The 72,089-nt window shown below is 40.7% G+C and overlaps 1 protein-coding gene across 1 annotated transcript; it reads left to right on the forward strand.

Moving 5' to 3' along the window:
- Positions 1 to 5,542: 5,542 nt before the first annotated feature.
- Positions 5,543 to 38,132, forward strand: LOC139377383 (forkhead box protein P2-like). Its single transcript, XM_071120413.1, has 12 exons — positions 5,543 to 5,641; positions 12,676 to 12,769; positions 15,400 to 15,604; positions 19,010 to 19,108; positions 19,199 to 19,286; positions 19,585 to 19,671; positions 35,394 to 35,580; positions 35,826 to 35,902; positions 36,024 to 36,125; positions 36,331 to 36,452; positions 36,816 to 36,885; positions 37,962 to 38,132. Exons 1-12 carry the CDS (start codon positions 5,543 to 5,545, stop codon positions 38,130 to 38,132), a joined length of 1,401 nt encoding a protein of 466 aa, XP_070976514.1.
- Positions 38,133 to 72,089: the final 33,957 nt, after the last annotated feature.

Raw genomic sequence — 72,089 nt, forward strand, 5'->3', positions numbered from 1 at the left:
CACTATATATACAAAAGTATGTGGACACCCCTTAAAATGTGTGGATTCGGCTATTTCAGCCACATCCGTTGCTGACAGGTCTATAAAATTGAGCACACTCCCATGCAATCTCCATAGACAAACACTGGCAGTAAAATGGCCTTACTGAAGAGCTCAGTGACTTTTAATGTGGCACCGTCATAGGATGCCACCTTTCCAACAAGTAATTTAGTTACATTTCTTCCCTGCTAGAGATGCCCCGTCCTCTATCAACACTCTTAACTTTTGGTGCCAGCAAAAATTACATAAGAAAGTAGTCAAGACGACTAGCTTGATTGAGCCTCCGCCATGTATATCTCAGTAGGTAAGGATTTTTAAGCCTCCATATATCCAGTAGTTACAATATATCCATAATATTCATAATTTCCTTAAGTGCATGAGGGTGATATTTTGTAGTGATTTCCTTTCTGGTCTATTGAGGTACTTAAAACTGTATTATAATCTCCCAACATAATTATTGAGGCCTGTATTGCCTGTAAACTTGATAAATTATTATGCATATTTTCAAAGAAGCTTGGATCATCATTATTTGGGCCTTATAGATGAATGAGCCAAATCTGTTTATAGGATCCACCTTCCTTGCGGATCTGTTTGAACAGTTTGCACATTTGGACCAAAATAATTTTAAATTGATATCATCAGTCCTATTGAGTCCCCCCCCCCGCCCTTGCTTTTTCCATACAACTTCATCTAAAGGTTTAGAATGAGTTTCTTGTAAACAATAGATATTATATTCCTTATCTTTAGGCCAGGTAAAAACGGATTGTCTTTTCTTATTATCTGCTAAGCCATTACAATTATAACTACTTATTTCACACCACTTACCATAATGTAATAAACGTTTTGATTGTACTTACCATAATATATATTTGTAAACTTACCATTAAGAAGTAACATGATGATTAAGTGTCCATATAGCTGCACTGTTAAGCATACTGTAGCTGCAACTAAGTAAACCTCTAATTGTCCTCAAATATTCCACCCTCTAAAGCCTCCCCCTCATGTCAAGTTGGGTTGTCATTCCAGTGACTGGCTGACCTGAACACATGGATCCTAGGGCCTTTAGCCCATCCTTTAAAAAAGAGCACATAGTCCTTTAAAAAAGAGCACATAGTGCCACCTATAGTACAGAACCAGATCTGCAGCCAACATAATTTTGAATGGCTTCGCCTCGGGTATAGTATATCTAGTGATTTAAAAAAACATATACACACACAGGCACACACACAGGCACACACACAAGCACAAACTCAAATATTTAAGTTGTTCAATCCCCGAGCCCAACTCAACAGAAGACTTGATGTGTTAATGCGTATACAGTTATGCTGTTTAAGAAGGCATGCCAAATTGAGCAGAAATGGAAAGATTTGATTAACCAATATCTAGTCCTAGTTGATGGAGCTCGGATACCCCCCAACACCCACACACGTTGGTCCCTCATTGTGACAAATTTTTCCAAGTACCTGTGTGTAGTCAGACCGTTTGCCTATTCTGTACCGCCAGGGCCACAATAAATGTTGCCAGCACTGCCATTGCCTTGGTATGGTACTCCACTAGAATTCCTAACAGCTAGGTACAAGGTTATCAAGGTTCTCATTAGCAGTTTTAAGATAATCCTTGTATATTATGCTCACCCATCTGGGGACTTTGGCTTTTGGACCAGGCAGGCTCAGACTCTTGAGGGGGCGGTGCTGCTTTAGTGGGTCTCTGACCGCGTCCACCTTTCTGTCATTGCTGCACAAGTTTAAATTATCAAGGGATTCCTGCATAGCTATAGAATCGGACTGTAGTTTTGACACAGACAGATCAACAGTCGGGGCATTAGCATACATAATAGTCTCATCCGCATATAGATTAACCATTTTTTACATAATGACCGCTGGTTTTAATACAAATAGTGACGAGAACAAGTCCCCAAATTGACCCCTGTGGTACACCTTCATGTACTTCAAGAAACTCCCATGAAACCATGATCAGGCCTATAGAAGACAACTTATTCAATAAAATAGCATGATCAACAGTATCAAAAGCTTTTGACAGGTCCTCAAACAAAGCAGTACATTATTTATTTTTTGTCTAAAGCATTGTCAAGATCATTAACAGCTAAAGTGGCTGCTGTAATAGTTGCTGTAATAGTGCTATGCCCAGGCCTAAACCCTTTAAATAAAAAAAATGACATTTACTAGATAAAGAGCAAAGTTGTACATTTACCAAGGATTCAAGAATTTTAGCTAGACAAGGAAGCCTTGAAATGGGGCGATAGTTATGAAGATCACTACTATCCCCGCACTTATGGAGTGGCAGCACAATAGGTGATTTCCATACTTTCAGAATATTTCATGATATCAATGTTAAATAAAATGATTGAGTCAACAATGATTATTATTTCATCATACCAGAATCATAGTTTGCATCATTTGTGTGTTTTCTTAAACAAAAAAGTACATTTTAAGTGTGTTTGCATTACCAAAATATTGACAGTGTACATTTTTATTTGATATTCTGTTTTGCAGTCTGATGATTTGATGTTTTCTTGCAATTGAAACACTGATAAAATATTTATTTCCAATTGGCATAAGATCTGTCGAGGTGTAGTTTGTCCTCAGATTGCATAAGACATACATTTAATTTAGTCATGTCAGTTGTTTAGGTTCCTGATGCAAAATAAGATAAAACATGCTGCTGTTTATTCTTTATCACTGTGGCCATTCACCGGTGTCATTGGGCACTGGTCAGTTAGTATTCATTGTGTATTTGTCTCGAATAATGTCCATAAATTCCCATTAGGAGTGACATCATGCATGTAATTATGTTGTTAATTAACCGGTGAACACAGCTCCTTCTCATTCTAGGGTCACCTTTAGAAATAGACGCAACCTATTGTTATGCAGTCATATAGTCAGACATTTATGAATATGTCTGTTCTCTTGTGCGCTACCCCTGTGTCTTAAAAATTCCATACTATTCCATATGGTTTATAGGTGCAAATTCAAATAAAATAAAATCTAAAATAAAATTGTATTTGTCACATGCGCCGAACACAACAGTGAAATGCTTACTTACAACCAATAATGTAGTTTTAAGAAAAAAAGTGTACTAAAAAAACAGTAGCAGCAGAGTAGAAATGGGGGGGACAATGCAAATAGTCCAGGGAGCCATTTTATTAGCTGTTCAGGTGTCTTATGGCTTGGTGGTAGAAGATGTTAAGAAGCCTTTTGGGCCTAGACATGGTTCTCCGGTACCGCTTGCCATGCGGTAGCAGAGAAAACAGTCTATGACTAGGGTTACATGAGTCTTTGGCTATTTTTTGGGGCTTCCTCTGACACTGCCTGTTATAGAGGTCCTGGATGGCAGGAAGTTTGACCCAAGTGATGTACTGGGCCGTATGCACTACCCTCTGTAGTGCCTTGCGGTCGGAGGCCGAGCAGTTGCCATATAACTTTTTGAGGATATGAGGACCCATGCCAAATCTTTTCAGTCTCTTGAGGGGCATTGTCGTGCCCTCTTCACGACTGACTTGGTGTGTTTGGACCATGATAATTTGTTGGTGATGTGGACACCAAGGACTGCTTTAGTTTTTGCTTGTATGCAGGATAATGTTATGAGTTATGGTCAGATTTGCCAAATGGAGGGCGAGGGAGAGCTTTGTACACGTCTCTGTGTGTGGAGTAAATGTGGTCTAGAGGTTTTTTCCCTCAGGTTACACATTTAACATGCTGGTAGAAAATAGGTCAAACGGATTTAAGTTTCCCTGCATTAAAGTCCCTGGCCACTATGAACGCCGCCTCTGGATGAGCATTTTCTTGTTTGCTTATGGCCTTATACAGCTCATTGAGTGCTGTCTTAGTGCCAGCATCGGTTTGAGGTGGTAAATAGACAGTTACGAAAGATATAGGTGAAAACTCTCTTGATAAATAGTGTGGAGTACCACTTTTCATGAGATAATAAACATTGAGACTTCCTTAATATTCAATTTTGTGCACCAGCTGTTATTTACAAATAGACACAGACCACCACCCCTAGTCTTACCGGAGGCAGCTGTTCTATCTTGCCGATGCACTGAAAACCCAGCCAGCTGTATGTTATCATTCAACCACGGCTTGGTGAAACATAAGATATTACAGTTTTTAATGTCCCATTGGTAAGATTGTATTGATCGGAGCTCAACCATTTTGTTATCCAATGATTGGGCCTTGTCGGGTGTCTGAAGTAAATACTTTGCGTCCGACTCATTAAAGAAAAAGTCTTTGTCCAGTACAAGGTAAGCAATCGCTGTCCTGATATCCAGAAGCTCTTTCCAGTCATAAGGGATGGTGGCAGAAACAATATGTATAAAATAAGTTACAAATAATGCGAAAAAACATATAATACACATAATAGCACAATTTATTAGGAACCCGTAAACGACAGCCTTCTCCTCCGGCGCCATCATATGCATTTTGAGTGTAAAGTAGTGCATTATACAGGGAAAGGTGGTATTTTCTGTCAAAATGAGTGGACAATATAATGAATATATGCACGTGAAAAGTCCACAAGAGCATGGTACAATGTTTTCAATTCTAGTCAAGGTAGTGCACTATATACGGCAGCGTTCTCCAACCTTGTTACTGGAAAGCTACAGTCCTGTAGGTTTTCGCTCCAACCCTAATCTAGCAGACATGATTCTAATAATTATCTGGTTGATAAGCTGAATCAGGTAACTTACAACTGGGGTTGGAGAGAAAACATACAGGTGGGTAGCTCTCCAGGAAAAGGGTTAGAGACCCCTGATATAGGAAATAGGGCATTTGTAGGTGCTGCAAATTAGTCCAAGCCAGGAGGTGCTGCTGGTTTTGTGTTCTACCTGATAATAAATTGCACTGACCTGCTGTCCCAGGTCTAAATCAGTCCTTTATTAGTGGGGAAGAATACATATTTGCCGTGGAACTGGCTTTGAGGTCCAGTTTTTAATTTGCCTGGAATAGGGTGTAATTTCCTATGCAACACTTTTACACTGAATACGCTCTCTCTCCTCACCTGTGTGTATGACAGGGGCCATGGAACGCATGGCGCAAATTAGTCTGGAGTCATCGAGGAACATGTATTGGTTGACGGGATTAGCCAAAGGGATTAATTATCCTGAGGTGAATTACTTCATGAATGTGTATTGTGTGACTTAAAGAAGTTATGGCACAAGTTATTGAAGTCTTTGTTTATGTAAAACTGTTGTTTAGGATGTTATATGTCCATGAGAAATTACATATTTATGGTAGAACTGTGTTATAAGGCTGTCATAGTGGAACATTCCTACTTGAAGGGAGTTCCTAGAAAGAGTACTAGGTGCTAAATTGATTTTGCCTGAGGGAGAGCAGTCGAGGCAGGTAATATTTTCTGTACGAAGTTTATGGGCCAATTAGTCCAGCACCTGTTAATATTGTAAATAAAAGCCTCTAAGAGAGGTAAGCACCAGAACATCCTGTCTCCTCAATGTCTGATCCGTCGCTTCTTCTTCACACAGGTCTCAATGACTATGATGAGTCCTCAGCAGATGCAGCAGCTTCTGTCCCCGGGTCAGCTCCAGGCTCTGCTCCAGCAGCAGCAGCACGCTATCCTGCTCCAGCAGGTACAGCACGATCCAATCCAAATTACTATACTATACTATACTATACTATACTACAAAGGTCTTCAACCTTTTCTTGCCCAGGGACCACCGCCCAGGCAATTTGTCGACCCAGGGTCACCCAGGCTCATATGTTTTTTTTCCACGTCTTGTCTTATTGTCCGGTGAATGGTAATGGCAAAGACAAGTAATCAACATTTTAAACTGAATATATTTGGTTTTCATTATTTTGACCTCCCCACACTATAATTGGAAGAAGTGTAAAGTCTAACAGCCTGCTAGAACGGTAACTCGGGCTGTGACGATTATGTAATTTGGGGTAACGATTAATTGTCATGCAAATGCCCACAATTATTGTCATAATTGTCATTTTTGTTGAAAAAAGTTTTGAGCTTGTAATGCATCTTTGAAAATTTGCAAATTAGACACTCCTGTCTCATAAACCAATGGTTTTGACCGCTTACAACTTTTGGAAATGAAGCTTCTCCTCCCAACTGAGCCACTCTGCGTGTTAAATGAATACCAACTTCACCCACTTGAAAAACTGAAATTGGGTAAACTATATCTACTTGATTATAAAGTTGAATCCACCTGTCTCCTAAACGAATGTATTAATATCAGCCCAAACACATCTTCACTAATAGCAGCTGTTTAGCTTGTTAAGCAAGGTTAGTATTTTTATTTGTATTTATTATAGGCAGCTAGTCTTCCTGGGGTCCGGCAAAATTAAGGCAGTTACTTATACAATTTTAAAAACATTACAATACATTCATAACAGATTTCACAACACACTAAGTGCGTGCCCTCTGGCCTCTACTTGAGGATTTCATTCCTATGCTGTTTGTAACTACCCTGGTTAGCAATGTGTATGTCCAACTGAAGAGTTTTTGCCAAAACGCTATACACTGAGTGCACAAAACATTATGAACCCCTGCTCCTTCCGTGACAGACTAACCAGGTGAATCCAGGTGAAAGCTAGTCAGTGTATATGATGGGGAGGAGACAGGTTAATAAAGAAGGATTTTTAAGCCTTGAGACAATTGAGACATGGATTATGTTTGCCATTCAGAGGGTGAATGGACAATACTAAAGATTTAAGTGCATTTGAACATGGTATGGTAGGTGATAGGCACACCGGTTTGTGTCAAGAACTGCAACACTGCTGGGTTTTGCGACACTCAGTTTCCCTGTGTCTATCAAGAATGGTCCACCACCCAAAGGATATCCAGCCAACTTGACACAACAGTGGGAAGCATTGGAGTCAACATGGGCCAGCATCCCAGTGGAACACTTTTGACACCTTGTAGAATCCATGCCCCGATGAATGGAGGCTGTTCTGAGGGCAAAAGGGGGTACAGCTCAATATTAGGAAGGTATTCCTAATGTTTTGTACACTCAGTGTATATCAATTTTCGGAAATGTTGGTAAATGAGCTTTTATTGTTTAAAGAACTTATGAAAGAGATTGGTGTGTTTTTTAAGTATCAAATCACGGCATGGGGTTGTTCAATGAAAGATATATTTGTTTGAAATCTTGATGATGGTTAAATTTCAGAGAGACAAATGTTTTTAACAAAACACTATATATATCTGCCTCACTCTCAGAGAAATACATAGTTCTGCTGGGTTTTACACAGTCAAATGTATCAAATAACTACATTTGTATATGTAGTTGGGCTCCCGAATGGCGCAGCGGTCTAAGGCACTGCATCTCAGTGTTAGAGGCGTCACTACAGACACTCTGGTTTGAATCCAGGCCGGCCGTGATTGGGAGTCCAATAGGGCAGCGCACAATTGGCCGGTGTAGGTCGTCAGTTTAAATAAAAATTTGTTCTTAACTGACTTTCCTGGTTAAATAAAATACATAAATAAAGAACTGTACAAATAATACATTTGTGATGGCAACATGTTTTTTAATCAATCAATACAGAAATGAGATATGTACATAAAACATGTATATTTGACATTTTAGTAATTTAGCAGATGCTCTTATCCAGAGTTACTTAGTTAGTGCATTAATCTTAAAATAGCTAGGTGGGACAATCACATATCACAGTCAAATATAGAGTAAATGAAAATGCCATTGTATTACAAAACGTATTTTAAAAAATCTGAGCACATACTTTACACACACATGAAGGTACCCATAAGTAGGTACCCTGTGTTCTGCCTTTCACCCAGGACAACGGAATGGATCCCAGCCGGTGACCCAAAAAAACGACTTCGTAAAAGGGGGAAACGAAGCGGTCTTCTGGTCAGACTCCGGAGACGGGCACATCGTGCACCACTCCCTAGCATTCTTCTCGCCAATGTCCAGTCTCTTGACAACAAGGTTGATGAAATCCGAGCAAGGGTAGCATTCCAGAGGGACATCAGAGACGGTAACGTTCTTTGCTTCACGGAAACATGGCTCACTGGAGAGACGCTATCGGCTATCGGAAACCAGCTGGTTTCTCCACGCATCGCGCCGACAGAAACAAACATCTTTCTGGTAAGAAGAGGGGCGTATGCTTCATGGTTAACGTGACGTGGTGTGGCCACAACAACATACAGAAACTCAAGTCCTTCTGTTCACCTGATTTAGAATTCCTCACAATCAAATGTCGACCGCATTATCTACCAAGGGAATTCTCTTCGATTATAATCACAGCCGTATATATTCCCCCCCAAGCAGACACATCGATGGCTCTGAACAAACTTTATTTGACACTTTGCAAACTGGAATCCATATATCCGGAGGCTGCATTCATTGTAGCTGGGGATTATAACAAGGCTAACCTGAAAACAAGACTCCCTAAATTGTATCAGCATATCGATTGCGCAACCAGGGCTGGAAAAACCTTGGATCATTGCTATTCTAACTTCCGCAACGCATATAAGGCCCTGCCCCGCTCTCCTTTTGGAAAAGCTGACCACGACTCCATTTTGTTGATCCCTGCCTACAGACAGAAACTAAAACAAGAAGCTCCCGCGTTGAGGTCTGTTCAACGCTGGTCCGACCAATCTGATTCCACACTCCAAGACTGCTTCCATCACGTGGACTGGGATATTACGTCAGTCAACAACATTGACGAATACGCTGATTCGGTGAGCGAGTTCATTAGAACGTGCGTTGAAGATGTCGTTCCCATTGCAATGATTAAAACATTCCCAAACCAGAAACCGTGGATTGATGGCAGCATTCGCGTGAAACTGAAAGCGCGAACCACTGCTTTTAATCAGGGCAAGGTGACCGGAAACATGACCGAATACAAACAGTGTAACTATTCCCTCCGCAAGGCAATCAAACAAGCTAAGCGTCACTATAGACACAAAGTAGAATCTCAATTCAACGGCTCAGACACAAGAGGCATGTGGCAGGGTCTACAGTCAATCACGGATTACAAAAAGAAAACCAGCCCCGTCACGGACCAGGATGTCTTGCTCCCAGGCAGACTAAATAACTTTTTTGCCCACTTTGAGGACAATACAGTGCCACTGACACGGCCCGCAACTAAAACATGCGGACTCTCCTTCACTGCAGCCGATGTGAGGAAAACATTTAAACGTGTCAACCCTCGCAAGGCTGCAGGCCCAGACGGCATCCCCAGCCGCGCCCTCAGAGCATGCGCAGACCAGCTGGCTGGTGTGTTTACGGACATATTCAATCAATCCCTATCCCAGTCTGTTGTTCCCACATGCTTCAAGAGGGCTACCATTGTTCCTGTTCCCAAGAAAGCTAAGGTAACTGAGCTAAACAACTACCGCCCCGTAGCACTCACTTCCGTCATCATGAAGTGCTTTGAGAGACTAGTCAAGGACCATATCACCTCCACCCTACCTGACACCCTAGACCAACTCCAATTTGCTTACCGCCCAAATAGGTCCACAGACGATGCAATCTCAACCACACTGCACACTGCCCTAACCCATCTGGACAAGAGGAATACCTATGTGAGAATGCTGTTCATCGACTACAGCTCGGCATTTAACACCATATTGCCCTCCAAGCTCGTCATCAAGCTCGAGACCCTGGGTCTCGACCCCGCCCTGTGCAACTGGGTACTGGACTTCCTGACGGGCCGCCCCCAGGTGGTGAGGGTAGGCAATAACATCTCCACCCCGCTGATCCTCAACACTGGGGCCCCACAAGGGTGCGTTCTGAGCCCTCTCCTGTACTCCCTGTTCACCCACGACTGCGTGGCCACGCACGCCTCCAACTCAATCATCAAGTTTGCGGACGACACAACAGTGGTAGGCTTGATTACCAACAACGACGAGACGGCCTACAGGGAGGAGGTGAGGGCCCTCGGAGTGTGGTGTCAGGAAAATAACCTCACACTCAACGTCAACAAAACTAAGGAGATGATTGTGGACTTCAGGAAACAGCAGAGGGAACACCCCCCTATCCACATCGATGGGACAGTAGTGGAGAGGGTAGTAAGTTTTAAGTTCCTCGGCGTACACATCACAGACAAACTGAATTGGTCCACCCACACAGACAGCATCGTGAAGAAGGCGCAGCAGCGCCTCTTCAACCTCAGGAGGCTGAAGAAATTTGGCTTGTCACCAAAAGCACTCACAAACTTCTACAGATGCACAATCGAGAGCATCCTGTCGGGCTGTATCACCGCCTGGCACGGCAACTGCTTCGCCCACAACCGCAAGGCTCTCCAGAGGGTAGTGAGGTCTGCACAACGCATCACCGGGGGCAAACTACCTGCCCTCCAGGACACCTACACCACCCGATGTCACAGGAAGGCCATAAAGATAATCAAGGACAACAACCACCCGAGCCCGTGCCTGTTCACCCCGCTATCATCCAGAAGGCGAGGTCAGTACAGGTGCATCAAAGCTGGGACCGAGAGACTGAAAAACAGCTTCTATCTCAAGGCCATCAGACTGTTAAACAGCCACCACTAACGTTGAGTGGCTGCTGCCAACACACTGACTCAACTCCAGCCACTTTAATAATGGGAATTGATGGGAAATGATGTAAAATATATCACTAGCCACTTTAAACAATGCTACCTAATATAATGTTTACATACCCTACATTATTCATCTCATATGTATACGTATATACTGCACTCAATACCATCTACTGTATCTTGCCTATGCCACTCTGTACCATCACTCATTCATATATCTTTATGTACATATTCTTTATCCCCTTACACTTGTGTCTATAAGGTAGTAGTTTTGGAATTGTTAGCTAGATTACGTGTTGGTTATTACTGCATTGTCGGAACTAGAAGCACAAGCATTTCGCTACACTCGCATTAACATCTGCTAACCATGTGTATGTGACAAATAAAATTTGATTTGATAAGCAATGCCATTTCTTGTTAAAAAAAATACATTTAACATTTCGGAAATAAACTCAAGTCAAGAAAGCTTGCCAGTAGCCAGCATCACTTCGGGTGCTTTTTGAAAGCCTAATTCAGATACTCCAGTGAGTGCAATTAGCTCCAATAAGTGTAATTTGCTCAATATTCAGAGTTGAGAAATAATGTTGATGTCATTAGAAATGATATTCCCCTCTTTTATACTGTAGGTATGTAATAAAAATATTTTTTTTCTGTTGTTGCTAGTGATATTCATAAAAACATTGCAATAAAATAAATCCACTTTATATATATATATATATTTTCGCGGACCCCCTGCAGTACCTCCGCAGACCCCCAGTTGAGCACCCCTGCTATACTATATGATACTATAATGTAATGTCCCTGTCCCAGGCTGTAGTCCCCACCTGCTTTAAGGAGACTACCATCATCCCAGTGCCCAAGAAAAAAAATGGCATGCCCAAGTGACTATCGCCCCACCTCGCTCACCTCGGTCATCATGAAGTGCTTCGAGAGGTTGGTCATGGCCAACATCAAGGCCAGGATGCCAGGCACACTGGACCCACTCTAATTTGCCTACCACTCCAACAGATCCATGGAAGATGCCATTTCCATCTCTATTAATTCGCTATTGACAAGAGGAACAACTACTGTATATGAGCATGCTGTTCGGCATTCAACACTATTGTTTCCTCCAAGCTCGGGGCGGCAGGTAGCCTAGTGGTTAGAGCATTGGAACAAGGCAGTTAACCCACTGTTCCTAGGCTGTCATTTGTTCTTAACTGACTTGCCTGGTAAAACAAAAAAAATGATACGCTCGTCACCAAGCTTAGAGCCCTGGCTCTGGACATCACCCTCTGCAACTGGATCCTGGACTTCCTGAAGGGCAGACCGCAGGCTGTGGGGATTGACACTTCCTCCACACTGACTCTTAACACAGTCCTCTGTTGTACTCCCTGTTCACCCACGACTGCGAGGCTTTGCACGACACCATGGTTGTAGGCCTGATAACCAACAATGACGAGGGATTGAACGCAACATCATCAAGGATCCCACACACCACTGCCATGAGCTGTTCTCTCCTTTACCGTGGGGCAGATGGTATCAAAGCATGAGGTCTGATAAGAGGCTTTGAGAAAGTTCCTATATACAAACCATCAGACTGCTGAACATGCTCTGATGCTCCACACATTAGCACACATGCACTCATTCATACATATACATTGATGCTGCACACACATCACAACTGCTGCTAACAGACTTATTATAATGCTCAGTTTATGCACTGCCCCCTATTCCCCCTTTCTCCAATACACATGTAAATATTGGACTATAAATGGTGCCTTCCTGTATTATACTTATGCTAAAATGTTTATTCTATTCTACTAAGCCATTTACTTTATGTTCGTATTCTCATAATTTATAATTTATTATTGTTGTGGCATTGTTGAGAAGTAACCTACAAGTAAGTAGGTGTTGCAGTACTTGGAACTTGTCTCGCATAATCTATCCATGTAAAATGTTATAGTTATTTTGTGTGTGTTTCTATGCTGATGGACAATGTAGCCAAGATGTGGTGTCTATATATGAGTTCAGAGTCACAGCACCTGCTTCAAACTCCAAGTGACACAACTTCTATGGATGTGTGAATATGAGCACTGTAAACATAGACACTGAACCCTTAGCATGTCTCACTCACTCTCTCACTCAGCTCTCTAGGCAGCAGCTAGTGTTCCAGCAGATCCTCCAGCAGGAGCTGTTCAAAGTGCAAAGACCAGGCCTGGCCTCCCACACCTTGTTTCCAGGTAAATCCTCTCTACTCTAGCTAACTCCTTGGTTTACTTAGTGCAGGGGTTCCCCAAACTTTTTTGGTCCATGACCATATCTTGATATTTAAGAAAAAATTGAGACCACATCAAAAAATGTTGATGAAATCAACAGCCAACGTATGTATACCTTTTTATTTGGGGCTATGAGAGTCTATAACAAATCAGTCTGACAGTACTTTCAATCAGAAGAAAGTATGGTTTGAAGAGTAACGTTTTACTTTGACCTCATAGCCATAACGCATTCAACACATATCTATAAGCATTTCATTAACGTGATATAAAAGATCCCAACCGCATTATTAAAGGTTCATTAAATATTTCCAAAGCATATCTATTGCGTATTCATGTCATGCTATGCAAGAGCTCATATTTAGGTATCTTGATACATGTAGTGTCATCATTATGGCTGTTCTCAAAAGTTTTTTTATTTTTATTATGTTGATACCAGCCCCATTTCCCCCACCGGCCAGTTTACCACTACTACTACTACTCCTTGAAGTCAATTGTGGATGAAGATCCGCACAAGGTTACATCTTCAGGACAAATTTTACAGATCAAATCGCAAAGTTAAGGATCACATCAAAACTCTTTCGTAAGTCATTACCAGCCCTCCTCCTCATCACAAATTAGTTGGTCATACTAGTCTAAAGTAAAATCTATTTTCCCATTCATAAAGCATTTATAAACATTACTCACATATCAAAAAGAATATGGACACAACACAGAATGTTAATAAAATATTAACTTTTCCTTACAATTTTCCAGATGTAACATAGGTAGTGTTGAGGACTTCACCAAAGACTCCTAACTACTATTGACATTTTGGGGTTTTATTTTCTTACAGCTAGCTAAGCCCCTGGCACAATGTCAACACTTGTTTTAACTCTCAAAATGTAATACAACTCATGAGGCATTTAGTTAGTGATGTTTTTTCACTATCTCCATTGTGCATTTGCACATTGTGACAGTTATTTAAAATAGGACTGGTATGGTAGAAACACATTTGAGAACAGCAATTATGATGACACTACACTATCATTGAAATAATGCAGCTATTAGGATGCCTAAATATGAGGTCTTTCATAGCATGACATGAATGCACTATGCTATGGATATATTTCATTAACCTATAATAATGCGTTTCGGACCTGTTATTAGATGTTCATGAAAATCTTATAGATGTGTAATGCATGCGTTTTTGATGTAGTCAAAGTAAAAAATCATTACCTCAGAATATAACCCGGCATTTGTGTATGAACTTCTGTGTAGAAATGAACACAATCAAAATCAAATCAAATCAAATCAAATTTTATTTGTCACATACACATGGTTAGCAGATGTTAATGCGAGTGTAGCGAAATGCTTGTGCTTCTAGTTCCGACAATGCAGTAATAACAAGTAATCTAACTAACAATTCCAAAACTACTGTCTTGTACACAGTGTAAGGGGATAAAGAATATGTACATAAGGATATATGAATGAGTGATGGTACAGAGCAGCATAGGCAAGATACAGTAGATGGTATCGGGTACAGTATGTACAAATGAGATGAGTATGTAAACAAAGTGGCATAGTATAGTATAAAGTGGCTAGTGATACATGTATTACATAAGGATACCGTCGATGATATAGAGTACAGTATATACGTATGCATATGAGATGAATAATGTAGGGTAAGTAACATTTATATAAGGTAGCATTGTTTAAAGTGGCTAGTGATATATTTACATCATTTCCCATCAATTCCCATTATTAAAGTGGCTGGAGTTGAGTCAGTGTCAGTGTGTTGGCAGCAGCCACTCAGTGTTAGTGGTGGCTGTTTAACAGTCTGATGGCCTTGAGATAGAAGCTGTTTTTCAGTCTCTCGGTCCCAGCTTTGATGCACCTGTACTGACCTCGCCTTCTGGATGATAGCGGGGTGAACAGGCAGTGGCTCGGGTGGTTGATGTCCTTGATGATCTTTATGGCCTTCCTGTGACATCGGGTGGTGTAGGTGTCCTGGAGGGCAGGTAGTTTGCCCCCGGTGATGCGTTGTGCAGACCTCACTACCCTCTGGAGAGCCTTACGGTTGAGGGCGGTGCAGTTGCCATACCAGGCGGTGATACAGCCCGCCAGGATGCTCTCGATTGTGCATCTGTAGAAGTTTGTGAGTGCTTTGTGAGTGCATTGTTTTCAATTATGATGTTTTCTTTCCCCCAATCTGATTTGGTGCTGTCCACTCTGTTCTAGCATTATAGAGGGAAACAGCATATATTCCTGAGAGTCCTTGCTTTCAGGAAAGGGGTCATAATAGTGTATAGCTCCAACCGATCAAAAGTTAGAGCCACATTTGTCATTTAGTGGATATCGGAGGTTACTCACGGTATCCGAGTTCGATGAACCAAGCAGCCCATTTACATTTTTTTTCTTTCGCAGCCCCATTTTCAAATCAGGCGACCCAAAATATATTCTCATCAAGCATACTCTTATATCTGCCCTTACTTTCACGGCTCAGAAAGACTCAAGTAAAGCTATACCCCTACCTACACATACTTTCTCCCTGAAGCTATAACCTTTAACCCCAGTGTTGCAAGGTAATATTGTACATGTATGTCTATGTGTTTCAGCTGGCTTGAGTACTATTGAGCTCCAGCAGATGTGGAAGGAGCTAACCAACAGCACAATGGAAGATGAAAGCACAAAGGATAGCTGTCCAGACCATATCATCACTCTGTCCCCTACTGAACCCGTAACCACAGCCAAAGCATCAATGTCAAACACCCACAACTTCCCTACCAACGGCCAATCTCTTAGTTCCAGCCCAAGAGAAGGGTAAAGCCTTCTCCATAACACTTTACAATAAAGGTATATGGATTAGAATCCTTAGGGCACATGTGTCAAGCATAGGCCAGCTGGCCAAATCCGGCCCATAACACATTTCTCTCCGGCCTGCGCAATTATATGGGTTGTCAATTAATTTTGGCCATTTACTATATAGCCAGCAATAGTCTCCTCAAAAATCACAGCAAGCACTGCCGATGTGCTGCACGCCAAATGGCAGTGCATTGTCACACACACATGCCAGCCATCCAGTGCACTGTGTCATATCATCACTAATGGCACTGACGAAATCTTCTACCAGACCGAAGTTTAAAGGTGTTGTAGGGTAAGTGTCCATGCCAAATTTAGATTCCAACAGTAGCCTACAGCAAATATAATCTTGGTTGTCAAAAAGTTAGAAGATACAGTAAAGGACTAACAGTAAAGGACTAAATTACTATACTACTAAAGGACAATAGGACACCCAAGTGAGTATAAATGAGTCAACAGTTGAGTCATTTACTTTATGACATTACAGCCTGATGTGCTCACATCTGTGTATTCAACATCAATTGTGCTGCATTCACGTGTCCTGTTTACATCGCGCAGTGGTGCAATCCACATGCCACAGTCCTAGCTATGCTACTAAAATGTTGCACTCCGGCTTTGGTTTTTAAAGCATGACAATGAATAACCAAAAAACTAAACCTGCAACAAAACACCATGCAACGAAGAAACACCTAGGCCTATTACAGCAACATTTGAGCAGTAACCTAGGCTGGCTAGTCAACGACAAGACATTTTGAGTTCACCATACAGAAATGCTGCAGTCAACCACACCAGTGATCAATGCAGTGCAATTTTTTTTCTTACTGTTACACCAACCTAGCAACATTTGTTATTTGGAGTTAAATACTTTTTTATTAGGGTCGCAGCACTTTATGCAAGTATAGCAGCAAAGGCTGGACAAATAGTATTTATATTCTTTTATTAAAATATGTTAATTGTAATATGTTAAAAATGATTTATACAACAGGTGGATCTAATACTGAATAATGATTGGTTAAAATCACATTGCAGCCGATGTCTATTCCACAAGAAACCAAAGGCTAAATCTATGACGTTAAAATGCCTATTTACTATGTTCCATCTGACTGTGCAATCCACTGTCTCACTTAATAAACTTGATCTCCACTATAAAAAGCATCTAGACATTCTCACATTTCTTTTAGACTATTTAGTTTTCATGATCATCCTATTGTCAGGCTGTGGGTAACTGGTGGTGAATGGAATCAGGTGCAGGAGAGCAGAGATGAGTGTACAAGGTGATTTATTCTACTAAAAGTCCCAGTGTTTCAATTACTAAAGGTGCATGAAAATACCGGTCACTCGTAAATAACGGGCGTAATAACGAACCTGGCAAACAATACCAGCCAACAAGTAAAGCATCGACCAAGCACCTTGCGCACCAGGAACACATTCTCGGCACGTGTAGCGGAGTATATCAAAATGTTGTCGATATACACCACTACACACTGCACGTGCAGGTCCCGGAAAATCTCCTCTACAAAGGCCTGGAAGACTGATGGAGCATTCATCAACCCGTACGGCATGACGAGGTATTCATAGTGCCCTGAGGTGGTACTAAATCCCGTCTTACACTCGTCCCCCTCCCGGATACGCACCAATTTTGTGAAGAAGCACGTCCCGTACATTGACTCGATAGCACTGGCGATGAGAGGCAGCGGGTAACTGTACCTCACAGTGATTTGGTTGATGCCTCGATAGTCAAAACACGGACGCAGACCTCCATCCTTCATTTTAACAAAAAATAAACTCGAGGAGGCAGGTGAAGTGGAGGGCCGAATGTACCCCTGCTCCAAGGATTCCGGAACATATGTTTCCATAGCCGCCGTCTCCTCTTGCGACAGGGGATACACATGACACCTGGGAAGTGCTGCGTCTACCAGGAGATTTATTGCACAATCCCCCAGTCGATGGGGTGGTAATTGAGTCGCCTTCTTTTTACAGAAGGCGAGAGCCAAATCGGCGTATTCAGAGGGGATGCGCACTGTGGAGACCTGGTCTGGACTTTCCACCGTAGTAGCACCAATGGAAACCCCTAAACACCTCCCCCAGCACTTTCGTGACCACCTGTGAGAGCCCTCTGTTGCCACGAAATAGTGGGGTCATGACAGGCCAACCAGGGTAGGCCCAGCATCACGGGAAACGCAGGAGAATCAATAAGGAAGAGACTGATTCTCTCCTTGTGACCCTGCTGCGTAACCATGCCCAGTGGAGCGGTGGCCTCCCTAATTACCCTGACCCTAACGGTCGACTATCTAGGGCATGCACAGGGAAAGGCATATCCATAGGAACAACGGGGATCCCTAAACTATGGGCAAATGATCTGTCAATAAAATTCCCAGCTACGTCTGAATCTACGAGCGCTGGGAATGTGGGGAAAACTCAGGAAAATTAATAACCAAAAACACGTGAGCAACAGGGGGCTCTGGGTGAGCCTGGTGCCGACTCACCTGGGGTGACACAAGGTGCGTGAAAATACCGGTCACTCGTAAATAACGGGCGTAATAACGAACCCGGCAAACAATACCAGCCAACAAGTAACCACCTGGACATTATATACAAACATGCACACAAACATGGGGGAAACAGAGGGTTAAATAATTAAAATGTAATTGGGGAATAGAAACCAGGTGTTTAGAAAACAAAGACAAAACAAATGGAAAATTAAAAGTGGATCGGCGATAGTTAGAAAGCTGGTGACGTCGACCACCGAACGCCACCCGAACAAGGAGAGGGACTGACTTTGGTGAAAGTCGTGACACCTATATACATAAGTGGACATTATAAAGGGCCATATTTTTTTTAAATTAAACAATGGCCAGTTTGGGTAGCAGTTGTATGCAATAATTAAAAAAAATACATGTCTGGCAAACAAATTTGTTGTATTTTTTCAATTTGGCCCTTGCGCTGATTGATTTTGACACCCCTGCCTTAGGGTAAAGTAGTACCACTTTCTCTGTGCAGCCTACTGAAAAAATACATTTAAAACGCTCTGTTTTTTAAACATCAATTAAACTGTTAGCCACAGACAGCTTCACTTCCCCAAGTCGTTTGTTCTCAATTTTAGTAAGAGTCCCACTGGGACAACTTATTTTGTTTGTTTGTTGTTTTGCTTTAGGTTTTTTTATCAGCAAAATCTGTAGTAAAGTTTATAGTAAAGCACTGTAGCAGCTTGTTCAAAATCAAAAGCAAGGTGATTTTCATTTTTATTTGAACCCCTCCCTCTTTGTTCCTCAGACTGTAAAATAACACTTTTCTCTGTATTTTTTTAATATGATGGTGATGCTCTTCTGTATGTGTAACCCTTAAACCTTCCTCCTCTACCTACAGCTTGCTGGATGTGGATCAAACACACTCACTCTATGGATATGGTGTGTGTATTTGGCCGGGCTGTGAGACTGTTTGTGAAAACGTCAGCCAGTTTATCAAGTAAGTTTTCCTATGGAGAGTGTATGTATAGTGTATAAAGCAGTTTCTGCGTGTGTGTATCACCCCAGTAACTCATGTGAGCGTTCTCAGGCACCTAAGTATTGAGCACATGCTGGATGAAAGGAGCACAGCCCAGTGCAGAGTCCAGATGCAGGTGGTGCAGCAGTTAGACCTCCAGGTAGGTGTGTGTGTGTGTGTGTATGTGTATGTGTGTGTGTGTGTGTGTGTGTGTGTGTGTGTGTGTGTGTGTGTGTGTGTGTGTGTGTGTGTGTGTGTGTGTGTGTGTGTGTGTGTGTGTGTGAGAGAGAGACTGTGGTGACGGCGTACCTCAGCTCAAACTACTTTGGGGTTTCTTCACCTCTTCTTGCTCCCTCCATCCCTTGGTACCTCTCTCTCTTTCCTCTCTATCTCTCTCTCTCTCCTCTTCTTGCACTCTCTCCTCCTCCTCTCTCCTCGATCCGCCTCTCCTCTATCAGCTCTCTAAAGAACGGGAGCGTCTCCAAGCTATGATAACAAGCCACTTACAACTGCCAACTTTGCAACCACAGTCCCCTTCCAAACCTGTAAGTATACAGACAGACCACACCTACAGTGTCTCACAGAAAATGACCTATTCAGTCAACATGTATAACGTGCTTTGAAGAATGATGAGTTGTGAACAACAGATTCTAAATAGTATGGTTCTTTAGAAATAATGCCATACCATAAAAGTTCCATCAGAAATCCAAGTGTAAGTGTAGGTGACAGTACACATGAGCATGAGCAGGCAAATTATATTTCTGGAGTCCTTTGGTATATTGCTCTAGCTATAGTATGCGTCCCAAATAAAATTAAATAAAATGTTATTGGTCACATACACATGGTTAGCAGATGTTAATGTGAGTGCAGCGAAATGCAGTAATATCTGACAAGTAATCTAACAATTTCACAATAACTACCTTATACACAGTGTAAATGAATGAATAAGAATATGTACAAATAAATATATGGATGAGTGATGGCCGAACGGCATAGGCAAGATGCTGTAGATGGTATAGAGTACAGTATATACATTTGAGATGAGTAATGTAGGGTATGTAAACATTATATAAAGTGGCATTGTTTAAAGTGACTAGTGAAACATTTATTACATCCAATTTGTAATTCTTAAAGTGGCTAGAGATTTGAGTCAGTATGTTGGCAGCAGCCACTCAATGTAGTGATGTTCTGTTTAACAGTGTGATGGCCTTGAGATAGAAGCTGTTTTTCAGTCTCTCTGTCCCAGCTTTGATGCACCTGTACTGACCTTGCCTTCTGGATGATAGAGGGGGGAACAGGCAGTGGCTCGGGTGGTTGTTGTCGATGATCTTTTTAGCCTTCCTGTGACTTCGGGTGATGTAGGTGTCCTGGAGGGCAGGTAGTTTGCCCCCGGTGATGCGTTGTGCAGACCTCACTACCCTCTGGAGAGCCTTGCGGTTGTGGGCGGAGCAGTTGCGGTACCAGGCAGAGATACAGCCTGACAGGATGCTCTCAATTGTGCATCTGTAAAAGTGTGTGAGTGTTTTTGGTGACAAGTCAAATTTCTTCAGCCTCCTGAGGTTGAAGAGGCACTGTTGCGCCTTCTTCACTACGCTGTCCGTGTGGGTGGACCATTTCAGTTTGTCCATGATGTGTACACAGAGGAACTTAAACTGTCCACCTTCTCCACTACTGTCCCGTCGATGTGGATAGGAGGGTGCTCCCTCTGTTGTTTCCTGAAGTCCACGATCATCTCCTTTATTTTGTTGATGTTGAGTGTGAGGTTATTTTCCTGACACCACACATTAAGAACACCTGCTCTTTCCATGACAGGCTGACCAGACCTCGCTCAACAGTTTCCAGGGTGTATCAGGAATAGTCCACCACCCAAAGGACATCCAACCAACTTGACACCTGTGGGAAGCATTGGAGTCAACATGGGCCAGCTGCCTTGTGGAATGTTTTTGACACATTGTAGAGTCCATGCCCCAAAAAATGGAGAATTTTCTGGGGGCAATAGTGGGTGTTTTAGATTAACTGTCTTCAAAGTATTGACTCTGGACGTCGGGTTTGATATGAAAGCTTCTTTTAGTAATAATCCTTGTTCACGTTACGATTAACAACTTTAGATTCTACAGAGCAATGCAAACAAGATGCTAACGGAAAGTCAGCTTAATCAACTTTGCACCCTGCACATAACTGGCGCGTTATCTCTCTCATTCCTGTCGCAAAGCATTCTGGAACTTGCAGTCAAAAGCGTAATTCAATACTAACCAATACAATTACATATGTAAATAACTGTATAGAAATATCTTTAGATACAGCTCAATTAATTAACTTAAACATTAACTCTGTAACACATTAAAGTTACAACAGGGTGCAACTCAATAATAGGAAGGTGTTCCTAATGTTTTGTACACTCAGTTGATATGAGTCCAGATCTGTAATAAGTGAGGTTATATCTGATTTTAAAAGGTGCAGCATGGGATGAAAGCACATATAGTTCTGACCCTTTGGCCTGGAGTGAATGAGGGAAACCATTGTAGTCCTTGTGAATCTCTCAGCAGCCTATAAGGGGAGTCAGACGTCGTGAACACTAACAGAAGCTATTGTAAAGATATGATGTGTAAGCAATTGTTGAGCAAAAGGTGCTTGTGTGTGTGTGTGTATGAAAATCTAAGGTGACTTTTGACCTCTCCCAACCCCATCAAGAATGTTTTCGAATGGACTCAATAGGTTACCCACACTCAATTGGTATTGCTTTTTCATGAGAAAGTAGAGGCCATGAGTATCTTGGTCATAAATAATGTCACTGATTGGCCTATAGCTGGTGTAGTTATAAGCAGTCTCACTTAAAACCTCATATCCGCTGCCCCATTTGACCTAGAGACTTGAAACGTTGTATGTCTTTACTCATGCTGAACCAATTTGGCCATAAGGTCCGAGAGGATAAATTTTCCTCCATATTGGACATTTTGGAAAACATTTGAAAAAAATATTTTCATTATCCATTAGTCTAATTAACACAGGTATGGTAGATCTCTTAACTTAGTTTGAAAAAATATAAGGGATTGGTTCAGAGATGGCTGTTATTGATATATCAGGAAATTTGATTTTACATGTCACGTTAAATCCTTTGTTAATCCAATCGATAATGGTCTATCAACTTGAAACTTTTTATGGTAATCAAAGACATGATGAACGATGTTAAGTTTGGCATTGATATCATACAAAATAAGGTAACTAAAAAAGTGCTCCTTTGAAAATAACATTGATGCATTCAATGATGTCCACACTATACCAGTATATGCACTTATACTAATACTTCTTCTCATGAGCCATAGGACGAAATTACACCAAATGTGAAATGTAAGCCCATCAGTGGAGGTTCCTCAGAGGAGGAAGGGGAGGACCATCCTCAGTGAATGTATTTAAAAATTGTAAAAACTTAAAAAGTTTGACTTTTTAGATAAAACTATACTAAATATATTAATGTCACCCAATAATTGGTTAAAACACACTGTTGTGTAATCACAGTAGCCTCAACAGCACTCTGTAGGGTAGCACCATGGTGTAGCTGGAGGACACCTAGCTTCCGTCCTCTGGGTACATTGACTTCAGTACAAAACCTATGAGGTTCATGGTTCTAACCCCCTTCCACAGAATTACACAGTAATTATGACAACTTCCGGAGGATGTCTGCCAAACTATCAGAGCTCTTGCAGCATGAACTGACACGTTGTCCACCCAATCAAAGGATCAGATAAGGATCAGAAAACAGCTTACTGAGTATACACAGCAACGTTAATGCATGTTTGTAGCGGGTTTACTTTGATGTTAATTTAGCTAAAATGGTGACAACTACAGTGCATTCAGAAAGTATTCAGAACCCTTGACGACCTTACTAAAAATTAATTAAATTGTTCCCCACCCCCTCATCAATCTACACACAATACCCCTTAATGACAAACAAAAACAGTTTTAGAAATGTTTGGAAATGTATTACAAATAATAAACTGAAAAATCATATTTACATAAGTATTCAGACCCTTTACTCAGTACTTTGATGAAGCACCTTCGGCAGCAATTACAGCCTCGAGTCTCTTGGGTATGAAGATACAAGCTTGGCACACCTGTATTTGGGGAGTTTCTCCCATTCTTCTCTCTTCTCAAACTCTGTCAGGTTGGATGGGGAGTGTCCCTGCACAGCTATTATCAGGTTTCTCCAGAGATGTTCGATCAGGCTCAAGTCCGGGCTCTGGCTGGGCCTCTCAAGGTCTTTCAGAGACTTTTCCCGAAGCCACTTCTGTATTGTCTTGGCTGTGTGCTTAGGGTCATTGTCCTCTTGGAAGGTGAACCTTTGCCCGAATCTGAGGTCCTGAGCGCTCTGGAGCAGGTTTTCATCAAGGATCTCTCTACTTTGCTCCGTTCATATTTTGCTTGAGCCTGACTAGTCTTCCAGTCCCTGCTGCTGAAAAACATGACACTGCTACAACCATGCTTCACTGTTGGAATGGTGCCAGGTTTCCTCCAGACATGACACTGGGCAGTCAAGCCAAAGAGTGCAATCTTGGTTTCAGCAGAACAGAGAATCCTGTTTCTCATGGTCTAAGAGTCCTTCAGGTGCCTTTTGGCAAACTCCAAGCAGGCTGTCATGTGCCTTTTACTGGGGAGTGCCTTCCGTCTCTCCACTCTACCATAAGGCCTGATTGGTGGAGTGTTGCAGAGATGGTTGTCCTTCTGGATGGTTATCCCATCTCCTTTGCTTATCTCATTTTTGGTACCCTTCCCCAGATCTGTACCTTGACACAATCCTGTCTCAGAGTTCTACGGGCAATTCCTTTGACCTCATGGCTTGGTTTTTACTCTGACATGCACTGTCAGATATGGAACCTTATATAGACAGGTGTGTGCCTTTAACACAGGTGGACTCCAATCAAGTTGTAGAAACATCTCAAGGATGATCAATGGAAACAGGATGTACCTGAGCTCAATTTCGTGTCTCAGAGCAAAGGGTCTTAACACTTATGTAAATAAGGTATTTATTTTTTCTATACATTTCTCAAAATGTCAAAAACCTGTTTCCACTTTCATTATGGGGCATTGTGTGTAGATGGATGGGATTTTTAAAAATCCATTATAGAATAAGGCTGTAACCTATCACGATGTGGAAAAAGTCAAGGGGTCTGAATCATTTCTGAATGCACTGTATGTAGGTTGTGTGTAGCGGTTATGATATGGTTTGGCTTGTAAAGGTTTTTTGCCTAGTCACATGCAGCTGATGTGTTGTACATTGAAGTCCACAAACACAGGGGAGAGAGCATAGACGCAAGAAGGAATACAACGTTTATGCTCTGAAAGTGAACTGTGTTTACAGATGATCAGTGGTGTATTTATTCCGCTGATTCTGGTGAAAAACATTTCTTAAACGGATGCAAATGGAACGAAACGGAGAATTTCCATTTGTCCAATAAACACTCTCGTTTGCAACTGTTGGACTAACAATTACACACAAGATCAGCTAGATGCAGGCAAGAGTGTGCAATGTAGTACTGAGTCAATATTGTCTGTCCATGTGTCACCAAAAAAATGTATCTCGATCTGTGTGCACCTACAATGTAAACTTTCATTCATAGGCTAGGTTGTAGCAACCTCGTGATGGGTATAGGGAAAATTTGAGTATCATGTTGAAGCCTAAACCTATCGATGTTACACACTGGGTGAATGGAATTTGAATGACAGTCATCCAATATGCTATAATATAAATAATGCCATGCAAAGGAGAAAATAAAATCACCCTCCCTCATCAACTTCTTCAGGATAGGGGGCAGCATTTTCACTTTTGGATAAATAGCGTGCCCAATTTCAACTTCCTGCTACTCATCCCCAGAATATAAGATATGCATATTATTAGTAGTGTAGCGACCTGCACAGACAGCTGTGTGTTGTGTGTTAGGCTAGTAGGTGGTTGTGTTGTACTTACCAGTACCCAGTGTTCGCGGGGTCCGACATGCCAATCAACCTGCTATCTGCCAATCTCGGGAATGCCTGGAATGTTCTGATGCCGGGCATCCTGGCGGTTGGCAGAGTGGCGTGGAGGGGGGTTGGGCAGGGGGATGGAGCATTGGAAGTTAAGACCAGGTTTAGCCTTTGTTCTCTCTCTTATGTCTGGCCTTCACAAGAGAAGGTCATGGTTGGCTTGTGGGGTATCTTTCGTTTATTTGGCGTGGGCTACGGCCAAACAGTAGCCTGTGTAAAGTTGGGTTAATAAACCGTCAATTCGTAAACTCAACCCTTTGTCTGGACAATTGTTCCTTTATGATCTAGTCAGGTCATTACAGTAGATAATATTAGTAGATAATAATTTGTAGAAAACACTCTGAAGTTTCTAAAACTGTTTGAATCATGTCTGTGAGTATAACATAACTTATGTAGCAGGCAAAACCCAGAGGACAAACCATTCAGAATTTTTTTTTTTGAGGTCAATGAGGATTCATTGGGAAACTAGATTTCTAAGGGACTTGTTCGCAGTTCCTACCACTTCCACTGGATGTCACCAGTCTTTAGAAATTGGTTGAGGATATTCCTTTGTGTAATGAAGAAGTACAGCCATCTTGAATGAGTGTCATTTGAAGTGTACTTTTTGAGAGAGGCGCATAACTCGAAAAATAACGTCAGTTTGTTGTCCCCCTGTATTGAACACAGATAGTCCCGTCTTCAATTTGATCGATTATTAACGTTTAAAAATACCTAAAGTTGTATTACAAAAGTAGTTTGAAATGTTTTGGCAGGTAACTTTTGAGATATTTTGTAGTGACGTTGCGCAAATTGGAAGCTGTTTTTTTCTGGATCAAACGCTCCAAATAAATTGACATTTTGGATATATATTGACGGAATTCATCAAACTAAACAACCATTGTGATGTTTATGGGACATATTGGAGTGCCAACAAAAGAAGCTCATCAAAGGTAAGACATGATTTATATTTTATTTCTGCGTTTTGTGTTGTGCCTGCAGGGTTGAAAAATGCTACTCTCTTTGTTTAATGTTGTGCTATCCACAGATAATAGCATCTCATGCCTTTTTTAAATCTGACATGTTGGCTGGATTCACAACAAGTGTAGCTTTAATTTGGTATCTTACATGTGTAAGATCGAATGAAAGTTTGATTTTTATGGTATTCTTTTTTAAATTTGGCCCTCTGCATTTTCCCTGGCTATTGGCCAAGTGGGACGCGACTGTCCCGCCTATCCCAGAGAGGCTAAATGGCATGAAGCCTATAGAACACTTCTTAAAACCTTCATAGGGATAGGCATCCCGTCTAAGGGATAGTTGTAAATCATGCAGCACCTTGTGTCGCAATCGCAGATTTTAGAGAAACAACGGAATTCATCAAACTAAACTAATATTTGTGATGTTTATGGGACATATTGGAGTGCCAATATGTCATACAAGTGTACATATAAGTGTCTTATATCAGCTGAAAGCTTAAATTCTTGTTACTCTTGGAACTACCCATCCCGGATCCGGGGGAATTGTCATCAACTACACTAATTAGCATAGCACCATGGTCAAAAAATATTACTAGAAAATATTCATATTCATGAAATCACAAGTGAAATATAGTGAAACACAGCTTAGCCTTTTGTTAATCACCCTGTCATCTCAGATTTTGAAATTATGCTTTACAGCCAAAGCAAGACAAGCGTTTGTGTAAGTTAATTAATCGTTTACCTTTGATGAGCTTCGGATGTTTTCACTCACGAGACTCCCAGTTAGACAGCAAATGTTCCTTTTGTTCCAGAAAGATTATTTTTATACCCAAAATACATTTGTTGGTCACGTTATGTTGAGAAATCCACCAGAAATAGTGGTCACGACAACGCCAACATTTTTTCCAAATTATGTCCATAATATCGACAAACATGGCGAACGTTTTTTATAATCAAGCCTCAATGTGATTTTCAAATATCTATTCGATAATATATCAACCGGGACAATTGGCTTTTCAGTAGGAGCGAGAGGAAAAATGGCTACCTCTGTCTTTTATGCAAGAATCACTCTGAGAGCCCTCAGCTGGCCACTTGCGCAATGTAGTAATTTTACGCTCATTCTTCAACATAAAGGCGTGAAACTACGTCAAATGCTGTAGACACCTTAGGGAATACGTAGAAAAAGGAATCTAGTTGATATCCCTTTCAATGGCCAATAGGGATGTGTAGGAACACAACGGTTTCAAAACATGAGTCACTTACTGATTGGATTTTTCTTAGGCTTTCGCCTGCAATATCAGTTATTTTATACTCACAGACAATTTTTTTACAGTTTTGGAAACGTTAGAGTGTTTTCATACATTAAGGGAACATTTCGGCATTTCGTGTATGATCAGTGAGAAAGTCCATATTGCAAATGTACGATCCCTTACTAGACGTCCGAAAACATTTGTAAAATTCGCGGTCGGCGTCGGGCCGTGCGGTAGGGCCAGACCTACCGGGAAGTCATCAAATGAACTTTGTCGGACATTCGGTTTTCGTTTTATAAAATAAACAAGTTTTTGACCGTTTTTCCGCTATCCCGGAATTTCCCACAAGAGGGCATACGGAATCATATGGCAATTTGGCAAAACATCACGAATCACGACGGGGCCTTATCTCGAAAACGGAAAATATTTCGAAGCCGAAACTTGGTGAGCGTAGGTTTGGCATAATGGGCAGTTGGCCCCGAACAAGATGGCGTCTAGGCCTCGACGGTTTTTGAGTTATGGCCATTTTTCTGGGATTAAAGGTCCAAAATGGAAATAGAGAAATTATTTTTCCACTTCAGGTCAAAGTCAAGGAGCCTCCGGTGTCAATAAAAAAAGAACCAGCCATTTATCTATCGTCATTTAAGAGAAACGGAACAATGACAACTTGGCGATGGTCACAAATAGGCGTTTTTTTTTTTCAACGGTTACAGATCCAGTTGCAGGGTGTTCATACGAATCTTTTTAAAGTGTGCTGCGGAGCTCTGCGAGATTTCTGTGATTTTCTATGATTTTCTGAAATAACACACACATACTAAACCCTCCGTAAATAACTCAGTTCTTAACGTAAAGACTTAAAACTCAGGATTCTGTAAAAGCATACCCCAATGAGGATATGAGGTGAATTATAGCTTCCTGTGCCAACCGGAAGTGCCTTAAATGGTGTCTCAGGGGCTGTTTTGAAGGGTTAAAAAAGTCAGATCTGTCCAAAACTTCATATATGTGATTAGGCAACCCCCATGAACTGTAAATCAGTCATTTTTCCCCAAAAAATTCAAAGGAAAAAAAAATCACACTAAAACACAACTTGAATGGAGGGATGTATTGGGGTGCGTAGAGACAGACAGTGGCTGCAATAGTTAGCTTTGTTCGAGCTAAAAAAGAACCGTCAGACCTAGAGTTCCGAAACTTTAGAAACCTGTTCTAGACCTCCGGTCGATGGTGCGTGGTGAGTTACGTGGCTCTAGACGTTTCTCGGACCGAGAAACAGCCTCGTACATTTGCAATACCTTCAATTCATTTTGACCATTACGAAAATGACGACGTTTAGAAAAGTCTCAGAGACGCAAGGCTAGGTGCATTGAAACCGGCTCGGCCCATAGAGACAGACCCCAACGTTTCTGTCCGATAGCTCGTTCAAGGACCCCGTAGCAAGGCATGGAAAAAAGTGGATTTTCAGCACCAATTAGGGTTTTTCTTGGACACCAAATGACCTATCGAGCCGAAACTCGGGATTCGGGGTCGCCTCACATAGGACTTCACATAATGTCCGAACTGGACCCGCAGCTAGAACGTAACTATGTGTTTTACCTTTTTATTATGTTTTAAACTAAAGGCGCTGTGAATTATGGGACTGCTCTGACATATGTGATAGTTGGCTTCTAAATGAGTAGTAAAAAGTGGGTTTGGTGTCATAATGACATCTAATTGACTGATGGACACTGACTTGCTAGTTGACTTTTGTGCATTTGCAATATGTTTAAACGGAGAGGGACCATCACCAAAATGGCATTCTGAAATCAACACAAAAAATGGCATCACCATAGTCTCCTGACTGTGCTGAGTTCAACGAGCTATCCCGCTTGACCGTAGCTCGCTCGGTCTAGGCGCAGCGACCATTAGAATAGTAGGCCCAAAATGAAGCCTGCCCCACAAGGTCATTTGATTTTGGGTGAGAGTGAGAGAACCGTTAGGGTGAGAAGAAAAATTCCACCACAGGAATGTTCCTAAGGTCCTCCCGATCCGTGCAAGCCTAACCTTGACCGTGTGGCATTAACCCTTAACAGTAAAACAGTGTTTTTTGATCTCACAGAATGCAGTGTCATCTCTCCCCATAGGAATACATTGCCTGCACCCCTAATTTCAACCTGAAGTCTATATGGGTTATGAATGCCGTATGAACCTGTCTTCGGTACCAGTCCATCAGGCCACTATGAGGTCTACCTGTGTTGATTCTGAGCTTCCTGGACCAACCGGAAGTGGTTAAAATGCCCCTAAAAGTGTTTACCCATACCCTGCCTGCAGTTTGATAGACATAGTGCATTCAACCCTGTGTAAATCAGTCAATTCTTAACGTAAGGACTTAAAACTCAGGATTCTGTAACAGCATACCCCAATGAGGATATGTGTTGATTTGTAGCTTCCTGTGCCAACCGGAAGTGCCATAATTGGTGTCTCAGGGGCTGTTTCGAAGGGTTAAAAAAGTCAGATCTGTCCAAAACTTAATATGTGTGATTAGGCAACCCCCATGAACTGTAAATCAGTCATTTTTCCCCAAAAAATTCAAAGGAAAAAAAAATTACACTAAAACACAACTTGGAAGGAGGGACGTATTGGGGTGCGTAGAGACAGACAGTGGCTGCAATAGTTAGCTTTGTTCGAGCTAAAAAAGAACCGTCAGACCTAGAGTTCCGAAACTTTAGAAACCTGTTCTAGACCTCCGGTCGATGGTGCGTGGTGAGTTACGTGGCTCTAGATGGTTCTCGGACCGAGAAACAGCCTCGTACATTTGCAATACCTTCAATTCATTTTGACCATCACGAAAATGACGACGTTTAGAAAAGTCTCAGAGACGCAAGGCTAGGTGCATTGAAACCGGCTCGGCCCATAGAGACGGACCCCGACGTTTCTGTCCGATAGCTCGTTCAAGGACCCCGTAGCAAGTCATGGAAAATAGTGGATTTTCAGCACCAATTAGGGTTTTTCTCGGACACCAAATGACCTATCGAGCCGAAACTTGGGATTCGGGGTCGCCTCAGCTAGGCCAACACATAACTTAAGAAATGGACCCGCAGCTAGAACGTAACTACGTGTTTTATGTTTTTTTTATGGTTTGAACCCAAGGCGTTGTGAATTTTGGGCCAGCTCTGAAGTATGTAATAGTTGGCTACTAAACGAGTTGGAAAAAGTGGGTTTGGTGTCAGTTTGTATCAGTTTGGTGTCAGAATGATATCTAATTGACTGATGGACTCTTGTCCACTTGACTCTTGTACATTTGCAATATGTTTAAACAGTGAGGTACCATCACCAAAAGCGACATTCTGAAATCAACCCTAACGAGCGATTGAGATGAACCAGAATCACTGCAAAGCCATCCCGAGTTCATCGGGCCAGTCAATTTCACATTCCTGCAGGATTTTTATAGCATGACCAATTCGTGATGGTACCTGCCCATTGAAACATATTGCAAATGCACAGTGACTTTGAAAAAGTAAGGAAACATAAACAAAAAAAATCCAATTTTTTTTTTTTTGGGTGACCAGTTGCACGTGCATTTGCAATATGATTCTATAGTGAAAAAACATCACCAAAAGCGACATTCTGAAATCAACCCAAACGAGCCATTGAGATGACCCAGAATCACTGCAAAGCCATCCCGAGTTCATCGGGGTAGTCAATTTCACATTCCTGCAGGATTTTTATAGCATGACCAATTCGTGATGGTACCTGCCCATTAAAACATATTGCAAATGCACAGTGACTTTGAAAAAGTTAGGAAACAAACAAAAAAAATCCAAATTATTTTTTTTTGGGTGACCAGTTGCACGTGCATTTGCAATATGATTCTATAGTGAAAAAACATCACCAAAAGCGACATTCTGAAATCAACCCAAACGAGCGATTGAGATGACCCAGAATCACTGCAAAGCCATCCCGAGTTCATCGGGCCAGTCAATTTCACATTCCTGCAGGATTTTTATAGCATGACAAATTCGTGATGGTACCTGCCCATTAAAACATATTGCAAATGCACAGTGACTTTGAAAAAGTAAGGAAACATAGAATATATATTTTTTTTTTGGGGTTACCAGTTGCACATTTCAGATCACCAGTTGCACATTTCAGATCACCAGTTGCACGGAGGAAAATCGTTACTTTTGACTTTGACTTTTGACTTCCTATGACATCATATTGCAAATGGACAAAACATATGCCTTATGCACAAGTAAAACAAAAAAAAATTATGATAATACAAGTTGACAAAGGTATAGTTTGAGCAAAGTATAGTTTGAATTTTGAGCATGACAAATTCGTGATGGTAAAACATATTGCAAATGCACAGTGACTTTGAAAAAGTAAGGAAACATAAACAAATGGACATAATGAAATCATCATTTTTTTTTTCCCGGTTACCAGTTGCACGCGCATTTGCAATATGATTCTATAGTGAAAAAACATCACCAAATGGACATGATGAAATCAACACAACGAGTGATGGAAATGAACAACTATCACTGCCCGGCCGTCCCGAGTTCATCAGTTCAGTCAATTTTGGCCCCCAAAAAAATTGACTTTTGACTTTGACTTTTGACTTCCTATGAAATCATATTGCAAATGGACAAATCATATTCCTTATGCACAAGTAAAAAAAATAAAATTATGATAATAACATTTTACAAAAGTATATTCATACACTTCTTACACATGATTAATTGTCTTAAAATCGAAACAATTTCGAAAAACGGTCCAGAAAGCACTTTTTTTAGTTTTTAAAGTTTAAAAAAAAAAAAAAAAATTTCGACTTTTGACATCCTATTAAATCATATTGCAAATGGACAAAACATATGCCTTATGCACAAGTTAAAAAAAAAAAAAAAAATTATGATAATAAAATACGAATAAAGTATGTTGATACAGTTCTTATACGTGTGTAATTGACACAAAATTCGAAAGAATTTTGAAAAACGGTCCAGAAAGCACTTTTTTAAGGATGTGTGAAGTTTTTTACCAAATTTTGACATTTTTGACTTTTGACTTTTGACTTCCTATGAAATCATATTCCAAATGGAGAAAACATATGCCTTATGCACTAGTAAAAACAAAACAAAAAATGATAATAAAGTATGACTAAAGTATGTTGATAAAGTTCTTATACATGTGTAATTGACATAAAAATTGAAAGAATTTTGAAAAACGGTCCAGAAAGCACTTTTTTAAGGATGTGTGAAGTTTTTTACCAAATTTTGACATTTTTGACTTTTGACTTCCTATGAAATCATATTGCAAATGGACAAAACATATGCCTTATGCGCATGTAATTAAAAAAAAAAAAAATTGATATCAAAATTGGACAAAAGTATAATCATACAGTTCTTACACATGTGTAATTGACAAAAAAAAGCTAAAGAATTTCGAAAAAAGGCCCAGAAAGCACTTTTTTAAGGGGTGAAAAGTTTTTGAAAAAAATATCCTTTTTTCAAAATTTTTCTTTTGGATGTTGACTTGGGTTGCATTTCCAATATGAAAAACCCAGGTGGAGCGCACTCGCCCCCTGTTGGATTTTTGAGGTGTTACAATTGGCAATTGCCATATGGCATTTGCCATATACTTTGCACGAATCAACGCCGCTTTGGGTGGTATTGGACATCGTGTACATGGTTTGTCCAATGCCAATATCTTGCCATTCATTTTTGTACAATTCAGGGGGGTATTCCCTTACTATCCTAAGCTGTCAACTATATGCATATTCTAGCATCTGGTCCTGAGAAATAGGCCGTTTACTTTGGGAAACTTATTTTTCCAAAATTGAAAATAGTGCCCCCTAGCTTCAAGAGGTTTTAATATAACTGCACTGTCCACTTTATAGTAGCTAGTACTGTGAAAAAAAATGCCATGCTATTGTTTAAGGAGAGTTCCTAACAACAAAACACTTTTTCACCGCGATAGGTTTGATAAATTTACAGCTGAAGGTGAAATGTGTACTTACATTCTGAAATCTTGCTCTGATTTATCGTCCAAAGGGTCCCAGAGATAACATGAAGTGTCGTTTTAGATTTTTTTAAAATCATTTTTCATATCCTAAAAAGGTTCATATATCATGCACGATTGATTTTGTATTTCCACTCGTTCAATTTGTAAAGAAAGGAATCTGTGAAAATCTAAACCTAAACTTTGTTTCAACCAGTCAAATCACATTCGTATTTATTCCTCAGAGATCCTAGAACGTAACCAGACTTCACTATATAAGTACGGGTGTAGTATATCCTATAGGATACCAAATTTGGTCAGAGAGCAACGTGGCACACCGATGACGCGGGCGGTCTTCACTTAACCGGGGTCCCTTTAGCGGGATCATTTTCATCAACACCCGCTGAATTGCAGTGCGCCAAATTCAAATTAAATTACTAAAAATATATAATTTTCATGAAATCACAAGTGCAGTATTGCAAAACCCAGTTTAGCTTGCTGTTAATTCACCTGGCGTGTCAGATTTCAATGAGCTTTTCGGCGAAAGCATAACAAGCATTTATGTAAGAACATCTCTCTCAGTAGACAAAATATTACAAACACTAGCAGCCAAGTGGATTGGTCAAGAAAGTCAGAAAAGCAATATATTAAATCACTTATCTTTTATGATCTTCTGATGTTTGCACTCACGAGACTCCCAGTTACACAATAAATGTTCCTTTTGTTCCATAAAGATTATTTTTATATCCAAAATACCTCCATTTGTTTGGCGCGTTATGTTCAGAAATCCACAAGCTCGAGCAGTCATGACATCGCAGACGAAAATTCCAAATAGTATCCGTAATGTCCGTTGTTTTTAAAATATATAATCGATAATATATCAACCGGGACTGTCGCTTTTTCAATAGGAGAGGGAGAGACAATGGCTGCCCCACTCTGTTGCGCAAGCAAAACTCTGCGAACACCCAGCTATCCACTGACGCGATGTTATAAATAAATAAAAATAAAGAAGAAAAATAACAAATAATTAAGGAGCAACAATATACAGGGGTAACGGAATAGGGAGGAGGTTAAATTATTATGTGGTCTGAACGTAGTGAAAGTGGATATTTTATTAGGGAAAATTTTAAACCTGCAGTCTTGCCACTTCAACAGTCAGTGTGTTACATATGTATTGAAGCATTTTGAAACGCTAATGTAGAGTGTACAAACTGAGATTTAAATCCTTTACAAACAGATTGACAAAATAAAGTCCCAGAATTCAAAGATGACCGCAGTATACCAATACACTAATGCTGAAATTATTTCACTAATCTTAACATAAACCACCAATCAAATTGACCCCAGAATTGGTATATAAACCCAATAATGAACTATTTTAACAATCGTTACCTGCTGCATTCAAAGAACCAACCTACAGCACTATACTAAACTTCCCTTGCATCCTCCTTGTGGTACTGAGAGATAAACATGGTAATAATTCCACTGATTGCACCTAAAGGAAGATAGTTCCTACATGATAGAGTGCTTGCTTTGTTATCCAATTGATCTTGCGTCCTTTTAGTCATCCTGTGAACCCCATTCATTGGTGCTGCTCACAGCTATATTTGATTTTTATTGTCTGAATGATATTTAGAGGGATGATATTTTCAACCTGAACATGACATAGAGTGCTTAAAATATCAGCGATGCAAAAATAAAGCTGAAATAAAGCTGACATTAAATTAACGTGATCACAGTAACATTTAGTTTTTGTGAATTCTGTTTACATCAGACATTGATCAGACATTTTGAAGACAGCAGGCTAAGTCACAAGCTTGGATAATAGAGAAGCTAATTATTAACTAATCAAGCTAACATGACGCTGTAATGACAATACTTATGATACAATTTCACCCTTTAATTACTGACGATTGACTTCCTTCTCCAAAGGATATTAGTGGAAACACCAATGAAGAAGCTAATCCAATGGCATTGGTCACACCCATTTAAAGAGCTCCCTCTCCCTCTGGTCTTTTTCTTTCCTCTCCTCTCCTTTTCCACCCTGGTCTGTGTTTCTACTTCTTCTTCTGTGTGCAGCTGAGTTCTGGGTCCGGTGTCACCATGTCCAAGAGCCTGCCACCACTGTCCCCTCAGATGCCCCCAACGGCCCCTGTCACCTCCCCATCCTCACCCCGGGGGCCTGCAGGACTCTGCCCCACAAGTGTGGGGGCAATGCAAAGACACCACTCAGACAAGCACCCCTCTATATGCTCTCTGTCTTCAGGTAACAACCCGCACAGATGTCAACACAATCCATACTGAATAGATGTACATAGCTTTGTCCCTGCTTCACTGTTGCTCCAGTCTTGTACTATGAAAAACTCAATATTGGCCTTTGCATGTCCTTTTCAATATCATCTTTGACACTTATTTAATACTCAGGATTTTTGCTGAATATTAACCAACCTGGTTGAAATATCTGTGTGAATGAAATTAACCAATTGTACAATGTATTTTTTTTTTAAATAGAATTGAACCAAAATCATGAGATGTACAGAAATGCAGATATCAGGCCACCTTTTACCTATGCTACTCTGATAAGACAGGTAAGAAGACATGGATTTAACTTATAGTTTCCCCTGTAATCCCTGCGTAAAAAGGGGTATATCAGCATTCACCCCATTTGATGGATTACAACCTACATGTTTTTTGTGGTTATTGTTTTAGGCTATAATGGATGCATCGGACATGCAGTTAACACTTAATGAGATATACAGCTGGTTTACACAGACCTTTGCCTACTTCAGACGCAATGCTGCAACGTGGAAGGTACTGTATTGACTTAATCTTTGTTATAATGTTGATTGTGACTTACAAGTTGAAAATAACAAAGTGTACAGCATCCATATTAGGAAGTCATCAGTTTTCAGTTTTGTCAGACTTCCTAATAGGGTAGCCATAACTGTAATAACGCCTCCCTTGAGTTCTGTACGTGAAGCCTTTTCTGACCCTATTGCCTGTCAAACACACACAGAATGCAGTCCGCCACAACCTGAGCCTGCACAAGTGTTTTGTGCGTGTGGAGAACGTGAAGGGGGCCGTGTGGACAGTGGACGAGATGGAGTACCAGAGAAGGAGGTCTCAGAAGATCACAAGGTATTGTATATTGGGTTGATACCTTTATAAAATTATATAGAGCATACAGTTATTTATTTATTTCACCTTTATTTACCCAAGTATGTCAGTTAAGAACACATTCTTATTTACATGAAGAGTGTTATATCTCCAAATAGGTCTTTTATACAGTATTTTGTACACATACTGTATGTATTTCTGTTAAGGATGTCTATTCTAGAAATCTGGCTTTTCAGATTTTTTTTACTTTGTTTTGAAAAGGAAAGAGATCGTACCAGTCAGATTTAATTAGTGTTAGCTAAACCTTGCCTCTAACTACATCAGTTGCTTGGAATTGTATTGATTTATGAGAATACATTACTATAAGACCTTGTCATTTTGTAGAAGCCCAACGCTAGGGAAGAACCTTCTCTCCAGCCTTGCTTATTGGACTGCTCTTAATACCAGTTTACAAGTGAGTGTACCTTTATTATTAATCTTCAGAACTGTTACAAAAGGCATTTCACCATACTTGTGCATGTGACATTTAAAACTTTAAAAAGCAAAACTATACAAACTCCTACTCTGGCAAAAAAAAATAACAGGGAGACAAGGAGTCAAAGCTGAGACCAAGGTCTCGTTTTCAGATGAGCCCTGTATAACACAACGCAACGATACAGATCAAGATCTTATATACACCTCAAACTATACATCCATAGACACATTAATATAAACAACACAAAACCCCAAATAAAATCAATCATAAAAAAAACATTATTCTTCCATAAAATGGTATCGTACCCCCTATAAAAATACCAATCCAAACTCATCTCTCAGCATGTCCAGCCCATCCATCCTCTCAGCCAATCATGGCTAGAGTTAGGATTCCGTATTTTTCTGTGGCTAAACGAACTAGGCTTTTAATTTAACAATTGTATTCTTATTTACGGATGGAATACAAGTTTGTTATTAAGGCACATGAAAGTTAACATTGGGGCATTTCTGCCCCAAAACAGATATATATTTTTTATCCTGTGTGATGTGTGACATACGCCTAGCTACCTGTAAAGGGTCACATTTGACAGTTTTCCAGAATTTAGCTGGATTCGCCTTACAATCAGAAAGGGTAGTTACATAATAATCAGATTTTGCCTTTCTGATCAGTTTTACACATTAATCCTCAATTACCTAATAGATTGCCAATCTGGGTCCAAGCCTTTGTTCCTGGCCTTGATTTAGGCAACAATTATTTTATGAATGATTTCAGATAATTCAGGAATTAACCAGGCATGCAATCTATTTAACTCTGAGTTTTGAAGGGGGAATGATTATCTACAATTGTATTGAATACATTTGCAAGAAGCTTAAATTAGGTTCAGGGATAGATGAGATACAATCAAGGTCACTAAAATAAAGATAATGTAAAAAATATATATATATTTTTTTTAAAAAGCTTGTTCACTAAAGTTTTTAAAGTTCCTCTTAGTGTTGACATGAGGTTCATGAGTGATACATTGTGTCATCCATTCCCTCCCAATCACATCTACTCAGGCTCCACTGACTGAGAATGCTCTGGCTGTATTAAAGAACAGGAGCCCTGCAGGCCTGATAGGCAGCAGTTATTTGGGTCTGGTACACCGGACCAAGTCACTAAAACATCTGGACCTCCAGGACACCAATGGACAACGCAGCCCACACTCCACTTCACTGGCCCAGCTGTGAGTATGTCACAGTATATCACTGTTATGGTAAAGACATGACAGGTGTCATGTTGTCCCGGAAATCCCAGACCTGGGAGTTTTATTGGCTACTTGGACAGACAACTCCCCAAAGAAATCATGATTGTGGGTAGGGGTTTAATAAAATGTGGGCAGGAATTGGGCTTTTGAAAAATGATTGCACCAGAAACATGACAGAGGCGGACACAATACGGACGCAGAAAGCTAGGCTAATTATAGCCCCAGCCAGTCAGTGGTGATAAATTTGTAATACTAACGTTAGCTGTCCATAGCGCATGTGAAATACACTAATTGAAAATATCCTCCATGATTTCCATTTAGCTAGCTATCAACTTTGTATCCGGTGGGGATGTTTATGCCAGGGCATAAAGCTGTGGACAGATTTCCTGCACGTCTATTTAGGACTATAATAACCAGACTTTAGTATCTGATCAGACGTGTATGCTGGAACAATGCAATTGCCCCTTGTTTTTAAACAGTTTGGGTGGCATCTATATGAGCCAGAAACATTAATTACAGTGTCAAAATGAACTACAAAGTGTTAATAGGATAACTTTGGTCATAAAGTCAGTCTCGTTCAAATGTTGTTTTGTGAGTTCGTCGCGATTTACTGGAGGGTTGGGTAAGAATTACTTACTTGCCCACTTTTGCCAATGATGCCCCAATTGCCCAGAGACAAAACGTTGTGGTCTGCCCCCAGCTGCCATGTGGACATTTGTTGTGAAGTGTGCATATGGATGTAATGCAAGAACATTTCATTCGGCAAATAGGAGTGAAAATGGGCTTCCATAAAGTTGGTGCAAACTTCCAATGCATTTGGTCTAGAATGGATTACATCCGACAGAGTCACTTCTGCTGCCTGTCAACTGTCAAACCACTGGTGTTGGTGAGTATGTTAGCTAAGTAGATATCTGGTTCAAGCTAGCTAGTGCTACTTTTGGTTATACAATATTATATGATATACTGTAGACCTCGGCTACCCGACCAGGGCCCGACATTATACAATGGATTAGGGCCTCTTTTTCATAAATAACTAGGGTACGTACAGGGCTCTGATATCACCGAATTGATCACTAACATTTTGAAGCTGACATTTGCACATGTTCTGCTGCGCAGTATAGTCATATCTGACAAAGAGCAGAACATGGTGTCAGAAGTGCTTCAACCTCAAATATAGAACAGGGGAGATTATTTCACAGAAAATAAAACTGTTCCTTAACTTTTGTCAGAGTTGAAGGTAACTGCTCTCTCTTCACAAAGTCAGTGCACCATGAGCTGCGTGCAGGGAACAAGTCACAGACCGAGAGGAACAGCTAATGGATTTACTAACGGGGAAGTTATTTCTGATTTTGTGTTTCAGGCAGGGCCTTAAATTTGGCAGAAGCAATTGGGCCTGCGGAGGGTAGGGCCTGAATATTGCGGGCATGGGTAGGGCTGAGGGTTTAAAATTCATGCCCGTGCAGGGTTCTTGTAATCCAAGATAGCGTAGCAGTGAAGATGTGTTTGTTTTGTCCTTTGTATTTTTTCGTATTTTTTGTATATATATTTAAAATGTATTTTCAATCTCTTCTCTATTTTTTTTTTCGATTATACCTTCCGGTAACCTGCCTCACCCAATGTGATACGGAATCGCTATTATTTTCAATTTTGGAACACATTCAATAATCTCCAGAAGCTAACCAGCTAATTAGCTACAAGCTATTTAGTCATTGTTAGCCACTGCTAGCGGCATTTACCTTCTGCACAGATACCAGCCCTGTTTTTAGCCTGGACAATACTCGCCTGTCTACCAATATCGCCTGTCTACCAATATCGTACTGTCTCTCCACAACAACACCGGATTCCGTAATCCCTGGACCACTACTTCTGATCTTCACAGCTAGCTAGCTAGCTCACAGCTTGCAGCTAGCTAGCTCACAGCTAGCTTTCACTCACCGTGGCACCTAATACCGAAGCTATTCCCTGAGGCCCACCTCCCGGCCTACTCAGCTGTTCACCTGAACCCCACTCATACACGGCTAGAGCCCAAAACTCCACCGGATCCTTGCTGTAAACTCTGGACCTTGGCACCGGATCACCGCTGCTATCGATTGGATATGGTGGCTAACGCCACTGCCACGAAGCTAGCACCAGTTAGCTGTGAGCCAGGCACATCTCCCGGCTAGCAAATTAAATTCTACAATACCTCTTTCGCCATCTGGCTTGGATTCTCTGTCGACACGGCACCCCGCCGCACCACCACGACTGGTCTGTCGATGAATACTCCCCATCCGCTGTGCCTTCATCCGGCCTCCGTCGGAGCAGACGCTACTAACTTTAAACGCCGTGTCGCTAGCGTAGTGGGGCTCCTCTGTTCCATCTACTGCTGCCCCCTGGAAACTATGATCACTTGGCTACATAGCTGATGCCTACTGGACTGTCCATTAATCACGGTACTCCTTTCTGTTTATTTATTTTTTATCTGTCGGCCCCAGCCGCGAACTCAGGCTCTGTGTGTAGTTAATCCGACCCTCTGTCTAGTCATCGCCATTTTACCCGCTGTTGTTGTGTTAGCTGATTAGCTGTTGTTGTCTCACCTGTTGTTTTAGCTAGCTCTCCCAATCAACACCTGTCATTACTTTATGCCTCGCTGTATGTCTCTCTCAAATGTCAATATGCCTTGTACACTGTTTTTCAGGTTAGTTATCATTGTTTTAGTTTACAATGAACCCCCTAGTTCCGCTCTTCATACCTCTGATACCTCCTTTGTCCCACCTCCCACAAATGCGGTGACCATTACAACCGGCATGTCCAGAGATACAACCTCTCTTATCATCTGCTGTACCCGCACCCCACCATACCCCTGTCTGCGCATTATGCCCTGAATATATTCTACCACGCCCAGAAATCTGCTCCTTTTATTCTTTGCCCCCAACACTCTAGGTGACCAGTTTTGATAGCTTTTTTGACCAGTTTTGATAGCACCCTCATGACCTAAACTGGGATATGCTTAACACCCCGGCAGTCCTACAATCTAAGCTAGATGCCCTCAATCTCACACAAATCATCAAGGAACCCACCTGGTACAACCCTAAATCTGTAAACAAGGGCACCCTCATAGACGTTATCCTGACCAACTGGCCCTCCAAATACACCTCCGCTGTCTTCAATCAGGATCTCAGCGATCACTGCCTCATTGCCTGTATCCGCTACGGGTCCGCAGTCAAACGACCACCCCTAATCACTGTCAAACGCTCCCGAAAACATTTCTGCGAGCAGGCCTTTCTAATCGACCTGGCCCGGGTATCCTGGAAGGATTTTGACCTCATCCCATCAGTTGAGGATGCCTGGTCATGCTCCGTTTAAAAAATGCAGAACTAAGAACAGATTTAGCCCCTGGTTCACTCCAGACCTGACTGCCCTCGACCAGCACAAAAACATTCTGTGGCGGACTGCAATAGCATCGAATAGTCCCCGCGATATGCAACTGTTCAGGGAACCAATAGGAAGGAACCAATACACACAGTCAGTCAGGAAAGCAAAGGCCAGCTTTTTCAAGCAGAAATTTGCATCCTGTAGCTCTAACTCCAAAAAGTTCTGGGATACTGTAAAGTCCATGGAGAACAAGAGCACCTCCTCCCAGCTGCCCACTGCACTGAGGCTAGGTAACACGGTCACCACCGATAAATCCATGATAATCGAAAACTTCAACAAGCATTTCTCAACGGCTGGCCATGCCTTCCTCCTGGCTACTCCAACCTCGGCCAACAGCTCCACCTCCCCACGCCCCCGCAGCTACTCGCCCAAGCCTCCCCAGGTTCTCCTTTACCCAAATCCAGATAGCAGATGTTCTGAAAGAGCTGTAAAACCTGGACCCGTACAAATCAGCTGGGCTTGACAATCTGGACCCTCTATTTCTGAAACTATTGTCATTGTCGCAACCCCTATTACCAGCCTGTTCAACCTCTTTCATATCGTCTGAGATCCCCAAGGACTGGAAAGCTGCCGCGGTCATCCCCCTCTTCAAAGGGGGAGACACCCTGGACCCAAACCGTTACAAGTCAACAAACAGATCACTGACCATCTCGAATCCCACCGTACCTTCTCCGCTGTGCAATCTGGTTTCCGATATCATAACCGCCATCGATAATAGACAGTACTGTGCAGCCGTCTTCATCGACCTTGACAAGGCTTTCGACTCTGTCATACTCAGTAGCCTCGGTTTTTCTAATGACTGCCTTGCCTGGTTCTCCAACTACTTTGCAGACAGAGTTCAGTGTGTCAAATCGGAGGGCATGTTGTCCGGTCCTAGCTGAAGTTGGAGACTTATCTCCCTCACCAACTTTAAACATCTGCTATCTGAGCAGCTAACCGATCGCTGCAGCTGTACATAGTCCATCGGTAAATAGCCCACCCATTTTACATACCTCATCCCCATACTGTTTTTATTTATTTAATTTTCTGCTCTTTTGCACACCAGTATCTCTACCTGCACATGACCATCTGATCATTTATCACTCCAGTGTTAATCTGCTAAATTGTAATTATTCGCCTACCTCCTCATGACTTTTGCACACAATGTATATAGACTTAAAAAATATATATATTCTACTGTGTTATTGACTTGTTTATTGTTTACACCATGTGTAACTCTGTGTTGCTGTCTGTTCACACTGCTGTGCTTTATCTTGGCCAGGTCGCAGTTGTAAATGAGAACTTGTTCTCAACTAGCCTACCTGGTTAAATAAAGGTGAAATAAATAAATACTATGATACCACAGATGAAAGGGGAATGATACTGTAGATAGATAAATACATCAAGCTGCCATGTCAAAGGAGATGCATAGCTAACGTTAGCCAGCTACCTTGCTAAAATCAGCAAACTGTAGCCCATTGGCATTTAGGGTCAATAAATGTACACTTAGATGCTAGCTAACAATAGGATGTAGTAAGCTTGATTTCAATAATGTTTCAACTCAAACTGGCTAGCTAACGTTAGCTAGCTAGCCAACTAATTTCAACTCAGACAAAGCTATGATAACTATCCTGGATTTGCAAGTTAGGTAGCTAGATAGATAGCATTTGGGGGCTTACCCATGACATCTCTGTTCTCATGAAAGTGTGTGTATTTTCTAGAGCAAAGATAAATGAAGGATGGTACTTGTCTACTACAAATATAGCTACTTCTCTGGGAGCAAATAGCAAAACGTATCAGCAAGCATTCGGCAACTTACACAGCTTGTTACATAGTAATGGCGTCACCAGTCTGAATTTCTTCTGAATCTACAACAGTCCCTCCATTAGCATATACACTGTTTGTGTGATGATATTTTATTACATACAAAACCTGGTGTATTTGTTGTTCAATGGCATCATGGGAACCCCCCTACCATATCATGAGTTGTTATAGAAGGCTCAGGCAGTGGCCAGACACCAGTCCCACTGCAGAGTAATGGAGGACACTTTAACCAGGTTGGTCACATTTGATCTGGTCAAAATTCCATCTATCCTGGAATTCACCTAACCACCATATAACCAACCATATTGTAATCAGTGCTGTGTGTATATGTTTGTCTTGTACTTTGTAAGGAGGTCCCCTTCCACTGTGCCATTGGCCTGAGTGAGTAATGCCAACCAGTCAATGCCATGCTGGCACGTGTCCATTGTGAATTAGGATCTCTGATTTTCTATGTTCAGCTGTGTATTTACTGTTGGCTTCCATGACTGTATGGTGACTGTCTTCCTCCCTCACTCACACTAGGAGCTGTGTCGGATATAGGAGCAGAAGTCAGTCTCCTTCATGACCAGTCTCTGTGACGAGAGGGGCCTGGAGCTGATCTATGCTGCCATGACAGCAGGTGTTCACAAGGGACAAAAGGTGATTACTACATTGAACATAAATATAAATGCAACATGTAAAGTATTGGTCCCATGTTTCATGAGCTGAATAAAAGATCCCAGAAATGTTCCATACGCACAAAATAATATATTTCTCATGTTGGGCACAAATGTCTTTATATCCATGTTAGTAAGCATTTCTCCTTTGCCAAGATAATCCATCCACCTGACAGGTGTGGCATATCAAGGTGTTTAAACAGCATGATCATTACACATGTGGACCGTGTGATGGCGACAATAAAAGGGCCACTCTAAAATGTGCATTTTTGCAACACAATGCCACAGATGTCTCAAGTTTTGAGTGGGGGTGCAATTGGCATGCCGACTGCTCGAATGTCCACCAGAGCATTGAATGTTAATTTCTCTACCAGAAGCCAACCGGCCTCACAACCACAGACCAAGTGTCAAGCTTTTTTCTGATGTCAACGTTGTGAGTAGAGTGCCCCCGGGGTTATGGTTTGGGCAGGCATAAGCTACGGACAACGAACACAATTGCATTCTAACGATGGCAATTTGAATGCACCGTGACGAGATCCTGAGGCCCATTGTCGTGCCATTCATCTGCCACCATCACCTTATGTTTCAGCACGGCCCCGTGTCACAAGGATCTGTACACAATTCCTGGAATCTGAAAATGTCCCAGTTCTTCCAAGGCCTGCATACTCACCAGAAATAACATACATTGAGAATGTTTGGGATGGGCTGGATCGACGTGTACGACAGCGTGTTCTAGTTCCCGCCAATATTCAGCAACTTTGCACGGTCATTGAAGAGGAGTGGGACAACATTCAAAAGGCCACAATCAACAGCTTGATCAACTCTATGTGAAGGAGATGTTGCACTGCATGAGGCAAATAACATTCACACAGACTGGTTTTCTGATCCAAGCCCCTACTTTTTTTTTGTTGGTATCTGTGACCAACAGATGCATATCTGCTTAAGGGCTTGTGTGCAAGCATTTAACAGTAAGGTTGTGTTAGGCACATGTGACAAATGAAATTTGATGTGAAATCCATAGATTAGGGCCTAATGAATTTATTTCACTGTAACTCAGTGAAATCTTTGAAATTGATGCATGTTGTATTTATGCTTTTGTTCAGAATAATAAGACAGTACATCACAAGTGTTTAGTAATATCACCCTTTCAATGCGTGTCACTCATCAACTCTTCCTTGTTTTTCTACAGATTGGCAGAAGATATGCTTTTGAAATGGATTCCTCTGACTTAATTAAAACCTGTTATGGCTGCGATCCCCGTACAGGGACCAACATCAGGGGAAATTTCAGAGTGACAACTAAAAATACAACTTCGTAACATTAAACATTCTTGAAAATGCAAGTCTTACACCCTTCAAAAGATTAGAATCTTGGTAATCAAACTACGTTTTCCAATTTAAAATAGCTATTACAGAGAACAAATCCCATGCTTTTGTTTGAGAAGAGCAATCAAGAACAGAAACATTTTCCGCCATGACAGTTTTTACACATTCACATCTGAAGGTAAAATGATGACTTACATTCTGATATCTTGCTCTTATTTCTCTTCCTGAGTGACCCATTGATCAAATGAAGTGCCGTTTTCTTTGATAAAATCCATTTTTATAGCCTAAATCAAAACATTTTGTAAACTGTTTGTGCCGTGAATTCCATCTCTATCAATTTTTTACGGAGCATGCGGCGTGATTCGCCCCTGTAAACAATCGTTTATCTAGTCATGGTGGCTTTCAGTGCATTCCTCTGGATGTTTGCAACACCATCAAATAACATTGGTTTTTTTGCGGGTAGTATTGACCGAAGTGAGCTGATTTGAAGACAACGATAAATGACTACCTTACGCACCAATAATTTTAGCGAAGCTTCATTGATTGACTATATTTTCTGCCCAATGACCACTGATCTTCTTGAAATCTAGCTGGGTAGATAGCCAATGAACTGAGGTAAACGCCAGTATGTAAAGGTTTGGGGTTGGACCACAATTCCTTGGTTGTAATCGCACGCGCAGGGAACTTCATTCTCGCCTTGACGATCAGAGGAGTTGCTGTAAGGCTTTTTACACGCAGCTGTATTTCGGAAAGTTGTAGTTTCAACAATTTAATTGAAGATATCATGGCGAATAAATCATGTAAAGCGAAGTCAAACTCTAAAGTGAAAAAGTGAAAGTGAGACAGATTTTTTGTTTGAGGAATCTTGGAGTGTTATGATTCAAACGAACTGAGGAGCTGTTTCTGCAAGGACAGGACGTACTTCTGGACGGGTAAGTGCTAATGCCGTTTTATGAAATATAAAATTATATGTATATTATATATTTTAAAAAATATTTAAAAAAATGTTTTTGCAATGAAATGTGTAGTTTGTGTGTGTGTTGGTTTGTTTGGGTGTGTGTGTATATATATATATATATATATATATATATATATATATATATATATATACACAGTGCCTTGCGAAAGTATTCATCCCCCTTGAACTTTGCGACCTTTTGCCACATTTCAGGCTTCCAACATAAAGATATAAAACTGTATTTTTTTGTGAAGAATCAACAACAAGTGGGACACAATCATGAAGTGGAACGGCATTTATTGGATATTTCAAACTTTTTTAACAAATCAACAACTGAAAAATTGGGCGTGCAAAATTATTCAGCCCCCTTAAGTTAATACTTTGTAGCGCCACCTTTTGCTGCGATTACAGCTGTAAGTCACTTGGGGTATGTCTCTATCAGTTTTGCACATCGAGAGACTGAATTGTTTTCCCATTCCTCCTTGCAAAACAGCTCGAGCTCAGTGAGGTTGGATGGAGAGCATTTGTGAACAGCAGTTTTCAGTTCTTTCCACAGATTCTCGATTGGATTCAGGTCTGGACTTTGACTTGGCCATTCTAACACCTGGATATGTTTATTTTTGAACCATTCCATTGTAGATTTTGCTTTATGTTTTGGATCATTGTCTTGTTGGAAGGCAAATCTCCGTCCCAGTCTCAGGTCTTTTGCAGACTCCATCAGGTTTTCTTCCAGAATGGTCGTGTATTTGGCTCCATCCATCTTCCCATAAATTTTAACCATCTTCCCTGTCCCTGCTGAAGAAAAGCAGGCCCAAACCATGATGCTGCCACCACCATGTTTGACAGTGAGGATGGTGTGTTCAGCTGTGTTGCTTTTACGCCAAACATAACGTTTTGCATTGTTGCCAAAAAGTTCAATTTTGGTTTCATCTGACCAGAGCACCTTCTTCCACATGTTTGGTGTGTCTCCCAGGTGGCTTGTGGCAAACTTTAAACGACACTTTTTATGGATATCTTTAAGAAATGTCTTTCTTCTTGCCAATCTTCCATAAAGGCCAGATTTGTGCAATATACGATTGATTGTTGTCCTATGGACAGAGTCTCCCACCTCAGCTGTAGATCTCTGCAGTTCATCCAGAGTGATCATGGGCCTCTTGGCTGCATCTCTGATCAGTCTTCTCCTTGTATGAGCTGAATGTTTAGAGGGACGGCCAGGTCTTGGTAGATTTGCAGTGGTCTGATACTCCTTCCATTTCAATATTATCGCTTGCACAGTGCTCCTTGGGATGTTTAAAGCTTGGGAAATCTTTTTGTATCCATATCCGGCTTTAAACTTCTTCACAACAGTATCTCGGACCTGCCTGGTGTGTTCCTTGTTCTTCATGATGCTCTCTGAGACTATCACAGTGCAGGTGCATTTATACGGAGACTTGATTACACATAGGTGGATTGTATTTATCATCATTAGTCATTTAGGTCAACATTGGATCATTCAGAGATCCTCACTGAACTTCTGGAGAGAGTTTGCTGCACTGAAAGTAAAGGGGCTGAATAATTTTGCACGCCCAATTTTTCAGTTTTTGATTTGTTAAAAAAGTTTGAAATATCCAATAAATGTCGCTCCACTTCATGATTGTGTCCCACTTGTTGTTGATTCTTCACAAAAAAATACAGTTTTATATCTTTATGTTTGAAGCCTGAAATGTGGCAAAAGGTCGCAAAGTTCAAGGGGGCCGAATACTTTCGCAAGGCACTCTATATATATATATATATATATATATACAAACAACAATGGCCGGAGTTGAATGGAACACCTTAGTGAATGTTCCCTCTGCTCTATACAATCAATATATATCTGTTTATTTTATGTGATGATAAAAGACTCATACAATACAAATATTTTTTAAATGTTTTCTTTCACAGTGATAGCGACTCCGACTGGGAGCCCCCGGTGCCCGCTCTACCTGTGCCCACAGTGGTGTTCATATGCCACAGTTCATTACTGCAGGCATGACTGTGCCTCAAGGCCAAAAGGGCACAGCATGGAGGCGTTGTTGTGTTCTGTGTCGCATGAAATGCACCACTTGTTCAGTTTGCCTCTGCTTTACATCAGAAAGAGACTGCTATGGGACATGACACAGGCAGCAAAATATTATGACGGGGACTTCCAAGGTGTGTACTGTTTTTGTTTTTTTATATTTATTTTCTAATATTTTTTTTAAACATTTTTTTGTGTGTGTGTGTTAGAATTGCTTTTTGATATGTTGTATATAGTTATAGGTCATTTCACCAATTCGGCCACTTGAGTACATTTGGGCAACTTGTGTGGGACACCTGGGTGACTTCATGCTAAATGTCATGTAGCTCACCCATTCCTGAAGTTATCAGTCTGAAACTTTGCACACCTACAGTTGCCCTCTTGTGTTATCCATCAACATTATCTCCAGCATCCTATCTGACTGTTTGGCTATTCTAGTACATGTGAAAGATGATACTACAACAATAAAAAACTGAAAACGTATGCTCTTTCTTTCTCTTTTCTTCCACCAGATCTACTGTGTTATATTCTCCTACATTCAATTAACATTTCCACAAACTTCAGAATGTTTCCATTCAAATGATACCAAGAATATGCATATCCTTACCTCTGGGGCTGAGCTACAGACAGTTAGATTTGGGTATGTCTTCAGGCGGAAATTGAGAACAAAGGGATGCAGCCATAACAGGTTGATACTGATGTCTGAATTGGGAGAGACCTTGCCCTCAGCATTAAAAATTTAAAGACTTACTTTTGTTATTATTTAATCATAGTACTATCAATGTGTTTGAGGGGGGTGTATTCTTCAAACCTGTCACAGAACTCCTATTTTAAATGGGACACCATACAGGAAGGTATAATATTTTCACATTGTTGTATTAACAGAACACTGCTTCTACAATATTATGTGGCGTATGGTTTACATGAAACTGTTAAACTTGAAAGTTATCAAAACACTTTTAAAAATATCTACATAACTTTAGCAATTGCACTCATTTTACTAGGTAGGCTACTGAATGATGCAAAGTTTCCTCTTGCTATCTTGCCATAACTGATTTGACAGAGAAATATCAGTTAGATAGGAAATAGCTGGTTATGCTTGCTAGCTGCTGCAAAACGCAAAGTCAGTCCAGGCTTTAGCCTACACATAGAACTGAATTAGCTGACCATCTTGATATGGTGAGTCAGGAGGGGAGAAGTCCAACTTCAAAGCTGTGTTCTCTCCATAGCAAAGCTATCTTTGCTTACCTTGCTGTACTCACTACTGCTTGTTTGTTGTGATTGAAAGGCAAACACACACCCAAGAAACACCCACTGGGCGTGAGACACGCATTTGACCCTCTTCACATACAGTAACAAATTTAAACGTGATTGGTTTAGGAAGGGTCCAAAACCCAAGGCACGTTTGTAAAGAAATGCCCCTCACAATTAGAGTGGAGCAGGCTGCCATGCAGACTGGACAGGCATGTTCATTTTCCGCTGAACGTTTATGAACTCAAAATGTTGTGTCAAAAGAGCAGCATGGCAACTTTTAGCGCTGTTTTGTACACATACTTGTCAACAAATTAATTTGCTGTCACTCCTGTTCCTGTCGCAGAATGCTTCCTTATGTCAGCAGGTGATGATAGGCTATAGCCTAATACTAGTGATTTAATCCACCACTTGCATGAGCCCAGATACATAGGCTACATAATTTACCTTGTTTGGTCAATGTAAATTTAGCAATAAGTTCATTAGGCTGTAACATCAAAAAGGCAGCATTCAGCAGGAATTTTGGTAGGATGACCAGATTTGTAAAACTGTTATGAACGTTATTTTGCGCAAACAGATTGTGAACTCAAATGTGTTACTGTTTCTAGCGGGAGGACAATACATTAATTTGTGTTGGGTTTAGGGGCAGATTTGTCATCTTCAGGAGATTTTATGTATTTATTTTATTTGTTCTTTCACAATAGATGATGTAAGTCATTAGAACAATTCTCATCCCCTACTATGGGCTATAAGACTAATTTGTGTGCTTTTCTCAACAAGAACACTACTGTTATTCCACAGACTTATTATTTCACTTCTTACTAATATTGCTGGTGTAATTTGAAATCTGATCTGCTAAATCGTGTCCATGCATTTTTGTAAGAATTTATGAACAGTGTTGAGTACAGGCTAAGTCATAAAATGAGAATAGGTTATATTGAAATGCCCCTTGCTCCAATATACTGTTTGTCATGTTAGTGTTGTGCACAAGCCTGCTAGACAAAAATGGGAGTCAGAAATGCAGAAGATGTTGCCCATGTATGCAGTGTTTCCCAGCTCCACCCCTTGAGTACCCCCAAAAGCACAAATCTTTTATGTTGCGTCGGACAAGCACACCTGATTCAACTAATCATCAAGCCCTCAATCAGTTGAATCAGGTGAGTTTGTCTGGAGCTACAATAAAACTGTGTGCTGTTGGGGGTACTCAAGGATTGGAGTTGGGAAACATTGAGTAGAGTAAGATGATTAAAAGTTTTGCAAATCAGACTCAACCACCTGAAGATTTACATTATTTAGATTTTTCTTAAATGTGGAGTAATTTGTAGAAATCAAATGTCACATGAACATTGATCAGAGGTAGCCAACCCTCTTGGAGAGCTACCACTAGGCAGGGATAGCCAATTTCACCCAAATTAATTATAAACATAATTAAACATATTTACATGTTTGTTTCTTATGGACAAGGAGAGACTGCATGTTTAGCCACTGCCACCAACCGTTAATATTAGCATTTTCAACTAATCAAGTCAGTTAAGAACAAATTCTTATTTACAATGACATCCTACCCTGACCAAACCCTAACGATGCTGGGTCAATTGTGCGCCACCCTATTTAATGTCCCCCAGTTAGCATACTCTAAATGGCCAAATAATCTCAAAGTAACTTCAGACAAAGTGGTCAAATTTGTAGTGTGTATTCAACTTTAAAATAATGATTTTTAACATGTTTATTCCACCCTGGTCAAGGGCCTAAGCAATGTGAAAATATGTAGAATTGGAGGAAATTATAGTGACCGCGCTATAACTTTCCCAGTTGGGACAATACATATATTGATTGACACACATCGGTTGATTGATTGAGAAGAACTAAGTCATCTTGATAGTGTATGTTGTTTTTTTTATTGCAGGCCCCTCGTTGTCAAGGAAGAGGAGACACGACCAGTGATTAAGAATTTGGAGGATAAAGAATGTCTGATGTAATTGCTGACAACAGCAAATCCCAGTCCAGAGATGCAGCAGGACATGGAGCAAAAGAAGGGACATCAATCAGATCTGGAATAACAATGGGAACCTCAATGATTGAATATAGCTACAACTCAACATCCTGACTCTGACACCAACGCCTTCTAACTCTGAAGCTGTCCTAATATGGACACCATAATCTGGAATGGACTCCACCCTACGGTCAGAAACCTTACTGACTGGCCTTTGTTGCCCAACTCTATTTTATTGTTAATAAGACTTACATTCCATGACAGTGAGAACTCTCAACTTCCAGTGTGTCCAGTTTGCATTTGTTTCTCTAACTGGAAAAAAATATCCTTTATAATCACTTAATGTAATAATGGCTCACAGATTATGTTAATTTGTTTACAATATTATGAGACGTGCAAACTATTGCATTGTAGTGATTTTTTATTCATGATTGTCTTCTCTGTCAGTGTTTTTTGCAGAACTGTAAACATATTATTGTAACATCCACCCAAGGAGTACATCAAAACAATATATTGAATATGATTGCTTCTCTTGAAATCTTTAGCCCACAACACAAAATACATGCAAACCAAACATAATAAAATCTGAATGAGCCGCAGTGGTTTGACCAGGACCGTGTTCTTTAGGCACCATACAGAAAACGTTTTAAAGCGCATTGCAATGGAAAGTGTAAATGAGACTTTCTTATTGGACATGTCTAGGTATTCTATCCCTGTTTCAGTCCATTTTCTTCCATTTGGTGCCTAATGAGCACAACCCAGATGCAAATATGTGATTCGCAGAGATATGTAAGCTTGTTTAATGTTTAATCGTTGTTTTGTCTTTGACTTGCTTCTAAAAGTAAGAGATGTAAATGTGACAAGTATGTCTACTTCTGTTTGGCTCATGCAATATAGTAGTTACACAAATGCAAAAACACAGTTTTTTACGACACAATAAATTCATGTGAACTACAGTGTGTGTTTGAACAGTGGGGAACCATAATGGCCTATTTTTTTATTTTACCTATTTAAATAGGCAAGTCAGTTAGGAAAACATCTTATTTTCAATGACGGCCTAGGATCAGTGGGTTAACTGCCTGTTCAGGGGCAGAACGACAGCTCGGGGATTTGAACTTGCAACCCTTTCGGTAACTAGTCCAACGCTCTAACCACTAGGCTACCATCCCCCAAAAATGTTTGTTTTTATTTCATTTTAGTCTTTGATGTTTTAAATTATATTATGATTTCTTCACTTCAGTTTGTGTTGGAAAAACACTGAAGAGAAAAAAAAATATCCAATCAAGATTTTTCTTTGGTGCCCTTTGGGGAGAAAAATCGAGCTAGCTATGTCAGCCACTGGCTAGGTCCTCAGAAGGTAGACCAGGGATGAGCAACTTTGATGGTGGTGGGGGCCACAAAAAAATCTAAACTCATCATGAGGGGCCGCAGTTGCTCACGGTTTTGTGTACCCATATCCCCAAAATGTTACGATTTAGAGTTAAATTCGTGCAATCTAAACATTTTGCCAAGGGGTGTAAAGAAAAACATTTGCTACTATTCTGACCTGTTTCAGGAAACTAGGCGTATGTCGCAGGTCACTTATTCACAGGAGAGCCATTTGAACTTAAACCTTTTTGGCAGAAATGCCTTCTCGAACATGTGAACTTTCATGTGCCTTAATAACAAACGTTTATGCCATCTGTAAATACAAATAAAATTGTTAAATTATGAGCCTAGTTGGTTTTGCCGCAGAAAAAGTCAGCAACCTTCCCGCTAGCCGTGATTGGCTGAGATAATGAGTGGGCTGGACATGCTGAGACATGAGTTTGGACTGATCTGCCATATAGCACGCTTCTGTCTATTTGAGCTGGTGTAGGTAATCCGGTCTAACGTGGCTTTTACATTTTTTGATCACGTAGTAAAACTGCATGAGTGTTGCTCTCCACTTTCTGGAGGGCCGAGTTTTGAAATCAGTGGAATTTGAGTATGATGGCTATAGAGATGGAGAAAACACCTGTCTCCAGATTACATCTTTGAACTAAGGCATCCGTGACAGGAGACGCTAACCCCATAGGATAACCCAGGCATAACCGTTTTGGTTCCAGGTAGAACCCTTTTGGGTTCCATGTAAATCCCTTTCCACAGAGGGTTCTACATGGAACCCAAAAGGGTTTTTACCTGGAACCAAAAAGGGTTCTCCTATGGGGACAGCCAAATAACCCTTTTGAAGTGTATACACAACTGTAATCCCGTCCCCTGACAGGAAAAGTGGAAGAGTTGCACAATTATTGCATCGACACAATTACACTTAGCTCCTCAACAAAAACTTGTTTGGTGGAATCCTAAAATCTACCTGAGAATAGATCTTTAGGAATCTCCAGGTGGTGACCACGGCCCCTACACAAATGTGTATTCAAATAGTCATCCAGTCAAACACAGATAGAGATAGCCCCTACCAATTTACAATTCCTACTAATTCCTTATAGGGCATGGTTTAACCACTACACTCTGAAAATAATTATAGGACAGGAAAATGTTCTGCCAGGACTTGGTGTGGGTGAGAAGTCAGCAGGTGGTGGTTAAAAGTGTTGGGCCAATAACTTAAAGGTCACTGGTTTGAATCCCTGAGCCGACCTTGGTGAAAAAAAATCTGTTGATGTGCCCTTGAGCAAGGCACTTAACCATAGCCGCAGGATGATGTATGGAGGTGGGTGTGGAAGAATATATTTTTCTGCATGTGCTACAGATCGCTATATCAGTCCGCTCCTGTAAATTGCTCTGGATAAGAGCATCGGCTAAATGACTAAAATGTACATGTAGAAGTCTGGCTGCAGAGTTTTGAACCATTTGGAGTTTAAGGAGGGAGCTTGTGTTGATTTCAAAGAGTAGTGAGTTACAGAAGTCTAGTTGTGCAGAGATTAATATATGAATGAGGGTTTTAGCGCCAGGACAGGAGAGGGAGGACCTGACTCCAGAGATGTAGCAGTGGTAGAAGAATGAGGTTGACAGTCTGTCAGATGCTAGGGGGAGGGGCTGCTGCAATTTTTTTTGCCCAAGCTACAGACGGACATATTAGACGGCTAAAACAGGACTAGTAATACCTTTGTGAGAAATAAATAAATAAAAATGCAATTAAATATACATATATATTTGACCGACCAGTTCGATTCGGTCTTATATTGAAAAATTTGAAATTGTATTTTTTACATTGGATAAAAGTAGAGACTGAGCTACAAAATGGTATATCATCCATTACAGTTAAGGAACAATGGGAAAGTTATTTGGCTGTGAATGTTGATAAACTTGTAACCCCACTTTTGAGAAAATGGCACTTCAGTGTTTTGGTACACCTATAGTCACTTCGCCCTCACCTACATGTACAGATTACCTCAACTAGCCTGTACCCCTGCACACTGACTTGGTACCGATGCCCCCTGTATATAGCCTTGTTATTGTTGTTCTTATTGTGTTACTTTTTATTTTAGCCTACTTGGTAAATATTTATTCTTCTTATATCTTCTTGAACTGCACTGTTGGTTAAGGGCTTGTAAGTAAACATTTCACGGTAAAGTCTACACTTGTTGTATTCGGCGCAGGTGGCAAATAAAGTTTGATTTGATTTGTATATAGCACACTATTACTTATACAGCTGATATAAGGACAGGACATGAGACAGGAGTAGAAACTAATGTGGGCATGTTTAATGCTTTCCACAGGACAAAAAAATCCAAGCATTGCAATGTACGTAAAAAAGGGGGGTGTTAGAGATCCATAAATATTCACTGTTTTTCATATTATTTTCTTTTCAACATAACTGTTCTCTTTATGTACATAAAGGAACTTTTCAGACTAACCTTTTCTGACCTAGGGAAAGAGGGAAGACTGCCTAATTTCCCAGACTTAACCCTGGGGTGTATTCTGCCCCAATTTCGGAGGTTAGTCTGAACTAAATATTAAACCTTTCACCTTTCAGGGGTCGTCTTTCTTTTGCAGGGTAATGGCGACGTACAGGTGAGTCTACAGTCCCATTGACTCTGAGTCTGAGTGGTGATGGTGTATGCCCAGAATGGTGTGTAACAGTACCCTGAATAGGCACTCTGGCTGTTTCAGGTGAGTCAGGTGCACTTTCCACATTTGTAGGTTGCTGCTGAGGATGTTCAGGTGATGGCTCGTAGTCATGGTAGGTCTCCAGTAGCTGATCTTGGTTTGCCACTTAACATGAGTCATCTCTGAGGTTGGTTCCTGGCAACATTTGATCCACATGTCTCCTCCAGATTATGTTCTCCGGTATGGGAACTGTGTAGGACACAGGCCCTGTTTGTGCGACCACTGTTGCTGGTACTCACTTTGAACTTTTGTAGTAGCTCCGAACAAGAACTCTCTCTGAAGCTTCTGTCTTTTGTCTCTCCACCTGTACTCTCTGTTGTGTCTGTACAACCTGTTTAGTCTTTGGAAGTCTCAGGACATCGAGTCGCGTGTGAAGCGGTCTTTTCATCATGGCTGACACAGGTGTCACTTTGGTTGTAGCATGGGGGGTGTTTCTGTAGGTCAACAGGAAGGTGTTTAGGCACCCATTGAGGGACCTGTTGCCTTGTGATGATTTGAAAGCTTGCTTCATCGTCTGAATAAATCTTTCAGCTAGGCAGTTCGTTGCAGGGTGATACGGCGATGATTTGATGTGCTGAATTCCATTTGCCTCCATGAATGACCACAACTCTTCAGACACCAGTTGGGGGCCGTTATCGCTAACAAGTTGCGTTGGCAATCCAAAGCGACTGAAGATTGACCGTAGTGCTTCGATGGTTCTCTCTGCTGAGGAGCTCTTCATCATTGTGACCTCAGGCCATTTGCTGTGAGAGTCAACTATGACAAAGAACATACCAGTGGGCCTGCATAGTCTATGTGGCCTCGCTGCCAAGGCTCCTCTGGGAAGTCTCATGGGTGTAGTGGTGCTAGCTGAGGCATGTTAGCTAATAGCTAACATGGACTGTTAGCTAATAGGTCCATCAGCCAATTTCTCATGCCACTATTTCTATTTTGCCAATCGGCCTGGGCCCCTTTTACCACACAAAGCCCTGCTTATCCATCACGACTGGACTACTGACGTAATCTAACCAAGGTTTTTCTTTCCCAACAGGCCCCTTCGTTGCGACGTCCCCTGAATGCCCATCTGCTAGCCGCTAGCTGTCTAGAGCATATTGGACTGTTAGCTGAATAGATCCATTTGCCAATTGGACTGGACCCCTCTGCTACACGGAACTCTACTAATCCATCACGACTGGTCTATTGACGGAACCGCACGAGGAGGCTAAAACAGACTTCTCTCCGTCGCGACGTCCCTCTAAGGTCATTTCTGCTAGCTTGCTAGCCCTGGCCTGCTAGCTGTCTGAATCGCTGTGTCTCCAGCCAGCCCAACCATTCACTGGACCCTTATGATCACTCGGCTATGCATGCCTCTCCCTAATGTCAATATGCCTTGTCCATTACTGTTCTGGATAGTGATTATTGTTTCATTTCACTGTAGAGCCTCTAGCCCTGCTCAATATGCCTTAACCAACCATTTTAGTTCCACCTCCCACATATGCAATGGCATCACCTGGTTTAAATGTTTCTAGAGACAATATCTCTCTCATCATCACTCAATGCCTAGGTCTACCTCTAATGTACTCACATCTGACCATACCTTTGTCTGTACATTCATTATGCCTTGAATCTATTCTATCACGCCCAGAAACCTGCTTCTTTTACTCTCTGTTCCAAACGTACTAGATGACCAGTTCTTATAGCCTTTAGCCGTACCCTTATCCTAGTTCTCCTCTGGTGATGTAGAGTTTAATCCAGGACCTGCAGTGCCTATCTCCACTCCTATTCCCCAGGTTCTCTTATTTGTTGACTTTTGTAACCGTAAAAGCCTTGGTTTCATGCATGTTAACATTAGAAGCCTCCTCCCTAAGTTTGTTTATTCACTGCTTTAGCACACTCTGCCAACCCGGATGTCCGAGCCATGTCTGAATCCTGGCTTAGGAAGGCCACCAAAAACTCTGACATTTCCCATCCCTAACTATAACATTTTCCAACAAGATAGAACTGCAAAGGGGGCGGTGTTGCAATTTACTGCAGAAATAGCCTACAGAGTTCTGTCTTACTATTCAGGTCTGTACCCAAACAATTCGTGCTTCTACTTTTAAAAATCCACCTTTCCAGAAACAAGTATCGCACCATTGCGCTTGCTATAGGACACCCTCTGCCCCCAGCTGTGTCCTGGACACCATATGTGAATTGATTGCCCCCCATCTATCTTCAGAGCTCATGCTGCTAGGTGATCTAAACTGGGACATGCTTAACACCCTGGCCATCCTACAATTTAAGCTTGATGTCCTCATTCTCACACAAATGATCAATGAACCTACCAGGTACAACCCTGAATCTGTAAGCATGGGCACCCTCATAGATATCATCCTAACCAACCTGCCCTCCAAATACACCTCTGCTGTTTTCAACCAAGATCTCAGTGATCACTGCCTCCTTGCCTGCATCCGTAATGGGTCTGCGGTCAAACGACCACCCCTCATCACTCTCAAACGCTCCCTAAAACACTTTGGGGAGCAGGCCTTTCTAAATCGACCTGGCCAGGGTATCTTGGAATGATATTGACCTCATCACATCAGTAGAGGATGCCTGGTTATTCTTCAAAATTGCTTTCCTCACCATCTTAAATAACCATGCTCCATTCAAAAAATGTAGAACCAGGAACAGATATAGCGCTTGGTTCACTCCAGACCTGACTGCCCTTGACCAGCACAAAAACATCCTGTGGGGTGCTGCATTAGCAACAAATAGCCCCCTGTGATATGCAAGTTAGGAACCAATATACACAGGCAGTTAGGAAAGCTAAGGCTAGCTTTTTCAAGCAGAAATGTGCATCTTGTACCACAAACTCAAAAAAGTTCTGGGACACTGTAAAGTCCATGGAGAATAAGAGCACCTCCTCCCAGCTGCCCACTGCATTGAGGGTAAGAAACACCGTCACCACCGATAAATCCACTACTGTTGAGAATTTCAATAAGCATTTTTCCACGGCTGGCCATGCTTTCCACCTGGCTACCGGTCAACTGCCCGGCACCCCCCACAGCAACTCGCCCAAGCCTCCCCCATTTCTCCTTCACCCAAATCCAGATAGCTGATGTTCTGAAAGAACTGCAAAATCTGGACCCCTACAAATCAGCCAGGCTAGACAATCTGGACCATCTCTTTCTAAAATTATCTGCCTAAATTGTTGCAACCCCTATTACTAGCCTGTTCAACCTCTCCTCTGTATTGTCTGAGATCACCAAAGATTGGAAAGCTGCTGTGATCATCCCCCTCTTCAAAGGGGGAGACCTACCCTGCCTTTCTAAGGTTTTCGAAAAGCCAAGTTAAACAGATGACCGACCATTTAGAATCCCACCATACCCTCTCCAGTATGCAATCTGGTTTCAGAGCTGGTCATGGGTGCACCTCAGCCACGCTCAAGGTCGTAAACGTTATCATAACCGCCATCGTGAAGAGACATTACTGTGCCGCTGTATTCATTGACCTGGCCAAGGCTTTCGACTCTGTCAATCATCACATTCTTAGCGGCAGACTAAACAGCCATGGTTTCTCAAATGACCGCCTCACCTGGTTCACCAACTACTTCTCTGATAGGGTTCAGTGTGTCAAATCGGAAGTCCTGTTGTCTGGACCTTTGGCAGTCTCTATGAGGGTGCCACAGGGTTCAATTCTCGGCCCGACTCTCTTCTCTGTTTACATCAATGATGTCGCTCTTGCTGCTGGTGATTCTCTGATTCACCTCTACGCAGACGACACCATTCTGTAAACTTCTGGCCCTTCTTTGGACACTGTGTTAACTAACCTCCAGACGAGCTTCAATGCCATACAACCTCCAACTGCTCTTAAATGCAAGTCAAACGAAATGCATGCTCTTCAACCAATCGCTGCCTGCACCTGCCCGCCCGTCCAGCATCACTACTCTGGACGGTTCTGACTTAGAATATGTGGACAAATTCAAATACCTAGGTGTCTGGTTAGAATGTAAACTCTCCTTCCAGACTCACATCAAGCATCTCCAAAATTAAATCTAGAACCAGCTTCCTATTTCACAACAAAGCATCCTTCCTTCATGCTGCCAAACATACCCTCGTAAAACTGACCATCCTATCAATCCTCGATGTCATTTACAAAATAGCCTCCAACACTCTACTCAACAAATTGAATGCAGTCTATCACAGTACCATCCGTTTTGTCACTAAAGCCCCATATACTACCCACCGCTGCGACCTGTACGCTCTCGTTGGCTGGCCCTCTCTTCATACTCATCGCCAAACCCACTGGCTCCAGGTCATCTACAAATCTCTGCTAGTTAAAGTCCCACCTTATCTCAGCTCACTGATCACCATTGCAGCACCCACCCGTAGCACGCACTCCAGCAGTTATGTCTCACTAGTCACCCCCAAAGCCAATTCCTCCTTTCCTTCCAGTTCTCTGCTGCCAATGACTGGAACGAACTGCAAAAATCACTGAAGCTGGAGACTCATATCTCCCTCACTAGCTTTAAGCACCAGCTATCAGAGCAGCTCACAGATTACTGCACCAGTACATAGCCCATCTGTAATATAGCCCATCCAACTACCTCATCCCCATACTGTATTTATTTATTTATTTATCTTACTCCTTTGCACCCCAGTATCTCTACTTGCACATTCATCTTCTGCACATCAATCACTCCAGTGTTTAATTGGTATATTGTAATTACTTCGACACCCTGGCCTATTTATTGCCTTACCTTGCACACACGGTATATAGATTTTTTTCTACTGTATTATTGACTGTATGTTTGTTTATTCCATGTGTAACTGTGTTGGTGTATGTGTCGAACTGCTTTGCTTTTTTCTTGGCCAGGTCGCAGTTGTAAATGAGAACTTGTTCTCAACTAGCCTACCTGGTTAAATAAAGGTGAAATAAATAATAATAAAAATGTTTTTCTGTTGACATGCGGAACTTGACTTAGCCTTGTCTTCGATAGCTGCGTCCAAACCTGGACACCAAAAGTAGCTGCGTGCAATCTCCTTCATTCGCACCATGCCACAGTGCCCTGAATGGAGTTCTTCAAGCTCCTGCCTTCTCAGTGGCGGCGGTATGATGACTCGAAAGCCCCATAGCAAGCACCAAGACTGAACTGTGAGCTAATTTCTCCTCACTTGGTAAGGTTTTAGACTAGTCAGAATTGGGGTAAAGATGAACGGAGCAAAACACAAAGGTCCTTGATGAAAACCTGCTCCAGAGCGCTCAGGACCTCAGACTGGGGCGAAGGTTCACCTTCCAACAGGACAATGACCCTAAGCACATAGCCAAGACAACGCAGTAGTGGCTTTGGGAAAAGTATCTGAATGTCCTTGAGTGGCCCGGCTGTAGCCGAAACTTGAACCCGATCTAACATCTCTGGAGAGACCTGAAAAGATCTGTGCTCCAAAGCTCCCCATCCAACTTGACAGAGTATGAGAGGATCTGCAGAGAAGAATGGGAGAAACTCCTCAAATACAGGTGTGCCAAGCTTGGGGGAAAAGTCTGAAAAAAACAACAAAAAACAATAGATTATATTCATAGAAATAATAACAGCACAATATTATAAACTCATGCTCATATTTAGAAAGTCCAAGCAAGCCTTTAGGCATGTCAGCCCAGCCTGCTCATTTCAGTGGATCCAATTAAGAGAAAACTACCTATATACTGTATATCGCAAGACCAGTTCTTTATGTTGATTACATGCAAGACATATGTCATGTAGTCCTCATTATATCCTGTTTTATTTCGACAAAAAAAGGAAGGAGGAAAAAGGAACATAGATTCTAACGGCCACTAACGACTGCCAGTAGAAATGTGTCTTAGGCATCACACTACTTATAAAGGAATACGTAAGTTTAACTTACAACCAACCCAGACACAGCCATGGCACAATAGCCAAGAAGAGATGGAGTTATGACAATCCAAAGCGAATAAACATGTAAAAAAACAATCCTCTCTCCACCCACACACATTTTGTTTTTATTCCAGGGTCGTTGCTTTATCACCTTGGCTGTTTTACATCTAGGCCTATGTCATTAGGATCAAGAAAATAAAAAGTAGTTTAAACAGCTTATATAGAGTAATAACCTAGGTGGTTCGAGCACTGAATGCTGATTGTCGGAGAGGTGTGGCACATCAGACCTTTTACCACGGGTATGACAAAGCATCATATTTTTACTGCTTTAATTACATTGGTGACCAGTTTATAATAGCAATAAGGCACCTTAGGGGTTTTGGGTATTTTGCCAACACACCACGGCCCGTAACCAGGCACTTCGCGTTGTGTCACGTTTAAGAACAGCCCATCGGGCCTCACTGTTTAAATATACCCGTCAAAAGTTTGGACACTCCTACTCATTCAAAGGTTTTTCTTTATTTTTACTATTTTCTACATTGTAGAATAATAGTGAAGACATCAAAACTATGAAATAACACATGGAATCATGTAGGAAGCAAAAAAAGTGTTAAACAAATCAAACTATATTTTATATTTGAGATTCTTCAAAGTAGCCACCCTTTGACTTGATGACAGCTTTACACACCCTTGGAATTCTCTCAACCAGCTTCACAAGGAATGCTTTTCCAACCAGTCTTGAAGGAGCTCCCACATATGCTGAGCACTTGTTGACTGCTTTTCCTTCACTCTGCGGTCCCACTCATCCCAAACCATCTCAACTGGGTTGAGGTCGGGTGATTGTGGAGGCCAGGTCATCTGATGCAGCACTCCATCACTCTCCTTCTTGGTCAAATAGACCTTACACAGCCTGGAGGTGTGTTGGGTCATTGTCCTGTTGAAAAACAAATGATAGTCCCACTAAGCGCAAACCACATGGGATGGAGTATTGCTGCAGAATGCTGTGGGAGCCATGCTGGTTAAGTGTGCCTTGAATTCTAAATAAATCACTGATAATGTCACCAGCAAAGCAACCCCCACACCTCATCCTCCATGCTTCATGGTGGGAACCACACAGATCATCAGGTCACCTACTCTGCGTCTCACAAAGACACGGTGGTTGGAACCAAAACTCTAAAATTTGGACTCATCAGACCAAAGGACAGATTTCCACTGGTCTACAATCCATTGCTCATGTTTCTTGGTCAAAACAAGTCTCTTCTTCATATTGGTGTCCTTTAGTAGTGGTTTCTTTACTGCAATTTGAAGCAGGCCATGAAGGCCTGAATCACGCAGTCTCCTCTGAACAGTTGATCTTGAGATGTGTATGTTACTTGAACTCTGTGAAGCATATATTTGGGCTGCAATTTAAAAAAACATATTTGGGCTGGTAACTAATAAACTTATCCCCTGCTGCAGGGTTAACTCTGGGTCTTCCTTTCCTCTGGCCGTCCTCATGAGAGCCAGTTTCATTATAGCGCTTGATGTCTTGAAATTTTCCGGATTGACTGACCTTCATGTGTCTAAAGTAATGATGGACTGTAATTTCTCTTTGCTGAGTTGAGCTGTTCTTGCCATAATATGGGCATGGTATTTTACCAAATAGGGCTATCTTCTGCATAATCACCCCTACCTTGTCACAACACAACTAATTGGCTGAAACGCATTAAGGAGGAAAGAAATTCCACATATGAACTTTTAACAAGGCACACTTGTCAATTGAAATGCAATTTTTGGGCACCAGTAGAGTAGCGATCTAGCTATATAAACCTAGATTTGTTTAACACTTTTTTGGCTACTACATGATTCCATATGTGTTATTTCATAGTTTTGATGTATTCACTAAGCACACAGCCAATACAACGCAGGAGTGGCTTAGGGGACAAGTTTCAGTGTTGTTGAGTGTCCCAGCCAAAGGCCGGACTTGAACCCAATTGAACATCTCTGGAGAGACCTAAAATTAGCTGTCCAGTGATGATTACTTATGTAAATATGATATTTCAGTTTTGTATTTTTTTATAAAATTTCAAACATTTCTAAAAACCTGTTTTTGCTTAGTCATTCTGGGGTGTAAATTGATGAGGGGGAAAAAACTATTTAATCAATTTTAGAATAAGGCTGTAACGTAACAAAATGTGGAAAAAGTCAAGGGTTCTGAATACTTCCCGAAGGCACTGTATTTTTGGTTATGTGTTGTACCTCTGCAAAACACCCTTTTATAATTTCCATGTGCCATGTATGTTTCAACTGTGCTGTGATGTTTCACATAAATTCTGAACCTTTCTAATCGCATTATATCTACAGATTGTAAGTTAAAGATAAATATTTATACTAAAAGTGTTATTATTTTGTTGACAGAGTCTTTCCAAACCTCCCAACCTTGCTATTTGTAGGGTAATTTTAGATAAATGTTAATTTTTCAACCATTCCTGAACCTGTGACCAGACAAAACTACATAGTGCCAATACCACAATAAGTGATATAACGATTCTGTCTCTTCGTAGAAAAATTTGCAGAGATGAAATGGTTCTTTGCTCCATACACATAATTATCTATGTGGCAGGAATTTTGTATAATAATTTCATTGTTTTTTGTGTCGGTTTATAAACCATGTGCTACAGAATTGGTACATCGAAAATCTCTTCCCAACTATTTTGCAACCTGTATGGCACCGCTGTCAACATTTTGGTCCAAGTAAAATTGGTATATTTTTTTATTTATTGCATTTTTTTTTATGCCAATTTGTCTTCAATAAAGGGCAGACATACAAGTTCTCCACCTCCTCCCCGTTCCACTTGCCTGCTCCATTTTTGTTGTAATTTTGTATAGAGCTAACATTTCCATATATTTGTGTTAACTGCACGTGACATAACACCACTTTTCCTATTCATAATATCATTAACAAAGATAATTCCTTTTTTTAATGTTTCCATAAAGAATGTTTTTTTTTAATCAATTAGTATATTTAAATTTAACCATAATATTTGTTCTGACTTCTGGAGGATTAAACTGCTTTTCTATGGCTTCTTTTAGAAAGGGCAATATTTAGAAAAAGGTTCCATTTTCAATTAAATTAAAGTGAGAGGTTGTAATCTGGATAAAAGGAAAAAGGCACGTTTTCAACAAGGGGTGAGCCATTCTTACTAATCTAATGGACAGTATAACTTTTGTATGACTGATGTTTTTAGTGAGAGGTTTAATGCTTTAATATTTGAATTTAATCATTTTAGCCCCCCGAACTCATATTCATTATATAAATAAGCATGTTTAATTTTGTCTGGTTTGCCGTTCCAAATAAAGTGAAATATATTTTGCACTAATAATTTCAAAAACAAATAATTCAGTGTCGGCAGGGCCATAAGCAAATATGGAAAACAGGGATATGACTAAAGAATTCATCAGGGTGATTTTTCAACAAATAGAGCTTCCCATGGTAGCAAGATCTCACATCTTGCATTACATCTGAAGGCATATTTAGAAGTGTCACATACAATAAGGGAATCTGCTCTACCTACAGTATGTTACGCAGGAAAAAGTCATTTATAAAATCCTTTGTCTTGGTTAAAAACAGTTTGTCATTCAGTAGCCTTTTATTACATTTCCAATATCCTCGCCCATGTGGAAATTCTGTAAGAGTGATGTGGATGCCAATTATTTGATGGTCCGACAACATTCTGTCCCCTATCAAAACGTGTTTTACTTTTGGTGCCAGCACAAAGGAGTACAAGAAAGTAATCAATGTACTGTATATATAACTAGGTCTGGATTTTTATGCTACCATATATCCACTAGTTCTGATGTGTCCATGAAATTCATTATTTCATCTGGGTGATCTAGTGTGACTTCCTTTTAAACCTCTATCTCCCACCATAATAGTAATTTGTTGCTTGTGAGCGCGATAGATTAGTATATATATTTTCGAATCAGTGTGCATCATCATTATTTGGATCATATAGATAATTAGCCAAATATGTTTATAGTCCAATAGCATATTTAAGGGATTCACCTTCCTTGCGGATCTGTTTGGACAGATTGCCCATTCGGATCAAAAACCTTTACAATTATAACTACTGTAGCTATACTTATTTCACCACTTACCATAATGAGTTTCAATTATGCTTACTGTAATATGTGCCTGTAAAATTACTACTGACAAGTACCATGATGATCAAGCTGGTAGACACCCTCCCTGAATGTATCCATACTTACCAATACTACCAGAATCAATGTCTGACATCTATCCATGTAGCTGTACCTTAATGTATGCACTACTAAGCATTATGTAGCTGCAAATTAGTAACCCTCCAATTGTATTGCAATATCTCTCCCGTCATAGCCTCCCCCATCCCAAATAGGGGTGTTGTCCCTGATACTATCATACCACCCACGTACCCGTAACATGCCTTTAGCGTCCTAAAGCACACCTTCAACCATCAATTGGCGTGGCCCGAGTAAGAAATTGTGACTGTCCCAAAAAGCTTTTTCAATGCTGCCACCCCTCAAATGTAAGCCCATGGCATGACCATGAGGGGAGTATCATTTTTTTGGAATTAGCTACAAAACAAATGGGAAATAAAAATAAAAAAACGAAATAAAGAAATGGATAAATCAATTAGATAGTACTGAGGACAACAAGTTAACCAGATATCAGCAAAAAGTGGAACATAATACTAATGACAATAACTAATTGTATCAATAGTGATAATCATACTAACAATATTAGCCATTAAAGAAATATACCAACAATAATATAACAGTACTCACCTTCCCAATATTCAACAACATCCAATTATGGTTTTCACCAATTACAGCAATTTCAATAATAATAATAGCAATAATGATAACAATAAACATATCACCATTACTGCTGTTAGATCAATTCCAATACTGACAATGACAATAACAATCATAGACACCAAGATCCTACCAATTATTCCATTGTGATCTTCGCCAATTAGTAATAATAACAATATTTATGATAATGATACTTATATTGGTATTAATCATAAACACTATCATATTAATAGCTACAAAAACAGTAATAAATTGTAAAAATAATAATAACAACAACAATCCAATCATCATCCTCATCACTGGATTTTTTTGTTGTTGCAAAAACAGGCATGTGCAAATATCCATATACAGCGGCTCATTATTGTCTCACTTTGCAAGTTGTCAGTTGTCAAATTCAACAAAAGAAAGGCATGTCGAGCCATTTCGTTCAGCTCATTAGATCCGTTTGCAATTCTTCTTTAAAAGTTCAGTAAAACATTAGGCTCACTTATTCCCATTCCACCAATCACAATAGAGGTAAAATTATTTGTTAACTTCTTTAGATCAGAATTTCAGTAAAATCAGATTTGTATTTTTTTAACAACAAGAAAAGTTATTGAATTACTCACACATTTCCAATTTGGTAGAACATAAATATAAATTAAAAAGTCCACATGTTATCCTTTTTATATTCTAGCATTACAAATATAATTTGAAGAACCTGCAATAATTGATGATGGGAATCTGATTTACACATCACAAAACCCTTGAAAATAATACATAATCCTAATTTCTAATTGCACTTGACCCTAAATGTCACGTACGTGAGGAGAGACGGACCAAGGCGCAGCGGATGTTGAGTTCCACATATTTATTATAAAGTGAAACTTAGCAAGAACAAAACAATAACTCATAACAAAACGTGACGACGTGGTGCACATACACAAAACAATATCCCACAAATGCAGGTGGGGAAACCACCTACCTAAATATGATCCCCAATCAGAGGCAACGATAAACAACTGCCTCTAATTGGGAACCATATTAGCACCCACATAGAAATATCTATACTAGATCACCCCCTAGTCACACCCTGACCTACTACACCATAGAGAACTAAGGACTATCTATGGTCAGGGCATGACACTAAAGGACAAATAGCACTGTATGCAGATCTGGCAATTATAGTGATTGTTATATACAGTACCAGTCAAAAGTTTGGACACACCTACTAATTCAAGGGTTTTTCTTTATTTTTACTATTCTACACATTGTAGAATAATAATGAAGACATCAAGACTGTGAAATAACACATATGGAATCATCTAATAATCAAAAAAGTGTTACACAAATCAAAATATAAAGTTGAGATTTGAGATTCTTCAAAGTAGCCACACTTTCTCAACATCAACTGCTCAGAGGAGAATGCGTGAATCAGGCCTTCATGGTCACATTGCTGCAAAGAAACCCCTACTAAAGGACACCAATAATAAGAGACTTGCTTGGGCCAAGAAACACCAGTAGTGGAAATCTGTCCTTTGGTCTGATGAGTCTAAATTTGAGATTTTTGCTTGCAACTGCCATGTCTTTGTGAGACACAGAGTAGCTGAACAGATGATCTCCTCATGAGTGGTTTCCACCGTGAAGCATGGAGGAGGTGTGATGATGCTTTGGTCGTGACACGGTCTGTGATTCATGAGACTATCATTTGTGTTTCAACAGGACAATGACCCAAAACACACCTCCAGGCTGTTTAAGGGATATTTGACCAAGGAGAGTGCATCAGATGATCTGGCAGCCAACAAGTGCTCAGCATATGTGGGAACTCCTTCAATACTGAAAAGCATTCCTCATGAATCTGGTCAGTCTCGTTAGTTTTCTTATATACTGCTCACAGACACATGACATAGGCATAGTTCATAGGGTTGGTTCCGGCATGTGTCCGGCACCGTCTCCTATCTTAAATTAAAGAACATATTCTGGGCGTTCTGCCAGATGGTCCTATGTAGGGGGTCATGTCACCTCCCCATATCTTTACCAAGCACAGGCAGGAACCAAGGATTATTTTGAAGGCTGCCTTTTCACAGGATAATATTTTCCATCACAAGGCCTAGGTGCATTGGTTGTGTTCAGGCATGTCTTAAGAAAAGGCATACCAAAAGTTTGTTTTTCAAAGAATCTCTAATATGATAATAACCATGCGTCTTGCGATAGGTTATGAAAATGTATAAAAGGGGCAATGGATAAAAAGCTGAAAGGTGCATGCATGTAAAGCAAATACCATGGCTTTATAAAGGAATAAAGTGTACGTGTAAATATGAAAGTAGCCTAAAGTGTCCATCTTATTGTACAACATCATATTGGACAGTGGCCTCAAAATCATGCTTACAGAAAGCTATGGACTTTACGCATCAGTTCAAATTAAATGTTTCTTTGTCACATGCTTTGTAAACAGGTGTGGACGAACAGTGAAATGCTTACATACGAGCCTTTCCCATCAATTAAGAGAAAGAAAATAGAGAAATAATAGAAAAATTAACACAAAATAATAAAAGTAATTATACACAAGGAGTAACAACTTGCCTTCAGAAAGTATTCATACACCTCAACTTATTCCACATGTTGTTGTGTTACAGCCTGAATTCAAAATGTATTAAATATTTCTCTCTCACCCATCTACACACAATGCCCCATAATGACAAAGTGAAAACATGTTTTAATTTTTTTGCAATTTTATTGAAAATGAAATACAGAACTATCTAATTTACATAAGTATTCACACCCCTGAGTCAAAACTTTGTAGAAGCACCTTTGGCAGCGATTACAGCTGTGAGTCTTTCTAGATAAAGAGCTTTCCACACCTGGGGCGGCATGTTCGGTATGTTATTTGGCCTTTCTGTACAATGTCTTTAAAATATTAGATTTTGCGCTGGAATTGGATTTGGGAACCATTTCTCTCTCATTCGAGACAATATCTCTTCATTAATATCTTTATTTTCTATATGCGTGATCAACACTGAACAAGAATGTAAACGCAACATGTGTTGGTCCCATGTTTCATGAGTTGAAATAAAAGATCCCAGACATTTTCCATATGCACAAAAAGCTTAATTCTCAAAATGTTGTGCACAAAATAGTTTACATCCCTGTTAGTGAGCATTTCTTCTTTGACAAGATAATCCATCCACCTGACAGGTGTGGCCAATCAAGTAGCTGATTAAACAGCATGATCATTACACAGGAGCACCTTGTGCTGGGGACAATAACAGGCCACTCTAAAATGTGCAGTTTTGTCGCACAACACAATGCCACAGATTTTGAGGGAGTGTGCAATTTGCATGCTGACTGCAGGAATGCCTCCAACGTCGTTTTGAAGAATTTAGTAGTTCATCTGACCAGTCTCACAACTGCAGCCCATGTGTATAGAGTTGTGTTGGTGAGGGGTTTGCTGATGTCAACGTTGTGAACAGAGTACCCCATGGTGGCGGTGGGGTTATGGATGGGCAGGCATAATTGTCATGCCATTCATCTGCCGCCATCACCTCACGTTTCAGCATGATAATGCACGGCCTCAAGTTGCAAGGATCTGTACAAAACTCCTGGAAGCTGAAAAAGTCCCAGTTCTTCCATGGCGTACATACTCATCAGACATGTCATTGAGCATGTTTGGGATGCTCTGGATCAATGTGAGGGGGACAACATTCCACAGGCCACAATCAACAGTCTGATCAACTTTATACGAAGATGTGCCGTGCTGCATTAGGCAAATGCATTTTTTTGTGTGACCAACGGATGCATATCTGTATTCCCAGTCATGTGAAATTCATAGATTAGGGCCTAATTTATTTATTTTGATTGACTGATTCCCTTATATGAACTGTAACTCAGTAAAATCTTAGAAATTGTTGTATGTTGCTTTATATGTTTTTGTTCAGTATTTCGATTGGACTGAGGCATCCGACCACAGTGCCAGTAGGTACTTGGTTTCTAATGAAGACATGATCTTAATTCTGGAGGAATTGTAGGTGTCATTGTCCATAATTACTCCAATAAAATTTTATTTGTCACATACACGTTTAGCAGATGCTATTGTGGGTGATGCGAAATGCTATATGCGTCTTCAACTACATCCAGAGATGGTCAGGAAGCTCACCTCAGGAAGCTATCACATCTTTTGATTGTCTACACCTGTCGAAAAATGTGGGCACAATCAGAATGTGGACAAGATCAGGACAACAGACATATGTTAGAACCAGGTATTAATGGGGCTTTAATGACCAAAAGGGTTGTGTGCAAGTTGGGCATATGAGACCTATGCATTAGGCCAAATTGGTACCATAATAGAGAGAATAAAGTACACAACACGGGTCAAAATGTCGATTTATGGCCCTGTGTCCAGGTGACATATCCAAATATGGGCATCCAGCCAGGACATCCTGTTCCTGTTGTCACGTCTTAGAGGGTGTGTTATTTTAAATCTATATTGCATCTATTCCTTTGAAGTTGTCATGCTGATTGATGTCTAGGGACCTGGTTGAACTGGGGGGGTTCTGTGTTTGAACTTTTGAAAGAGTATGGCCCCACACCCCCAGTTTTATTGCCCTTATGGTTGCTATCTATGAAGCAGGAATGTCTGGGAGGGTGATTGTGTGTGTGTGTGTGTGTGTGTATATATTTATATATATATATATATGTGTGTGTGTGTGTGTGTGTGTGTTAGAAACAATGTCCTATTTATATGTACATGCACAGAGCAAGCAGAGCAAACAGAGCAATGTACATGCAAGGTTCTCTTTATATGTACATGCACAGAGCTTCCAGATGGCTCCAGCCTATGGATGTTCGGTGCATGTACACCGGGGAGATTAGAACCCCAAAGAAAAGTTTCTAAAGTTAATTTCAGATTCAGGTTTAGGGTGTAATAACTTTAGGGAAACCACATTTCACACTATGTACAGACATAGAAAGCCAACACATAAATGTGTAACAGGGATGAATGGATATTCAATGTACAACAGTAGTCTTCGGTAACAAGCAATACGTGTTAAATATGTGTCACAGTCAATCATGACAGCCTCTTCATGAAAGGCCTTTACTTATGGCTAAACAGTTTCTACCCAGCTTATTAATTAATGCTGTGGGATAAATCAGGTGCTTCTAGGTGGGCTTAAACAAATCTACAGTGAAACAAACGTGTAAACTTTACACACGTTTATTGACTTTTAAAAAGACCACAGTAACATGACAGATATAGTGCAAATGCGACAAAATCTGTCAGTTCATATGTATTTTCCAAAGCATGCAAGGATGTCAACTTTTTTATACCTGTGTTCAGTTTTAAAGGGCGTGATTATCATATAATCAGAACACTTATGAATAAGCTGGACAGTCTTTTCCAAAATCGTGAACAATTAGAGCGAAAACGTCCGGAGCAAAAACGTCCGGAGCTTTGATGGAGCGGGCAAGCGTCTTTGCGATGGTGAATTGTAAACGGATAATGGTCAGGGCTAACCAGACCCTTTATCTGTAAGAAATAGTAAAAATGTTGAATTATAACGTGTGTTAAAATGTATGTAGTAAACATTTTGAATTAAATCATTGGTTTTAAAAATGGACACAAGTGATTGGGAAGCGACTGTTAGACGGGGATTCTCAGAAGCAAAACCCCTGCAGCCAATCGCCATCACACAATTTTACCAAATTCAACCATTGGTGGATGGTAACTAAAATAATGGCAATGCGTGTAGTCG

The sequence above is a fragment of the Oncorhynchus clarkii genome, chromosome 2, assembly GCF_045791955.1.
Source record: "Oncorhynchus clarkii lewisi isolate Uvic-CL-2024 chromosome 2, UVic_Ocla_1.0, whole genome shotgun sequence".
Lineage (NCBI taxonomy): Eukaryota > Metazoa > Chordata > Actinopteri > Salmoniformes > Salmonidae > Oncorhynchus > Oncorhynchus clarkii.

Bases quoted from the DNA above. Each gene is read 5' to 3' on its own strand.
- LOC139377383 (XM_071120413.1), top strand. From the start codon at position 5,543: ATGACTATGATGAGTCCTCAGCAGATGCAGCAGCTTCTGTCCCCGGGT. The intron at 35,903-36,023 runs GTAAGAAGACAT...TTATTGTTTTAG, and splicing joins ATGCTACTCTGATAAGACAG to GCTATAATGGATGCATCGGA. The intron at 36,886-37,961 runs GTGAGTGTACCT...ACATCTACTCAG, and splicing joins CTCTTAATACCAGTTTACAA to GCTCCACTGACTGAGAATGC.